The sequence below is a fragment of the Alosa sapidissima genome, chromosome 5 (genome assembly GCF_018492685.1).
Source record: "Alosa sapidissima isolate fAloSap1 chromosome 5, fAloSap1.pri, whole genome shotgun sequence".
NCBI lineage: Eukaryota > Metazoa > Chordata > Actinopteri > Clupeiformes > Clupeidae > Alosa > Alosa sapidissima.
Window position 1 is genome coordinate 23,072,603 of NC_055961.1, and position 67,391 is coordinate 23,139,993.

Genomic DNA, 67,391 nt, shown 5'->3' on the forward strand with positions numbered 1-67,391 from the left:
CGATTTGACTTATATGCCTTATATAATTCCTATATGATACTAAATGGAAATATTATGTAATCAGGATGAACCTGTTTCGATTTCACCAGCACAGTGCAGCCAGTGTTCTTATAAAAGTAAAACAGCTTTTTATCTCAACTACTCTTTTTTAGTAAGTCAGATTAGTAACATGGGTGTGTGGTAGACCAGTTTCAGGATGAAGTCATTTGGTGAACTTGTTCACCAGTTCACCAGCGGGTGTTTTGTCTGGGGTGGATACCAGCATCATGTGATGGGTTTTAGCCAATAGGAGGTCTGTTTTGGTTAGGGGCGAGTGAGGAAGTGGCCTTGGAGGCACCCCACCCTCAGTTAAAGCCTGAAGTCAGTTCCTGTGCTAGTAGTGGAGAGGTTAAGTCACACACACACACACACACACACACACACACACAGACACACAGACACACAGACACACAGACACACACACACACACACACACACACACACACACACACACACTAGAGTGCGGATCGGGCCGCAAATTTCTGTCCGAACCCGGCCCGCGTCCGACAGAGTTGCGTCCGAACCCGACCCGAACCCGACAGGCATTTTCATTTTTATGTCCGAACCCGACCCGAGCCCGACGCAGATGATGCCTCAGTTATTCCCATGCTAGTGATTAAACGTTCACGTTTGTGGATAGCCTGTCTTTTTAGCCCATTAAACGGAACACACAACAAATTGTCTACAGAATCAGATGAGCGTGCACTTCAGCAACTATGTCTCGTTTTAAATGTCAAGGCCCTCGGAAGTCTACCAATGAAGTATGGAGCTACTTTGAGCCTCGTAAATGGTGTAAAACAGTGATTTATTTGCATGGCTAGGCCGATGCCCAAGGCACCACAACGAAACACTGTGTTGGTAGCATTGGCTAACTAGCGCCAGATTTTTGAGTGCAGGGGACAAGCCGAGGTGAGCTATGAGACATACATTCACACTCGGTATCATGTTTCAACACACTTTAGGTCAAAATCACACCGGAATTATCCTTTAAGTAAAAGTACTTTCATAACAATTTATTCTTTTAAGGTCTATATTCTAATGAAAAGAAAAAACAGTATGGGCTGCGGCATTTTAATTAAGTTAGTTTTAGGCTAATGTACTAGTTTGTTTTAGGCTCATGTAATCGTGCTTACCATCTACCACGGTGATCTGCAGAGTTAAATATCATTAAGCAAAACCAACAAAGAAGATTATAAATGTTATACAGGTTATAAGTGCGGGTGCTGGTGCTCAAAGTAAAGGCGCCCTATGCTGCAGTTGGAAGGATCACAACTGATTGCAGGGTCAGAGTGGGACACTTAAGGTAAATCACATGCCTACAACTACACTGTCTGTAAGAGAGACAGGTAAGGGGGTGATGGATGCGTCTTTACAGAATAGGAGTTAATATAGGAACAGCCTCCCCTGAGCTAATAAAAACAATGGTAAGCCTATATTAATAATCACCCTGTTGCTGGCAATGGAATCATGTAATTAGCAGTTGTTAGTTAGACATTTTTTAATGTTCTTGCACAAGAACTTTGGCAGACTGGTAGCTACGTATGCATCAGAGTGGAATCAGGAAATACAGGTGATTTGATTCATAAACTTCAGGAGAAAAGAATGTGACTTGAATGCACACGAATTCCAGGCCATGTTATATAGCCTTCTAGGCAAAATAGCTTCTAGGCTACCACATAACATGCCCTTTAAATGCACACTTTCTCTTCTGTGTCTCTGCCGAATTTGAATGCTCCTCTAGTTTCTCTCAACAGGGTTACTTGCTCACTGAAACTGAACATTAAATCTTCCATGTGAGGAGGGCCCTCCATTTAAAGGGCTTTTGAGATCTGAGGTTATTTCCTAACAGTAAAATTAATTATTATTAGCCTGCTACATGTCTCCCCTGCACACATGCGAGTTTGTCAGGGAGGAGGAGGGGCCGCTCATACTTCCCTTAATTATTGCAAATATAGACTTGGTTGCGACTTCAGAACAGTTTTTGTGAGTGCTACTTTGTTAATATTTGGGAAACTGTGAGTAAGGGGCTGCGACCGCACAGCCAAGGCTGCTGAAGTGTCACGAGGGCGCAACACATGCACTTCAGAAACAATATATTTAAGCTCACGATATTCAGACTGGCCCAAAATGTTAACGTCCCATCGGGAATTCTCCCAAGCTCCTCCTGATTAGCCACTCGGGGCCTGCTTGATTGTTGCAAAGATCTAGAACCCGACTTCACTGGTAAGATAAACATGTGCCGGTCAGGTTGCCATTTTGGCAGAAAGAAAAAACTGATCATAAAATGCAACAGAACGTATTGTTGAAATGTAGTTGGGTGGAAAGTATGCACTATTGTCAAAAGTATGCACTATTGATTCTACTTAAGTAAAGTACCGATACGTGGAAAATGTACTTAAGTACGGTAATGAAGTATTTGTACTTTGTTACATTCCACTACTGCTGGCAGACAGACAGGCTAAGACAAACACCAGTTAGCAGCAGGTGAACAAGGGAGAGGTTATAGATACATAGATACTGTTCCTGGATCAGGCCCCCCGTCACTGTTTTCTCTTCCAGTCTTTCTCTATCTCTATTCCTCCCTCTGTTTCTCCTCCCTGACTTCTGTCCATGCCGTCGGTCTGACCACTCTGCACTCTGGCTGCCCCTCAGTCTGTCTCTGTTGGCGTGTCCCTGTCTGTCTCTCACTCTGCCTCTATCTGTCACCCTCTCTTCTCTCAGACACACCCTGTCATTTTATCACTCCTCTCTTATCAGCGCTTACACACACAGACACACACACACACACACACACACACACACACACACACACACACACTCACACAAATACATATTCAGAGAAATACATACACCCAAATATACACACACATACCCAATAACAAACACACAGTACACACACTCATGCTTGGTCCCTTTCCCGCAAACATGGACACACACAGACATGCATACAAGCATGTGGTCTCTCTCAGTTGAGGTTTCATAAGAGCAAACTGACCTTCTTTCATCAAACAACATGTTTGGGTTTAAGAACAAAAACTTCTGCTACTGTTCAAACTTTACAGATCACACAGGATCAATACACCAGTGTGTTGGTTCAGCTGTCCTTAAATCAGGAGATACTGAAAACCTGGTCAAAGTCAAACACGTTTTTTCTAAAGTTTCTAAAGATATTGGTCTTGCACAGGAATATCCACCTACACCCCAGGCTTGTACTTAAAACAACCAACCTTAAGTATGTTGTAAGCGTAAGTTTCTTTTTAGAGGTATTCTGAAGAGTATTAGCAGTGTAAAAGCATAGAGTATTAGTAGTGCAAAAGCATAGAGTTCATTCTTTGTGGTGCAAATACATGTCACAGCTCACTAAAGTGACATGTTAATGTGGCATAAAAGAAAAAAAACATTCAAATGTCTCATCAATGCAAAGAGTCACACCAGAATTACCCAGAATACATAGTTTTAAGTTTGTGCTGCATAGTGTTTTGAAATATGTTTGTATGAACAGAAGGAGGTCCTCTGGTCAAAGGATGGTAACATGAAAGTAGGTTGGCCAGGGTCACAGCTCAATTAAAAAGGAGTTGAACTGAACACACACACACACACACACACACACACTGGTGAGGAAAGGATGTGCTCTGAAATACCCAGGAGATAGTGTGTTTTCTTTTTTAGTGTGGTGGGGGGAGGAGAGTAGTGTGTGTGTGTGTGTGTGTGTGTGTGTGTGTGTGTGTGTGTGTGTGTGTTGGGGGGAGGCATCAACACAAACAAAAGAAGCATCCCTGCCCCCTCCAATTCTCAGGGTTGATTAGGATGGCCCATCACTTGAGTCACTCTCTCACGTAACCTATAAGTGGTGTGTGTGTGGGGGTGTGGGCTTTTAATGAGATGGCTTCATGCATTGAGTTGTTACCAACCACACCCTGTTTTAAATGGGCTCACTCTCGGAGCCACTCCTATGGCATCACCCCCACGTCCTTCAACACCCTTTGAGTTGAGAGTGTGAATTGCAGAAGTGTTGTTTGAATATGAAAAGGCTGCTGATGGAATTAAAGGCTAAATCCTTCCTCTGTCCCCTTGTAGTTCGCATCAAGCCCGGCTCAACATCCCCGGTGGAATTCCAGAGTGATAGCGATGCTGAGAGTGGGACAGAGTCTGGATCGGCGTCCTTCAGCACACCGGGACTGGACACGAGGTGTGTGTGACTTAAGTGTGACAGTTTGCTCCAACATAACGACCGTTTCCTCCAACATAATGACAGTTTCCTCCAACATAATGATCTTGAATGTGGCAGAAGTCTTTGCCATGACATCAACTAGATGAAAGGAAAGGGTCTCTCTGTTTCTTATTGTCCAACATCTATGTGTGTGTGTGTGTGTGTGTGTGCTGTATAGGATAGGATGGGGTGCAGGATTTGTTTTAAGTGGCCATAAGTGTTTACATGCTTCTCATCAGCTGGTAGCTACATAGACTATCTTGCCTCTGAATGTTTTGTATCTCTCTAAAGGGTGTGCATATCTTTGGGTGTGGGTATAGGATAGGGTGTGGTAGCTCTATAGCTCAGAGTAGAGGGTGTGTGTCTGGCTGTGTGTGTGTGCGTGTGTGGCTAATGGCATTACCGCACTCTGACTCTTGCATAACCTTTTAATGTTCCAAGGAACTAGGGCATCGCTGCTCTACATGGGGCTAAAAAATCTGGGTGCCTGCACTTTGAGTTCAGTGTGTGTGTCTGTGTCTGTGTGTGTGTGTGTGTGTGTGTGTGTGTGTGTGTGTGTGTGTGTGTGTGTGTGTGTGTGTGTGTGTGTTGCTGGGCAGGGTTCTCCTAGGACTGGGTGTAAACAAGCTTACGTAACAGGGCTGCCGTCACACCTCCTCATAAACGGTTTGAAAGGAGGGATAGAGAGAAGGATGGAAAAAGAGAGGGAGAGGATGGCAGCACAGGATGGAAGAGTGAAATTGCATTTTGTGTCAGGCATTGTGTGTGTGTGTGTGTGTGTGTGTGTGTGTGTGTGTGTGTGTGTGTGTGTGTGTGTGTGTGACTAAATAGCCTGGGCTATGTGCATGGGAGGAAAGGGAGTGAACCAGTTGGCAGACTGGGTGTGGAGGGAGAAAGACAGGGTGGGTGAGAGAGAGATAGAGAAAGAAGGGAAGAAAAAAAAGGAAAGGAGGAGAGACCGAAAGACAGAGAGACGGAGAGAGAGAGAGAGAGAGAGAGGGAGAAAGAAATAGAGAGAGAGAGAGAGATATAGAGAGAGAGACAGAGAGAGCGAGCTCACAAGAAGGATAGTGGGTGGAGGGGGTCTGGCTTTTTGGAATTTTTTATTGTGTGGCTCCCTCTCCTGACAACTTTAGGCTAACGCAGACCACCGTAGGTCAATCTACCTCTCATTTAGAATGAAAGCTGCCTTTTCAGTCCTATTGTATTAAAACAGGAGTTTGCCATCTCTAGAGGATGGCTCTGTTTCATGTCACATTCAGCTCAGGTTTGGGAAGAACAACGGATGAGTAGAAACAAACAGACACATACACTAATGTTAACCATCTCAACAGGATCAGGTTACAGTGAAGCCTACTGTAATTACTCAAATATTAGTCGCGGCTTATACATTGACTTTGCAAAACTTCTTCAGCTATGAGGTTAATACACCGGGGCAGTTAATATGGTATTAATATGGTTTTGTTTTTTTAACTTGCATAAAACACTGTTCGGCGGCTTACACAATGCGGCTAACGCGCAGGAAATTACTGTATATTTTCTGCATGTGAGGCAGAATTGTCAGTCATGAAAGTAATCATGTAAGTGATTTAACCTTTACATTTGGGAGGTTGTTCGGACATTTAAACTAAATGCATATAGGACTCAGGGCACGTTCTGTAATTATCAGATGAATTGAAGTGTTAAAAGCAGTGCCTAACTACAAAGAACTGAATGTGGAGCTCCAAGCTCCAACACGAGCGTGACCTTTTACACCCACCAACACCCTAAATGACACCAGCCTCATAAGCCATCACTCTGCAAACCGGTGCAGTAACTTCACCCACATACATTTCCCTACTGTCATTCTCTCTAACTGTCTTTTCTTTTTTTTTTTCCTCCCTGACTTTTTCTTCCTCCCCCTCTCTCTATATCCCTCCCTCCCTCTCTCTCTATATCCCTCCCTCGCTCCCATTCTCTCTCTCTCTCTCTCTCTCTCTCTCTCACAGTTCTGGCGTGGACATAGACCTGCCTGTAGATCCCGACTCCCCTGATATGAAGAGGAGGCGAGTGCACATGTGTGACTATGATGGCTGCAACAAAGTCTACACCAAGAGCTCCCACCTCAAAGCCCACCGGCGGATACACACAGGTACACCTCACCTCCTCCCCCACCTATGGGTACGCGCCAGAGCAAATTTGAATTTGCACATTCTGCAGTGTTTCCCACATATTTATTATTATTATTTTTATTGTATTTGTGGTGGTAGGTGAAGGAGGGGGGAGTGTTGAGCAAACATTCTGTGTTGGAGTCAATAAAATGAATAGCCTATAGTTATACTTGCCTTGCACGAGAAGTCGATATTGACAAGTAGCTGAAACATTACAGTGTGCTAACCTCAACAACCCAACAATATTCTAACGTTAGCGTAAGGATACTGCTTCGTATATGCTTGCACATAACTTGATTAGAGAGAGAGAGCGAGAGAGATGAAATGAAAGGATTTCATCCTATATAAAGGCTGCCACCAATAAGTCAATGTATGGGAAACACTGTTCTGTATTTGAATTTGCTCTGCATGTCCGTCTGGACACCCGTAGAACTGCCCGCTTTAAAACGTCTAGAGTGTAACCAGCAGTGAAATTTCACTTAAATTGGTGCATTAAACTCTTAACAAATCTTTTTCAAAGTGCAGCAAATACATCTCTCTTGTAAATTAAGGTTTTAACTGCAGTTGTTTACTCAATTCCACAAAGACAATACACATTCCTAAGTTTTTGATGATTCAGAAACGGACGATCGATTTGCTCCTTTTCCAGACCAATCTGCAGAGCAAATTCAAATTTGATAACAGTTTTGTCTGGGTTCATCCAGGCTAGTAGAGCCAATAACCATGCTGTAGGCAATGTTATAAAGGAATTGGACTAGATAAGTGAAACGGAATTCTGTGCGACTGTAATTGTAATTGTCATTTATTTATTTGAACAGGGACAGTGCACACAAAAAAAACCTTAATAGATGTACTGTATGTGCCAGGTTGTAGCAAATTGCTAGTTTCCGCCTGGACAGGTAGATGGCGCAATATAATACAGACAAAGTATTTACAGTATACAATACAGATACATAAAATCATAAAAATCTAGACATTATTGCCCCCCTATCTCACCCCACCTAGAGCTAAAACTAGACCCCCACAGTTAAGCACATCAAGTCATTTGTGGGAGCACTCAGAGTGGCAGCAGGGGAAGATGGAGATGCAGTGGGCATGCTGGAGAAGAGAGGTATGGGGGTTCTGCCAGGGAGAGAATGGAAGCGAAGCATCATTTTGAAAAGTTTTGAACACAGTGCATCATGGGAGTTATGATAGGGTTGCAAGGTCGCAAAGAGCTGCAGTGGTTCAGGCAGAAGTTTGACACAGTGTCTGACAGCGAGAGAAAAGTTTTACAAATGGAGACAAAACACACCTCTCTGCACTGAGGATCAAATGGCAACATTTGTGATGCCTGAGGCCATTTGCTTTGTTTTGGAAAACAGATTTGCATACTGTTATTATTAACAGGTATGACAAGTGGTTTGTGGTTAGGAGTGGCTCTGATGATAATTACTGCCACGGAAACAGAGATTAAAGCATATAATTTATGGGATGTAAAATGACTTCTAGAGAAAGTCACCTCTGAAGAAATTGTCATAGAGCCATGGACTTAACCAGGTCTACATAAGATCTCCATGGCCTTAACCGGGTCTAGATAAGATCTCCATGGCCTTAACCAGGGGTCTAATCAGATTGTTGGGAAGCCCCAGCAGTCAGGTGGCTCTTCAGGAAGCCATGCAGCTCACGACCGGAGAACAGCACCTGCTCCAGAATTCCAGACAAACACCTCCAGGCTTTAGCGCTGTGGAACAGGCGGCATCTTGTACAGTCCTCTTGGCAATTTACTGGAAAGGAGATTTGCATGTTGTTATCAGTGATGGATATGACAGATTGGTTTTGAGGCTTGGTGGAGGTACAAAGACAAAGTTGACTTGGACGTGTGGTGCCATGTGCTGATAGACTGTCAGAACAAACAGACTGTGTTGAATAGGCTCCCAGTCTTGGTTGAAGCTGTGTTATGCAACCATTACAGAGAAATATCCCCAATTGTGGTGTTCTTTTGTATTGCATGGAGAGTAGCCTGTTTCGGTTGTGATGCCAATGGGATGGTTCCCGTGTAGACGTGACCTGCAAAGCACTGGTTATCCCCCAAAAAACACCGTCCAAACGTGCAGTGGAGCTGTGGTCAGTGAGGGCAGATAATAAATATATCACTGCTGATATACATCACGTGTTAGGCCTGTGGTGTTTGCCTCATGTTCCTTGATAACTACAGGAGGTACGATAACCCACAGAGCTGCAAGCCTTTGTTTAAAGCCTTTGCTCTTCATTCTATTTTTACTGTTCTGTTTTTATTCTTTTTTCTTTTTTCGTTTATTGTTTTTTCTTTTTTATTCTTATATGTTAAGTAAGTGTTGTACTTTAAGAGCAAAGGTTAACCGAAGTCAAATTCCTTGTTTGTTTACACAAACCTGGCCAATAAAGGTAATTCGGATTCTGGGGTAAAGTGTGCTATAAAAAGCTGAGTAAGAAAATGCTGACTGTACTGAGGATGTGGTGTTTCCCCTTCTGTTTCCCCCAGGAGAGAAACCCTATCAGTGCACCTGGGAGGGCTGCACCTGGAGGTTCGCTCGCTCGGATGAGCTCACGCGGCACTTCCGCAAGCACACCGGCATCAAGCCCTTCCGCTGCACCGACTGCGACCGCTCCTTCTCTCGCTCGGACCACCTGGCTCTGCACCGGAGGCGCCACGTCATGATGTGAAACTGCCGTTGCCCACGCCACACACCCCACACCCCTTGATAAACGATCACCCCCACCCCCCACCCCCATTGCCTCTCATCTGTGGCAAAAAAAACTGTGACATCCCCTCTGGGACTTTGCTAAGCTCCTCTCTCCGCCTGGTCTACGCTGCGGTGATGCTCATTTGTGGCAGAAGTGGGATGAACCATTTCCAGCAGCCTTCCCCAAGGTTGAGGTATAGAGTGTTGTGCATGTGGGGTGGCAGCCCATTCTCAGCATAACCCTCTGCCTGTCAGTACCCTCCTCTCCCACCCTAAACCGGCCACCTCTGTCCACCGCCAGCCCAGGTCAGGACAGTTACTGACGAGCAGAAACCAGAGGACCTGGCTCACTCCTCAGTCTGAAGTGGAGGAGAAGAAAAGAAACAACAACCGCTGAAACAGGGAATCATCTTTAGTAAACCGCAAAAAAAGAACAAGACAAGAGCAACATTGTATTGGAAGAGGATGAGATATGTGATGGTTTCTACCTTTCAGCTCAGAGGGTTGTGTTACGTAGCGTCAGTGTGAAGGTGTGGAGGCATGTCCTCAGCTGTCTTGTTCCCGTTGACGTTCCCATTTAGATTGTTTTTCTCCTTTCGGAAACGTGTGCTTGTCTTGCATTATGTGCATGGCAAGCCTCTCTCTGTGGTGCGTGTGTGTGTGTGTGTGTGTGTGTGTGTGTGTGTGTGTGTGTGTGCCTAGCAGTTTAACATTTCAGAGAGAAATATAATTTAAAGACAGTGGAAGATGCTTCAAGCCCTTTTTGTTACCAACCTCCTCAGAACAAATTTCAGAGGGGAGAACGTGTTTTATGTAGTCTTATCTAACCACCTATCCCCATCCCTTAAAAAACAAAACAAAAAATCAGGAGAGGGCAAGGCAGATACTCTTAAGACTGTGAATTTTTCCTATTTCCCATTGTTGTATCAATCAGAATTATTTATCCTCTGCAATATTTTAACTAATTCAGTAACAGTATTTGTGTTGTTCTTTTATGAGAAAAAAAAAAAGCCTTTGAAAATTTCTTCTTGCCAAAATTGGCCATGAATAACAAATGCATTCTTTAACGAATGTCAATTTTGTTTATTACCGCTCTTTTGTTCTGTGAATTTGTGGATTGCGTTTCTGGATGCCGTGAATATGAAGGCATGCCAGTCATTGTGTGCGTGCGTGTGTGTGTGTGTGTGTGTGTGTGTTTCTTGTAAAGAAGACATAATCAGAGATTTTAAGTGAAGTGTGTGTTAATGGCACATGTTGTGACTTCTCGCCCGTCAGAGCCTTAAATGAAGTTTAAAAAAAAAAAGCGCAGATCTGATTTGTGCGTCTGGTTTTCAGGGTTCTGGAAGACTCCAGGGAGAGCGAAGGCGCCCTGAATGCCCCCAACCCCCCACCTCTCGCATTTGCACCTCGTCCAACACTTTTCATGTCTTAAACGCTCATGTTTCAGCCCCATCCCTGGGTTCACTTGATTATGCAAAAAAATCAACAACACAAACACATGTGCTCTGGACACTGTATCAAGCATTTATTGTGTCGGGGTTCACTCAGCGCACACGTGTGTGTCTTAGCCACCCGCTGTGAGAAAAAAAAAAACCTATCTGAGGGCGTCTGTGGCCCTTTTGTTCAAGCTAGCTGGCATAGCCATCGTCCTCAATTCAAGTGCTAGTGAGAGGTGGGAATGAGTTGGAGAGCTGCAAGCCTCTCATAATAAAATGCTTTATGGAAAGAAACAATGTTTTCTCCCCAAGTCCAGCCTTTGTAATTTGAGCGCATGCCTAACGTCAGTGGTGGTGGCATGGTCTTTTTGGTCAAGAAAGCAATGCAATCTTCAGATTTTTCTATCATCCTCCGATTCAACTATTAAAATGTTACTAAGCACATCTTTGTAGAAGAGTTATATGCATTTGATTGCAATTCTTTCTTTTGTAAACTTCATAGACCTACAGACAATGATTAATGAAAAATAAAATATGTACATACTGTATATAATCAGAAGTTCAGAATAAATGTAACGGGTGGATTTCTATTTTTAACACTGACTAGACAATGTGAAATACTCGTTTGTTTGTTTGTTTGTTTTGCTCTATTGGTTCTATGAAACATGTCCTTTACAAACAAAAACAAAATCATTATTTTTTCTGAGTTATTGTTATATTATTCTGGTTCTCAGACCATCCCCACTTGTGGTGTTCTTTTGTATTGCATGGAGAGTAGCCTTTTTGTTTTGGTTGTGATGTTGGTCAGCATGCTAGTGGGATGGTTCCCGTGCAGACGTGGCCTGCAAAGCACTGGTTATCCCGAAACAAATGTCCAAACGTGCAGTAGAGCTGTGGTCAGTGAGGGATGGCGCTCCCACCAGGTGTTGCCCCTAGGCCTACAGCACCCCATGAACTCTGTTGAGTGAAGGCTTGGGTGTGATAGTCTTGTCAACACAGCAAAAACATCTGTGGAGCATGTGTTGCCTTTTTCCCTCATAATTTCTATTCTCCTCAACTCCTGTTGCTTTCCCACAATAGAGAAGTGAAGTCAAATGTGGGCAAAGGTGCTGTGAGCGTGGCAAACTGTCATGTTTCACCCTGAGAGCGGGACCCTTACTCCCCAAAGGATAAACACAGTAAAGTAATATCTAATCACCACCAGGTTTCTTTTCTGAGCTGAGACTGACCACTTAAAAACAATACATTTGCATAATGTACGGATCTTAGAATTAATTGGTTTAAAACGTGTGTGTGTATCTGTGTGTGTGTGTGTGTGTGTGTATGTGTGTGTGGTGTTTGTGTGCATGATTACTATTATATTTTTTTTGGTCTGTGTGTACGCTTGTGTGCACACATTGTGTGCGGTTGTGGTGTGTGTGTGTGTGTTTGTGTGTGTGTGTGCGCCAGTGCGTGAGTGTGTGCAGGTGTGTGAGTGTGCTTCCTATCACAAATCAAATCTTCTTTAATAAAGGTAAATCAGAAATCATAGGTATTTTATATTGAATGCAGTAACTTATGGGCCAGTACTATATTATACAGTGCAATGCAGTTATCGTTATAATAATACAAGTAATTAATGTTCATTCTTTTGTATTTGTACAGAACAAATGTGTAAAGATCAGTGAGGAAAACGCGCACTTTTTGATACTGTGAGAAATGGTGTTAAAAGTCAGTTTCCCCTGTACAGTTGTGATTATCCACTTCTTTTATAGAATAAAATGTTTTTGGTGCACCTCTGTGTTGAATCCTATGTGTGTGTTGTACCTAAAATCTAATAATATATATATATATATATATTTCATTCAAATCAGTAGGTCTAACAGAAAAAAATGCCTCTTTTCTGACCTAACCTCTTAAATCAGTTATAATGTGGGTAAATAATTGGCCTAGACATATTACTTTTGGTTTGGTTTCAGTTTGCATTTGCGTTTGGACCCCTCCAAAAATGATGAGGTCAGAGACTGTTTATTGTTGTTTTTCATTACCACTACATTACCCCCAAGTGTTTACTTGTATGAAGAAGGGAAACAGTCAGATATCGATGGCAAGTTGGAGAAATTTGAATAATGTGGTCGGTTCTTTTCGTTTTCATAAGAAGCCATTTGTATCGCCTTAAGCTATTTGATGGTATTTTTAGGGAGGTATTTGAAAAGCCCATTGCATCAACCCTGCTGACTGAGTTTCTCTAAATCATGTTTTGACATAAGACATAGACATATTGTTTTCCTATGGTTGTTGAAATTTACATCACTGTCAATTAAGTATCCTTTAGATTAAGCCCTTTTTTGTCAAGAAGAGTGGCAATCCTAAATCCTTTTTTACCAAATATAATTGCTTCAGATCTTTCCTTGATCAACTGCAGAAAATTGACATCCAGGTGTACATTTGATCAATACATCAACAAAGAGATTCAAGGGGACCATAGTCATCAGGCGAAAAGTAATGAAAAGTAATGAAAGTAATGAATGTCATCAGAATAGCTATGACAGGAAATCCAATGTGTTTTGTCCAAGTGGGAACAAACTGTATAACGGCTGAATAATTGTGGCCCCAAGATTGACCCCTGGGGAACACCACAGATCAAGGACGTTGATAGAGGTACACTAGTCAACTGCAACAAAGAAGCTCCATTGTTGAGGGGTAGGATTTGAGCCAATTGATAACTATGCCTTTAAATCCAACCCAATGTTCTAGTCTGTGTAGTAATATGTGTGTAAAACAGTGTAAAAGGCTACACTAAGGTCCAATAACACTAATCTGATGTTTTCCCGGCATCTGTATTGAGGCAGTAATTAGATGATCACATGTCTCAATCAGTGTCAAGCTATTTGAGGTCAAAGGTGTATAAAAAGATTCTTCATCTTCATATCACTTTAACAAAGCTGGACAATCCTTATGCTTGAAGTCATTAATTTCATGTATCAGAGCACTATGTATCAGAAGACAACTATCTACTAACATTTCAGACATTGGGCGAGCCACATTACCCAGTGAGAGCAGTCTGTAAAAGTTGAATGAATGCATCCATGCGCAAGCCCTTGTGGCCACCACATGGGGGCACCCTAAGACAAGCATTTATACAGCCCTCTCTGCTTGATTCCTCACACCTATTTTTTGTTGACCCATTTTCACTTTAATTCATTTTAGTTTGATATTTCCTTTTTACGTTTAATATTTGTAACTTTTATTCTTTTTTTACATCACAAAGTTGCATTTAACACCTGTAACTTTTAAAAGAAAAAGGTTTGGCCTACAGATATCTATCTATCTCTGAGAGAGAGAGAGAGAGAGAGAGAGAGAGAGAGTATGCTCTGAAATCCCCCCATGTATGTTTTTCATGTTTTATTGTCCAGGACAAAAGTAATGTGCTGTTGAGGCCCATTTGATGTTTTATGAGAGAAATGTTAGAGAATGATTAACAGTGGTCTCCCGCTCCTGCTCCCCTCTTGTAGAGGATTGAAGAAGGACAACTTTATTTTATTTATGCATACTGACAAATTGACTCACAGGTCCTGTCACAGCCCTGTTCCTTAAGGTATGCTATGGATATGAACAAGTTTGGGGGAAATACTAAAAGCAGTATTGCCTATATAGGATCAAACACATTTACATGTAGATGCTGTGGATACAGGAGGCGGAAAAGGTTTTAATGATGGAAATGGTTTGTGCATGGATCAAGATCTGTCTGACAAACTTGTTTTATTTCATTTCGAGGTTTGTCTCTGAGATAATGACATACAGTTGATCTGACATCTTTCAGTAATCCTCACCACTAATTCCATGATGGTTTTTGAGTATCTGTACTTTATTTGAGTATTAATATTTTTGGAAACTTGACTTTTACTCCACTACATTTGAAAGACAAATACTGTACTTTTGACTCCACTACATTTGAAATATGAGCATGAAGTACTTGTTACTTTTAGCCACATTTGATTCTTTAAACGCAATAATGCAATAGACCATCTCTTTTAGTTCAATTTGAACTTGGCTGAATTGGCTGTGGTAATGATGATGACAACAGATTCTTCATCAGAACATTCTCTATGTAGCCTAGGAGAACCCAGACGAACCTGTTAGAAATTGAGATTTGAGAAGTAGTCTGGTTATCATTGCAAAATTGGAATAAATTAGACAATCACCTGACATTTAGCACATAGTTATAGCTTTAGTCTACATTACTAAACTATAAATAATCTACTCATAATTGAGTTATCTGGTTTTGTATTTGGCAGTGAAAATGTATTAGATTTTTGAACAGAGAATGAATAATGATTTAAATGACATTATTGCATCCATTTTAACATTTGCAAAGTTATGAAAATAGGTAAAATGTTTTTGTTGGATGTAAGGAACTAAAGGTCTCTTCAAATCCTATGTCCTATTAATGTCCAAATAAGCATTACATTTCAATACATTAAAAAGGAAAAATACTTAGACTTAGACTTAGCAACTTTCACTTGTATTGGAGTAATATTTGAAATGATGCATCTTTACTTACTTTCCCTTAAGTAAAGGAATTGTGTACTTCATCCACCTCTGCTTACAGCAATAGAATAACATTTAAGCTACAGAGCTACAGCAGTAGAATAGCATTTAAGCTAAAGTGCAGAGGAGACCATAGCTAGGATTGCCACTACATCTGTGAACTAGATGTACCGCAGAGCGGTACAAAATATGACCGCCGCCCAGTCCAGCACATTTCTTCCACAAAAATAAATCACACTGAAAGGCCTATATGATTCTAACTGTCTCACTAAATTGCATTATCCACACTCAATTCTCACTGGTATCTGCTAGACAACAAGTACCAAAACATGATTAGTTCATAGATTTCACATGTAAAATTCATTTTATACAACCCCACCCCCATCTTGCCTGTTCATAATTCTGAGAAATTCTTGAATTGTGTGCATGTGTGCATGTACACGTTTATGTTTATGTGTGTGGGTGTGTGTGTGTGTGTGTGTATGCGTGCTTGTGTGTTTGCCTGCGTATGTGTGTTTGTGCATGTGCATGCATGCGTACATATGTCTACTGTGTGAGTATGTGTCATACGTATGATTACTGTGAATGTATGTGTGTGCGTGTGTATCTGTTTATGCACATGTGTGCACATGGAATGGGTTAACATGATCCCTGGAGGCAAACATACGAAAAAATTGGTCATCCTAGGCCCTACGGTTCTCAAGATATTCACAGAAAACTGTGTCTGCCCTACCCTCCTTTCGGGGGGTCCAGTACAGCGGAGGGGCTACAGATCAAAACGAAAAACGATGGTTCCATGCTTCCAAGTTTCGTGTACCCCGGTCTTTCAGTGTCCCGGGAATCCTTGTTGGTGTACGGTCACTAAATGTACACATAAATTATTTTATTGTAAGGCCCCCCATGAACGAAAGTTCACAAAACTTGGCATGCATTCGGAGGGTGTCATAATGATCCTACACTTTCAATTTCGTGCAGTTTTGACCATGTCAGCCAGAGATATTGTGATGAAAACACCTAATTTTTTGCTTTTTAAATTTTAACTAGGTGGCGCTATACATGAAATAAGTGGTAATGGGATGGGTTGACATGCCCCCTTAAGACCAACATACAAAAAAAAGGTGGACCTCCTAAGCCCTACGGTTCTCGAGATATTCACAGAAAACTGTCTCCGGCCACCTACAGGCCAGTTGGTGTATACTAACATAAATTAATTTATTGTGTGGCCCCCCATGAACGGAATTCCACGAAACTTGGCGTGCACTCAGAGGGTGTCATAATGATCCTACACTTCCTACACTACAATTTTGTGCAGTTTTGACTATGTTAGGTCACAGATACCTGCGATTACAGGTATCTGTGTGTATAACACCTTTTTTGTGTTTAACTAGGTGGCGCTATACATGAAATGAGTGGTTATGGAATGGGTTGACATGGCCCCTTCAACAGATCAACATCAACATACAAAAAAAAATGGTCCTCCTAAACCTTACGGTTCTCGAGATATTCACAGAAAACTGTGTCTGCCCTACCCTCCTTTCGGGGGGTGCAGTCCAGCGGGGGGGCTACAGATCAAAACGAAAAACGATGGTTCCATGCTATCCATATGGGGTTACATGCCCACCAAGTTTCGTCTACCCCGGTCTTTCAGTGTCCCGGGAATTCTTTGACGGAAATTTGGACAAAAAAGAAAAAGAAAAAGAAAAAATCTGACTAAACCTTCGCTGCGTGGCGGACATAATAAAGGATAGGGGTGCCTACATTTTAAGCACTAGTCAAGTAGTTTAATCTGACTGGAATACCACCAGTAAGTTAACTTCTCTCACCTTTTCAAAAACAGTAACACACACACACACACACACAGACAGCAGCAGCACCAGCAGCAGCTGTCGGAGGTAGCCTATAATATATGACATGCCATAAATGTGCAGTACCTGATGTCAGAATTGTCTGATTTACCACCATAGAGTTGGGTGGAAAGTCGAAAGGTTTGTTTGAATATGGACTTTGTAGTAACTTCAAGGAAAGTTCTAGCTCTTTCAGATTTTTGACACAAATTCCATTCATGAAAATTCATTGCACTGACAAGATGGGATATAATTTGTAAGATCATTTGACAATGCTTTAGTATAATTCCAGGCGTTTTTGTTTTAGTGGTCTTAGCCAATTGACTTAAATTTTTAGTTTGGACATTTGTTTTGTTAACATACCTGTGAAAGCTGGCATACAATTCACACCTCTTCATATTGTTATTTTCCTTCACCAAATACATCAGTGTCATGCCCAAATGGTGAGCAAATTCCAACCTGTTCTGGGTAAACACAACAGGCGTGCCCTTTAAATGCTAATTCCTTAAATGGAGGGTGGTTGAATGTTTTTTTTTGCAGCAAAGCATTGTTTACATGGTTATTGCATTTTTTACAGTTGCCAAATTCTAGAATGTGGAAGGAGAATCTAGAGTATGCCTTTCAGCTGGTCTTCAGATTGTTTATCGGCAATATATGCAAGATAAGAGTAAAAATTGTACTTTAACATACTGAAAAATGTGACATTTATGTAAGATTTACGGTATAATCTAATCCAAAATGTATGTGTTACTGTAAAATTATGTGATTTTGGTTTTTATTCGTCCACAAATTCATAGCTACTTCTTTTATTTGGTCAAATAATAAAATTATTTTCTCTTGCTGTCTTTAACGGCTGTGTATTGGGAAAGGACATGGACATCTTCTAACCCAGTGTTTAAACACCTATCAAATGATATCAGTGCAGGAGTTAAGGCCTACGCACTGTGTGTCTACGTGGCCACTAACTCTGGAACCCAGCTGGCCTTGATCATGCACGGCTGTGGGGAGCCAAAAGGAATATCAGACTCGTCACCTGTCCTGCACTTGTGAGTTTTATTGGTTGTTTTTTAGTAAAAAGGATAAAGTTCCTGTGCACAGCCTTCTAGGTGCTGGTGAGGTGCAGTCGTCAATAGATTAAAAGGAAAGTGAAGGATCACCGCACATTGGTGGAATTTCTTTGCTGGTAACGCGTTTCGCCAATGCTTCATCAGGTTCACTCTGGGTTTTTTTAGGTTTATATGTGATGACATTGCAACCAGCTGCAGGCTTCCAGTTTACCAGGTTACCACCAGCCAAGCTCTCATTATTAACATTATTGTGTAATAATAGCTGTGCCATATGCTGCTTTCATGAACAGACATGCTCTTGAAATTATCACATATGCTTAGCATCCCCTGGTACTGCCAATTCCTAAACCAGACAGTGTTGAATTGATAAGGTCAGACTGGCTATTAATGCTCAGTTTTGAGAAGCGCTGGTTCCATTCTAGACAGAAGAACCAACGCCATTTTGCTCATCTAGCTTGGGGGCAGCCGTGGCCTACTGGTTAGCACTTCGGACCTGTAACCAGAGGGTCAAACCCCGACCAGTAGAAAGCTGCTGAAGTGCCCTTGAGCAAGGCACCTAACCCCTCACTGCTCCCTGAGCGCCGCTGTTGATGCAGGCAGCTCACTGCGCCGGGATTAGTGTGTGCTTCACCTCACTGTGTGTACACTGTGTGCTGTGTGTGTTTCACTAATTCACGGATTGGGATAAAAGCAGAGACCAAATTTCCCTCACGGGATCAAAAGAGTATATATCCTTATCCTATCCTTAGCTGGAGGGATTAGGCAGGTTTTCACTGGATCCCAAAATTCCCTCAGCACACTTGGACAGTCTTCAGGGGGAGAGTGGTAGTGTTGGTAGAGACATGGAAAAGTGGAGAGGGAGAGGGAGAGGGAGGGGAAGAGAGACTAATGAGAAAGAGAACGGGATTCCCTGGACATGACAGCATGTGGACATTTCTTACACACTCTGCAAGGTGGTGATGAGAGCATGACAAGAGTAAAGACAGAGAGAGAGAGAGAGAGAGAGAGAGAGAGAGAGAGAGGGAGTTGAATTCTTTAGACATGACTGTGAATACTTTTTCATGCACTCAGCAGAGGTTGTGACAGCTCATGGTCATGAAGGAACTTGAGGAAATCTCAAAACCCTCGTCCGACAGAAACAGGTGACTGGATCCCGATCATGTGCACTTTCACCACCAGTGCTGAGTGAACACACACACACACACACACACACACACACACACACACACATACTTAAACATACCTCATACACACACAAACACACACTGTGGTAAAAAGGTCTGTTGGGCAACAATAAGGAAGCTCCTCCTTCACTGCTAATCGCCTGTGATTGTGTGATGGATCTCCGTTGTAAACGATCTTGGCCAAGTGCTTGATAATTATGTTTAATGTAAGCTGGCCAACGCCCTTTTTATTCTTCTAGTGTTCAGTTGATGTTTTTTTTTCCTCGGCTACTCTTTTATTTGCCAGAGCTTTGTGTGCTTGAGACCATTCCAAGCCTGTTTTTTCCATCTTCCTTTTTTTACTATCACTTGTTCAAACTTGTGATACTTTACAATGCCCAGGGGAGATAATCTGTTGGGTGGACCTTATTTTATGTGATCACACAAGAGGAAGATGGAAAATTTCCTTGCAAGAGTGTGAACTTTTAAACTGGCAGCATCTAACATATTTAAAATATTTCATTATTTTTTTCTAGAGAAATCAATTAGTGAGTGCTATCAGATGCTATCAGCATTTTTGTACAGGTAACACATTTAACACTGTCTGTGAAAGCTCACACATGGATTTCTTAAGAAATCAATGAGCTGGTGCTATCAGTCAGCAAACCAATTGTCTTCCATAAACATAAGTCAAACATAGAGCTAACTTTAAATCAATCTTTTTTTCTCTCTGTTCTGTCCATACCGTTTCTGCATGCAGGCTTGTGAACTTAAGACATTAGTACCAATGATTAACTACATTTAATTATTCAACATAAAAACAATCAATAGCTCAGTTGTAATGCCTTACCAGTGACCTTCAAGAAGCCTGAGTGGATGGCTCTTTGTTTTTGAGGAGAAGTTCTTTGTTTTTGGTACAAGTGGACATTGGACCCCATGTTGGTCCAATTCAAATTTATTACCATCTCTAGATCACCTAATTACCTTTCATTACTGCTCTGCCGAACCTGCTAACATACTTTGTTTTGTCTGGGTAGCCCTATTAATAATAGAGCTCAAGATTGTATCGTAAAACCGCTAAGAATTGTGGGAATCATGGTGTCGGTGGCTACTGTACATAGAAATCCAATGGGGGTAGGCATGACTTACGTCAAATAGACCTCTTTTGCAAAGGATCTATATGGCTATAACTATGTCTGTTTTACCCAGCGGATGTAAACAACTTAATAAGAGTTTGGTATCTATCTAATGATTTAGCAGACGCTTTTGTCCAAAGCAACCTACAAATAAAAATGTTGGTAAGACTACATTAAGGACAAAAATGCAATAATAAACAATAATGTCAATGCAATATCAATACTCTAATGAAAATACACAAATACCATAATATACAAACCATAACTCATAAGAACCACTTAATTAATTAAGTGTATGCTGAACAGATATATTTAGACCTCTCTTGAAAGACCCCAAACTATCACAGGAACAGAGAGCACTGGACAACTCATTCCACAAATGAGGAACAAGGAAGAGTCTTGAATTTGACCTAGCATTTATGGCTGGTCGACAAAACAGATGCTCATGAGAAGACCGCAGTAGGGGTTGGGAGTGTAAAGCTGCGTCATAGAATTGAAATAGCAGGGTGCATATCCAAAAGGTGTCCTATAGGCCAAGGTGAGAGATTTAAATTTTATTTTGGCCAGTATAGGGAGGCAATGTGTACATAATATGGTTCTGCATAAGGTGGCTCATACAAGTTTGAATATGCTCTGACACCAGGAATATTGGAACTATAAAAAACCAAACCAATGTATCATTGAAATCTGGTTTATTTTCCAGAGTAGTGGAAGTTAAAAAGGAAACTGTCAAAATAGTTGTTCACAAAAATGTAAAACTGATTTCTTTCCTGCACAACACTACATCAATGTCAGTTCAATGGACAGATACAATTCAAACCCATTTACAGTTAGCCTAATGAAACCCCTTTTGTTCATAATAATAATAATAATAACAATAACAACAACAACAATAATAAAAAAAATAACAGTTATAAAAAAAAATATGTACAATGCTCAAACGCTAACATACATACATATATATATATATATATATATATATATATATATATATATATATATATCTGCAATTGAAAGAAATCTTCACACACAAACACACATCCATGCATGCACACACACACAAGATAACTTGAACCTTTTAAAAAAGGAAGTGCTAAGTGTTTGGATCTTCTTGGACTGAGAGCCCAGTAGTTGATTCAGTGAGTCCAAAGTGAAGAACTGACTTCTGTTGCCTTCTGTATGAGAGACCTATAGTCTTGATTAATGTAGGATTAATTGATGCTTGATGTCTGATGAAGTTGTCTATTGAAAAGATTATGTGTGTGTTCATTACAGTACATATAAATACCACTAATACATCAATAAACACTCAAATCACTACATTTTTGCCACTCATTCCTTAAATTATGAAGGGGAAAATAGCATTGCTCTCAAAATTGAAAAAAATATAAATAAATAACTCTCTTGTTTCTGTGTATAACTTGAAAGCTTATTTTCTACTTCTTTTCAAGGCCAATTTCTGATTACCAATGCATACATAAATCTTCAAAATAAAATGCCTGGTTCTTCATTTTCCAATTATTTGGCACTGAAATCATTGTTGAAGCTTGTACATACATCATTGTAAATGTATACATGAAACTGTTCATGTTACATTGAATCATGTGTGAGTCTTGGTGAATTTTAACCCAAATGTCTATGAATGGCCCTCTATCAGTGACTGGCATCTGCTCACATCATAAAAAGGCCTTGCAAAACTGCCCTCAATAAAGAGCTTTGTCTCCATAGTTACTGATATGTCCATAACACAAACAGAACTCTTTAACTCCTCAGCGTCTCAGGAAATGAGAGAAGCAGGGGGACACAGGACAGGTTCATTCAGACTGACTCTGGGGAGGGTCTGGGCCACACGTGGGCCATAACTGACTCAAAATCTAGCTGCTATTCATGAAGGGTCCACCATTGCCTTCCAAACCTGTCCAACCATGGGTATCTTTCATGCTGAGGCCTTCACTAGTATTGAACTACCTTTGTCCAGTGAAGTGTCTCGGAGTTATGAGAAAACAATCCTAAACTGCATGGAATTTTATCATACTGTGGATAATCGTGTATGTCCGAAAAATAAGCTCAAGTATGTATCAGTACATTCATTTCCAATTCAGAAAGCATAACAAATAAAACAAAAATCATATATACAAACATATATACAAGAAAATATAGATGCACACAAATGCTATACATGCATAACATTTTCAAACAACTGTTTTGTGTTGATCTATACCTACAGGTATGAACGGGCAGGTGTGAACTTTGTTTGATCTTTATTGGGCCAGTCAATTTTTTTTACGCAATATTTCAGAAAAATGTAAGTGGTAGGTGAATTTGAAAAGGGTAAAGGACAAAAACAAACAACATCTCGAAGTTGATTCAGTTCTGGTGGCGCTTCATGTGCAGTGCCAGGTGGTCTGACCGTGAGAAGCAACGACTGCACGCTACGCACTTGAATGGCTTGGCTCCAGTATGCTTGCGGTAGTGCCTCGTCAACTCGTCCGAACGCGCAAACCGCCAATCACAGCCCTCCCAGCCACACCGATATGGCTTCTCTCCTGTTTCAGACAAACAAATAAATAGAAACAAAAACATGTCCATGAATAGGCAGATCATATCTAAATTATCTGCAACATGGCTAGATGTGTCGCTGGATTTTTGCAGTATCACCTCCTATGAGGGCCAGACACCTGGAAGAGTTAACCAGTACAACCAGAAAAAGGTCAGCTACTACTAAGAACTAGCTTTTGTGAAGGTGAGGCTTAAAATCTCTATCTGTTCAGCACGAAGGCACCATTCATTTTTTGAATGACAATGTCATTCCTTCAAAGCTATGGCAACAGACACAAACAAAAGATTACAAAAGCCTCTTGGCTTGACGTGAATCCATTAATAACACCAGGTGTACAAAGTCCAGTTTATACATGAACACACAGAGCAAGCTGAAAGGAGGTGGAGAGAATGAGAGTGAGCACTTTTTTAACGTGACATTTTTAAATGGCAGTTTGCAGAGCAGTTTGACAAGTACATGCCTGTGGTTTCTAAAGCCATTTTGGCAGCCTTGTGTAAGCACTGCAGCTATTTCCATGGAGTATCGTGAAACGTTGATAAGATCTGACATTGTGATGGTGGTTGCTTCGTTGCGAAGTTATGGTTGTAACGTGCAATGGGACCATGTGGGGGGGGGGGGGGGGGGGGGGGGCAACTGCCTTAGTATATCAAAGGGGAGGTTTGCATGAAGCATCTTCAGATTAGTACTCTTGCAGTGAAAAAGTAAACATAAAAGCACAACCACAGATATAAAGGTGTTTACACGTATCATACAGTGTACAAACATTTAATGGGAACAAAAGGAACAAAAGGTCACTGATTTTGATGTTAGAATTCTTGCTGTGTTCACACCCATGTTGACACAAACCCATACGCCAGTTCTGTGCCATGTTGCGTGTGTGTGTTTATGTGTGTGTGTGTGTGTGTGTGTGTGTGTGTGTGTGTGTGTGTGTGTGTGTGTGTGTGTGTGTGAGTGTGTATAGTTAGTCAACTTTAGTAAACGATACGTTGTCATGATGTAATCGCTGAGTATATAGGTCTCACTGCTTTGATTATGATTCTTGGAAACACAATGTAGGAACTCAAACATAGGGCTCTTGGTCTTTGTCATCTGGATAAGAGCCCTGCTAACTCCTTGCCTTTTAACCCACAATAGAGACTATTCTTTCTCAGGGCGTGTTGGGCAAACACTGGCAGCCGCTTTTGTGTATGACATCAGCCTGCACATTTATTTGTTCTAATCGATCTCAAATATTTATGTTCATCCGAAACAGCTCAATTGGTCCCTGTTTGTTTTCCATTAGCTAAAGCACTAAAGTCCACATGACATGGCACAGTGATGAAGAAACAGCGAGAACACCACTTTTATCACAAATTTAATTTTATGGCTTTCTGCTTGTTCATCAAAGAAATAAGGCACAATCAGTGCTATACGCCTACAAAGTGACATCATCAAGATTCATTCTAATTCTATCAAGACAGCTCTTTCAAAAATGTTGGTGGTAGATTTGACCAAAATAGCTGCATGTTAGCACTTAAGGAATGTTTAACAAATACACTTTAAAAAAAAAATCTCATCCTAGTGTTACATTCAAAATAAAAATGTAAACACATAAATCTGTACAGCTCTACAATACCCAGGAAATACACTGCAAGTGCCTGCGTCAAACTGTTTGCAATGCTAACAAAAGAGCTCATTTGTTATCTTTGCTAACTGCAATGAAAAGGGTTTTTTACAAAAGCTAAACCTGAGTGTAGAATCGGGCCTCCCTTTATCCACAGTATGTGTTAGAACAAACGCCTACCATGGCATGTGTTGTTAAAGGTGAAATATGTTAAAGCCACATTTTGTATCACAAAACAACCATAAACAACCACACAATTAAGAAACACACTGTGTAACAAAAATGCTAAATCATCCTTAGTTTTTTACACTTAAGGGCTAAGGATGCAAGATTATGGGTGTAGACTACTGTTACACTTTGAAAGCTAGCATGTTACTCCGTATCCAATGGTGTCATTATAATGTAACTATGTTGTATAAAGTGTCCAAAAAAGTCTGAAGTAAATATAAAGTAAAAGTGTTAGTCTTGAAAGGGCACAACAGGGTTTTGGGATGACTGCTGTGTGCAGTGTTTTAAAAGCAGCTGATATTACACCACAGCAACACGGTCAGGTGTATTTGTGTGTGCCACTTATAAAGCTTGTCCACTCCTGAGGTCAAAAGCATTCCCCTTTCCGCCATCTCTTATCTCTGCATTAGCAAACAGCTTTAAAAGATAGAGCTGAATTCACAAGCTGAAAATCTTTGCAATGAATTATGGGCTTATGGTGACTTGGGCAATTAAAAATATCCCAAACACTTCAGGCTATGAACTACACATTTGTGGGCTGATTGTTCAAACAGCTCAGTGCATCGGGATGTTTAGCCAGGTGGCCAGTGAGCAACGGTTAGTTCTTTATCGCGACAGAATTTTACTACACAAACACACACACACACACACACACACACACACACACACACACACACACACACACCACACATCATATACACATACATCATATACACACACGCACACCACACACACAGACGTTCCTGGAAGATATGATGCAGAGCAAAAGTTATAATGTGGCCATGAGGTAAAAATGCCAAACAAATTATGAATGAATGATTGACGTGAATGGCACCAACTTAGTCTCCCAACCTTGGCCGTTCAACTTTACAACCATCCTCAACCATTTTCAACACCAAAGCAGGGTAAACAGACCCATCTTTCAGGGAAGCCCATAAAGTTGCAAAAGACCATCCTCTCTCTACTGCCTTTATCAGAGGCTCCTGTTTGCCCAAGGAAGACCTGGAGATGTCAATCAGGGCTATACTGTAGTACTCCAAACACATTTAAATACTAATACCTCCACTCCAGAACAAGGTTCAGTTAAAGTCTATGGTTAGGGACAGCTTATGGAGTCCCTTAATCAATCAAACAACAAACAACTATCATTTCCACAGTCACAGAGGAGGCCTCTAGGCTGAGCGAAAAGGCACTGTCAGCATCTCTATAGGAATGGGCCTCTCAAGTGGCATATATGGGGTCACATACAACTATAAGAAGATAATGCAAAGTTAAAATCCAAACGGACATGAATCATGGCTGTATTCATCTCAGGGGTTAAGGAACAGAAATAGAGTTTGTGCCATTCATTAGATAAAGAAACACTGGGGAAAAGGCCCTATGAAGGAACAACCCCCAGGGCAGTGGATATGATATTACTTGTTTCATTATAATGACATAACTGAATGAAGGACTCGGCAGAGACAGCCGCCCCTAAGTCAACATGGAAGCTCCATTTACCATGAGCCAGGATGTATGGGACGACTTTTAGTGAGGTACAATTGCATTTCAACACTCTCTCATGAACATGGTGCATCATATTTAATGTCTCTTCAAACCCTTAAAAGGGGCTTTACAATAATCTACATTAGATAAAATATTCAATGAACTACATGTAATAAAGTTACGTACATTGTGTCTAAGGACTTAGATACCAATTTAGGACCGAACTGAAACAGAGAACAGAGGTGCGCTGCTGACTGCCTCAAACCTCATGGCTTTCAAGTGACACATGGGAGCTTCTGGACAGTGGTGTGCTTGCCCTGGTCCTCTATTAGAGGAAGACTACCTGCTTTCAGAGACTTTCAGAGCTGAGGAGGCTTTTCTGCCTTTTATTTGCTTCTCTGGCCAAAAGGCACAATAGTAGAACAATAAGAGGAAGAGATTGCTCTTGCAATGTGATCGGACAGCGCAAACACAAGTAAGTGAAAATGAGATCTCTCTCTCTCTTTCTCATCCTTTTCTGTGTATTAGAGTGTTTTTGGGATGATCGGGTATCGTTTTACATAGCTGTGGTCACTGAAACCACCAGGTCTTTGATAATACATTCTTACCCTTTCTTCCTTTCTCTCTCTCTCACTTCCTTTTAATAACTTACTTTCTGATCCTTTTTCTTCCTCACTCTCTTAATGGCTCTAATCCCATCCCTTTGTTGTCAAGCGACCTTGAGTATCCTGAAAGGCGCTATATATATTTAAGCTATTATTATTATTATAATCCACATACTCCTTCCACACACTCCTTCCTCTCTCTCTCACTCTTTGTCTCTAAGTCTCTAAATCTTCTCTTCCATGCTTTTATTTCTTCTCTACTTTCCATTTTCTCTTTCTTACACAGACTCTTTCTCTCTCTCTCTCGCTCTCTCTCTCTCAGTGCCCTTCCTCCCCCCTGCCAGAGGAGACAAAAGGAAAAGCAGGAGGAACAGGTTTGACCTCTCTATCTCACTCCCTTTCTCTCTTTCTCTCTCTCTCTGTCTCTCTTTCTCTGGGTTGTTTAACACTGGGCCTGTGTGGGCACGCTGATGCGTTGTGCATTGTGACAATGAAAGGAGAGGGCAGTACTCATCTCCCTCTGTCCCTCACTCTCCCATTCCTGTCTTTCAGGCTCTCAGCCTCAAATGGCGTACTGTGTTACACCTCCATGTGTAGACTTAAAGGCCAGAGAAAGGCAGCCACGTTTTAAAAAGCCATTACTGTTTTGACAAAGAGATGCGGTTTCATCATGCTTACAACCAAACATAAAGCGTATTGGTGTATGACATACAAATTAAAGTCACTGTTTATCAGAAAAAGGCCATAGTTTGTTATGGGAGCCAGATCTTACCTGTGTGTGTTCTTTGATGTGCTTTTAGATGTGAGCTCTTTGTGTAAACTTTGGTGCATCCTGCAGGGGAAAGGAAAGAGACAGACTCTATGAATGACCTGATCATTATACAGTAAAAACAAACGTGGAGAGATGCACGTGTGTCATCATTACTTAGGATTATATATAACTTCAGGACACTTAATGTTATATATACTGTTATATATATATATATATATATATATATATATATATATATATATATATGTATAATGTTATATATACTGTCACACAAATGACTAATCAGATTGTTCAGAGTGACTCACCAGAGAAGTCACAGTGGTGGATTCGCCTCTTCTCCAGTTCCGGATTGTTCCGTCGGTTGTAGCGGGGTCCAGTGAGCACCCCTTGCCCGTGAGTCATGAGCACCGAGTGGGGGGTCTTTAGCCCGCCCCTGGGCTGGTAGGGTGGGGGCAGAATGGGGCCGATCATCTCGGCCTGGTTCTCTGGGCTGCCCGGCTGTGAGTTGGGTGGTGAAGGTGGCAGGCTGTGTGGCTGCTGGCTGTGCGCCAGGTAGAAATGCTCGGGCATCACGAAATCCCCGCCAATGCCACCGCCTCCTCCCGGCCCGGCCATCAGAGCCACACTGTTGAGGTTGAGCATGGTGCGTCCATTGCTGCTGCCTCCTGCTCCTGGCTGCCCGTGCGATAGCGTCATGGTGAGGTCGGTCCCGCTGATGGGCATCTGATACACCTGCGGCTGCTGCGGCCCGATGGGCAAGTCGTCCGTCACCGATGTGACGACGGTGGTGCTCGCGGTGGTGACAGCGGCCATGTTGTTGGGCTTGATGAAAAGGTTGCTGACGGCGGCGTGCTGCGGCGTGCTGAACACCGAGGTGAAGTCGGGCAGGGGCTGGACGGAGCAGGGCACCTCGGTGCCCGGCTCGGCCTTGATGTGCTGCTGGATGACGGGCTTGCCCGGTGGGCGGTAAAGGCCTGTGCGCAGCTGAGCACTGGGCAGGATGAAGTTGATGTTGAGGCTGTAGGGCGCTGGCTTGTCCTCGGAGAAGTACTCGTCCACCACAGAGGCACTCTCACGGCGGTACTTCTTGTCGGGCAGGACGCTGGGGGCCAGTGTGGCGCTGGTCTGGGGGAGGTACTTGTCCATCTCAATGCGAGTCTACAGAGAAAGGACAGCTGAGTCACTCAAAGGGTTCAGGTCACTCCTTTTAGCTTAGGAGCATAACCAAATATGAATGCTAATACAGTTTATAAACAAGTATGACTGCATATGTAATGCCAAAGGAAAAAAAGACATTTAGCCATTTACTGCCATGAAGTGTTCATGAATTCATGAATACTCACTGATACTGTATATGTACCTGATGTCTGCATACTATCAGTTACAGCAGGCATAGAAGTTTCATAATTCTGCATACTATCAGCTGAAGTATACTCTTACTGTAAGTGCCCATTCAATAGATTGAAGTGTAGAGAACACACTTTGTGAGTAGTGTGTTTGTTGCCACCTTTCACTTGCAAGCTGTCAGATGGAGCTTACATAGTGCTGCATCAGGTGTGGGAAGGTAGCCTCTGTATAAACATACTCGCTATGGGTGGGTCAGGCCCAGAGGGAGAAGAAAATGAAGATAAAAACAACAAAGACACGAGACAAAAGATCTGCACCCAAACACACAAACACAAACAGAAACTGGAGGCGAGGGAAACAAATATCCACTTTTGTGGGAAGATACTAAAAATGTTGAATGGCTGAAATGAACTGCGGTCAACATCTAAACACATAAGCTTGAGAATGGCATGTTCCTTTTCTTTTATGTGTTACATAATCTCCACCAAAAGATTTTTATCTTTGCATCTCATTTGGGATTCAGTTAACCATAACATAACCAGTTAACATAACCATCCAGTTTCACTTCCATTTGCAGTATTATGCTCTGGTGGAAAACAACCATAACCAGAGTTCCCAGGTGAAACCACTTCTCGGAAAAATGACAATGTTCCCACATGGTGGAGAAGAAGGTAAACATCTTTGGTTTTGTGAAAAAGTGTCTATGCATCAAATGCTTCCACTATGCAATCTTGCTCTTGGCCACTGCCCTGCAATCACAATGAGCAAATAATCGGACATGTTAACTGTCAACAATGGTTCAGCTCAACGGCAGATGGGACAACAGAAAGGCATGTTAACAACATCTCTCTCTCTCTCTCTCTCACTCTCTCTTTCTCTCTCCCTCCCTCCCTGTCTGTCTTTGTCCAACCACTGGAAGTGCCAACTATGTCAACAAAGGGCAACCTGTACTGACAAGTACCAATCAACTCTACTGTTTTTCTTTATAGCCGCCAATTGATGGTGACTGAAATGCAATGGCCTGATTGTCCTCTTGGTCTTTCAGCACTCAGCCCGTCTGTCTCAATATGTCAGATATGAGTGGAACATGTGTTTGTGCATGCCTGTATGTGTGTGTGTGTGTGTGTGTGTGTGTGCGTGTGCACGTGCTTGTTTGTGTGTGCGTTTGCATGTTTGTGTGTGTGTGTGTGTGTGTGTGTGTGTGTGTGTGTGTGCGCGCGTGTGCGCATGTGTGTGTTTGTGTGTGCGTTTGCATGTTTGTGTGTGTGTGTGTGTGTGTGTGTATGTGTGTGTGTGTGTGTGTGTGTGTGTGTGTGTGTGTTTGCCGTGCTGACAGCGCTTCATTTCCACTGATAACCAGTGCTCATCATCACTTCTTGCCCACCGGCTACAGATGAGTGCTGGCTCTTGTCTTGTGCATGCCAGCGTCTCACCAGGGCCGGGCCACCTGAGAACCAGCTGAAAGGTGAGCCCAGCTGTTTTGCTCTATTTTCACCGAGGCTAAGCCAGCATATGAAAAGGGCCTGGTCATCTCTCTCCTCCCGCACAGAGTGGGCCTTGTGTGGTCAAAGGAACTGGCAGAGGATGCTATTGGCAGAGCAAAATCACCATCGACACACACACACACACACACACACACAAAAAGCACACACATATCCCCGCTGTGCCCATGACAGCAACTCTATATCGGACATTTGTGTGTGTGTGCGTGTGCATGTGCATGTGCATGTGTGTGTTTGTGTGTGCATGTGTATGTGTTGTGTATTTGAACCCTGGTCCAAGACCCAGAAGTTAATGATTGGAGAAGATTTACAACTGCTTTAACAAGGGATTGCCAGACAAGATAACAGCAGACTAAGAATTATGGGGAGTGAGTCCTTATTCTCATGTTCAGAAACTGAAAGGCAAAAACTAAGTTAACTTCTATACACTCATTAGCTCACTATGGGTCACTTACTTTAAATTGCTTTTTTATTTAAATTTTTTTGTCAGAGTCATACGGACATAATTCAATAATCTAAACTAGAAATGTTTCAGAAATAATCCAGAAGAATACAGGAAATTCAAATGCCCATTCTGTGAATATGTGGTCATCCACTGACCCCGAGAGGCTGTGATCATGTCCCAAAGATCATCATCTCCTAATTGCAAAACAAGTGGCAGTGTGTCTCCATGCTAATTATGCTTTATGGCCACAAGGAATGCCGATAGATTTGCTTACAATTCTCTGCAAAGAAGAGCACTGATAGGCAACAGGTTAGCTTGGGCCATAAGATCAACAAATCATCCTGACATCGTTTATGACTTCATGGAAAAAGGGAGATAAACGTTGTTTTTGCTCCTGAGGACAGTGAATTGTAATTGACAGTGGCCATCTTGGCACCACTGACGAAACCATGTGACAAACAAAAGCAGCCAAAAGCCTATAAAAAGATAGCCACCATAGTAAGACAATAAATTGCATTTGAGAATAAAGGGAGAATTGATCAAGCCTAGACTAGCCTAGACAGATTGATTTTGATGCATAGAACATGGTGACTCCACCAAATACAATCTCAGCCACAGTGCCTACAGCAATGATGCATCTTCATAAAACTGCAATAAGATCTCTACATATCAAGCAGAAATGATTCTTTTCTAGAAATTATTCTGATTGATATATGGGACAATATTTCAAATAGGCTACAAAAACATCTACACCAAGAGGATGACAAAGCAAGTTCACCCAGTCTGTTGAACATATATTCTATGTAATATCAATTATGTGTCATCTTTCAAACATCTGTATACATTTATAACTGTGCAATATATGGGATAATACTACATGCATTTACAGAGGGGTAGTAACTGTGTGTTAGGCTACATTGCAAAGTCCAAAGCAAATCAGTTAATTTTAAGAATGGACATTTTAATTATAACTAATACAACCTTAGAGTCACCATCGCTACTGGTTAACTAATCTAAGTGGTCATAATTTTGGCCTTCAACGCGGGCTCCCCCATGGCGCAATTCAGGCGCCATAATATTTGTGCTGTTCCAACAGGTTTAACTGCATGGTCTACTGTTTAGAAAGCATTGCCTGAAGGCCGTTCGTGAGTTACTGCCATCGAAATGTCTTTCATAGACGAACCAAATCTACTGAGAAGCTTCAATGATCAAATTGACACTAAACTAGCTTGAAAGAAAATTCCATATAGCCTACGCGTCAATTTTCATTAAACCCAATTTAGGAATTTAGGCCATGTGCCTATTCTGTATGAAATTTAGGCGAGCGCATGCTGTATGTCTTGACATGCTCGACTGTCTCCTGTAGCCTATGTTGGGGGAATGCATATTAATCTATAAAACAGTGGCCTAATGTTGCGCAATTCACAATGGGCAACAGTGGTTCAACACAGCATAGTAGTCTATTTAAAAAGTGATTATTATTATCGTTATTATTATTATTAGCATATAAGTGAGATAGGCTGGTTTTATATCCTATGTTGCAGAAAGTTAATACACTGCTCCATTATATGCCTGTGTGAATCACAGAACGATATTCATCTAATTCTAGCTAAAATAATCCCAAATCCATATGCTATCATTCTATCGGATTATGGGTTGGACCAACAAAAAAATACCGAAAACCGACGTCCTGGCCGAAAACCCACGCATACCTGGGCAATTTCTACAGAGCTTTCAGGGACTCTCACCTCAGGTTTGACTTCCTCAAACACGGACGAATCCTCAGCTGCCTCCCCGTTGCCGGACATCCGTACTGGTTTCAGTTGTGTAAAGACGGCCCTTTCTTCTGTGTTTGGAGCATTTACAGCCAGTCCTATACTCGCCATTTATGAGGATACAGGTAAATTTGCAAGTTTACTCCTTGTCAGTGTTAGTAGACCACCTTTCTCCGAATTTTGTCACCAACGCGTCCAACTTGGGTGCACCGCTCTCACAGTTCTGTCAATCTGTGTGCTTTACCTGAGAAGTATTATGCTTAGGGACACGAATGAGTGATTTACGTGTCAGCCAATCAAAGCAAGGGACTCAACTCCCACCCAATTACCTGTCAGGTAGGTGGGCCTCACCTGTTCAAGTGGAAAGAAGAGAAATCCACGTGTGAGAACTAGCCTACTTGCTGTTTTGGGTTTCTTGAAACTTTAATCGTTTAGTTTTTTTTTATTTTTATTAATATTTTTTAAATATTTATTGCTAACATGCTATTCTAACGTATAGCCTATACTAACATTTATTCTGTGCTACGAGGAAAAATAAATTGCACATATCCTTTTTTTTGCAAACCCATTGTTAACAAGTGAATAAAAAAGTATGTTTTTTTTCTTTCTTTCGTTCGGTAGTCTGTATCGAGAATACTTGGTGCTCCTCAGATCAAATATGATCATGTACTGTGGGACATTTGTGCCCTGGGGCTGTTGGTAATCTGCGCTATCAAATTAAAACACAATGCTCCTGAGAGGCTTTCACAATCATACAGAAGATGACGTGAGCAAGCGCATGCAGAGGCCTGTTTAAGTAGGCTACAGTAGATGGGACACTTTAAGACACTTTCAACTGTAAGGCAGAGCTTACTCAGACTTAGTCTAGATATGCACAGATGTGCCATGGTATCTGAGGATGAAGGTGGTGAGAAGGTTGCTCTTACAGCACAATGCTGCATACACAGATGTGATATGATAGCTATCATATGACATTATACATGTTTTTACAAGTAGACACTTATTGTGATTTAAGTTTTATAATGGTCTGTCTCTGAATTTTGTGAAATATTCTATTGGGAACCATCAGAGATGGGTCTTGTTTTGTAGTAGTCAACCCTTAAAGGTGTAGGTTTTTGAACATTCTAAGTTCCGCAACAATTGAAGGTTCTAAAATTCTATGTTGAATTCAATGAACCCAGATATTCTTTAGAACGTTCATTTCTCAACATTCCCATCACACCGGTGTGACGGTACTCCTTTAAGGGTTAAATGAATAGTGTAAGTCTCTCATTAGAGTCTTAGATTGGATTTTCTCTAATATAATATTACAGCCATATAATATAATTTGACTACTAAACTGAAGGAATTTCTGGTCTGTCCTTCAGTCTGTAGCACTCATGATTCACAGCATTAATTTGCATGTTTTGCATTGCAAAGTAGTAAAGAAAATCATAGTAAAGCTGAATTCTTCTGAGCAATGAAGTAATCTTAAAGGTATGGGATTTGTCAAGCTACTTACTTACTACTTTACGATGATGGACAACAGCGCCTCGTCTATCACGTCATCTCAGCACGCTTAGGTTGATTATGTTTGCAACAAAAACGCTGTGGCTAGGAGACAGATGGCTTCTAAGACCCCATATGGAAAAAGCATATTATTTCAATGAGGTTTTATCACTGAAAACGATAATTTCTGAAAACTTTGGCCAAAGTTGAGATGTGGGAAAACTCATGGTTTCACTTTCATGAAGGGAAAACAGTGTCTTGCATTGTGACATGTTGTTCCCTTGTTTGAAATCTCTGATTGACCACCTGTTCGAGGGATTTGCGACAGCCTTTCCCAGCTGTTTATAACATGTTTGTAGCATATCAGTGTTTAACAGAATTATTTTAAAAAAAGGAGGGGATATAGGCTAGGGGATATCAGTTTTTTCCTAATAGCCTACCCTACTACGTATCTCTTAGGTTTCGCTAATGAGTGTTGTAGGTGATATTGACGGCACAATAACTTTTACAAAAGACCAGAAAACAATGTAAAGGCATTTGTGGAGAAGGATGGTTTGAGTGTTCTTGCTACATCTCACGGTAAGCTATTTCGTTGCTCTGATTGGTTAGGTCTATCCAATTGAGTGCAGAGGCATTCCCCCCCTGTATCGGTTGAAACACGCCCCATAATTACGTCCCAATGGAGCAGTATCAGAGTCATATTCTGACTAGAATTTGAGTATGACAACATCAGGCTACTAAATTGAGACCACAATTTAGTAAAATGAGCTGACTATTTAGTAAAACGTGCACACGATTTAGTAAAACGATACTAAATTCGTTAGTATCCTATACTAAATTGTGCACACAATATAGTAAAATGAGACCACAATTTAGTAAAATGAGTGCACAATTTACTACAATGAGTGTGTATTCTCTCGATACACAAATATATATTGCAATGACAACTCCTGGGCTCTGTAGAAATGGGCAATGTTTGCCAAGTTTACTGCCTGGGTGCAATAGACAGCTCGCATGCTACTTTCTAGAAATTTACATTATAATGCTAGGTAGTGTCATGGAAAATGTGCACTTCTGACTCCAATTGTCCAATTAACAAGACAATGTAGACAGAAGATTTTCTGAAGACTGTTGATCTTTATTCACCGTATTGCAATGATAGTACAGCCCAACCAAAGTCCAGACCAACCATCAAAGCAATAGGGAGGAGATGTCATCAGCTGGGGCCCCCGACAAGATCTGCCTACGGATGGCTATACACTATATTTTATACCCCTTGGCCCTTGAGAAGTGCCGCCTTCTCGCGCCATCCCCAAAAACACCTTTTACGAATCAGTATCAAGCAGGGTCACTTACATTGACTTACATTACGTGGGCAGCCGTGGCCCACTGGTTAGCACTCTGGACTTGTAACCGGAGGGTTGCCGGTTCGAGCCCCGACCAGTGGGCCGCGGCTGAAGTGCCCTTGAGCAAGGCACCTAACCCCTCACTGCTCCCTGAGCGCCGCCATTGTAGCAGGCAGCTCACTGCGCCGGGATTAGTGTGTGCTTCACCTCACGCATTTCCATGGAGCAAAATGAGTTCAGGGTCTCCAGTGGATCCAAATTGCTCCACTTTGGAGACACCGATACAATGGTCGAATGTGGACAGGAGGGTGAATTGCAAGTGTGTCGGATACAGATGTAGGTGTAGCCTTAGCCTCTCTGGTTCACTGCATTTTTTTGTGGCTAATTTAACTGGAACACTTTGACCCAGGCCCAGCACCCACAACAGAGTGCTGAGTGTGAGGCAATGAGGGGCTGCTCTTACAACACATGCTCACACAGCTCAGATGTCACCCTGCTGTGGCTTTGGGTGCCACCACTGTCAGGTCCTCTGCAGCAGCCAAAAGCCTTATGTCATAGTTTTGCAATCCAAATACCCATGATCATCTGTTTCTCAATATGCTTTCACTTAGTGAACCTACAGCCTACAACTCATTGGTTAAGAGCATGGAACGCTACTAAATCTGACTATCTGACTCTGGGGACTATATGAGAAGAACACTTGTGAGTTCCAGGTGGACTATTAGTCTACTGACGGAAAAAGATAAATAAATAAACAAAAAACGTTGTAATTTGGACGAAGCAGAAGTAAGATTTGTATGTCTTTAAACAACCTTATTTTCATAGATGTAAATGGGTTTTGGAGTACAGGTAGCACAATAGACGACAATGGCGAGGTGGAACCACCTGTGCACAGGGATGCACTCAATACCCCTCTCCTGATTTATGACCAATCGACAAAATACACAACATCTCTACAAGTGCACATTAAACAATTCAGCTTTAAAGTCGAGGTATTGCCTTTAGCACACAGGGCTGCTCTGAACCAAAGCCATGTTGGTGTTTTTCCACCTATTCAGTGCACCGAAAGGTAGCGGGGGAAGTGAGTTTGATGAAGGGTTATGGGGAAACTGGATCCTCCACATTCCTCTTCTCCTTCGGACAAAAGCCCAGGGAGTGCAGGCCAGGATTAGACCAGATGTGGGTACCTGCCACAACAAAAGACACTTTAAAAGAGCCAAATAAAGACGTTTTCCTGCATCTGACTTTCCAAATAAAGCAGACAGAAAATAAGGTGCCCTGTGCATATTTATACTGAGCAGTCAGGTGTACTTTTTGTCCGGTTTTTGTGTTTTTTGTTTTAAAAGGTAAGTGGAAATAGTTCATTCACTATTTTAGTGTGTATTAAGATTCTCATAGGATGATATCAGGGTCATCATTAAAGGATGTAGGATGTCGTGTCAGATTTGTGTGTTCTCAGTTTAGCAAGGTCAGCCCAGGTCACTGGAATTCACTGGCACAGAAAACAGAATTTCTTCAGTATAAAAACAATGCACACACACACACAACTATCTTTTTTGCTCTTTTCAAACATACTTGAAAACCCTTTCCCATTTTGTCCCATTTATGGTGGTGGTGGAGGAGTTAAGTGTGTGGGGATTAGCAGATGGCAGACTGTCTCTAATCACTGTTATTAAGGACAAAATGGCTCCAGCAGCAAGTCAGGAAGAGAGCGACAAAGTGAGTGAGAGAGAAAGAGAGCACAGGATGGAGAGAGAGACAGAGAGGAGATGGGGAAGAGATCAAGAGAGGGAAAGAGGTAGAGGAGAGGAGGGGATAGACAGAGAGAAGAGACACCCACCTATCCTTCACGACTTCAAAGAATAAAACAGCTCCATGCTCTTGTTTCAATTACCTTTCACTGACTCTCTCTCTCTCCCTCTCCCTCTCTCTCTCTCACACACACACACACATTCATACAGTGTTGTAGAGACACACATTGCATCACCAACTTTACAAAATTGTCTAAATGTTTTTGAAAATGCATATCAAACAGAATTGAATATCTGGCTCCACCCACCAGCGTACTGCAGGTAAATCTGGCAGGGCAGTGAAACCAAACCCTCTCTCATACAATGTGGGCCAGAGCCCTTCTGCACCAGAGAGAACATCAATCAGTGGTGCAGGATCTCAGCCAATTGATTTGCATGTTAGAAAAGCACAAGCACTCCTGGATGAAACATGTTCAAGAATTCAATGGAAACCACTGTAGGCAAGTGGATCATTTCCAAAGGTCATCTGAAACTTTAAAAAAGTAGTTCACAGTTTGTGTCCTTTTCAGTCAGTTGCATGTGTTTTCAGTGACTGAAGGCTAAGTCCTGGTCTGTTTAGGGACCTGTTTAGGGGATCTCCCTGCTCTGTCACCTCTTAACCTCCCCACACTCTCCCAGGGGCCATTCTGGGGCTGCAGACAGGACGGGCACCACTGATGGCCATCTGATTTTATCACAGGTTACTCAAGATCAAAGGGCCTTTTTTTGCATGTTGTTAAACACATGCCTGCAACCCAGCCATTCAGAAAGGCAGCAACACATGCACACACACACATGCACACACACACACACACACACACACACACACAGGCAGAAACAGACACATGTGGAGAGTACTGGGCCAGGAGTTTTACTTGCTTGTAGCCTAGTGGACAGGTGAGATGATAATAGCTACACAGTAATGTCTGTGTCCGTGTTTGTGAATGTGTGTGTGTGTGTGCATATGCATACATGTAAGTGTGCTTATGTGTGTGGTTGGTATCCCATTTGCACAGGGAAATGGTTTATGGCAAGCTGACTGAGTGTGTGCTTACCGGGAGTCAGTTGTCAGGGGGATCCTCATGTTACGATAGAGAATCTCCACACTGCTGTGCACGTGTACTTTATGCAACACACACACACACACACACACACACACACACACACACACACACACACACACACACACACACACACATACCACACACACACACACACACACACACCAACAGCAACATTTGGTGCACATAATGCAAATGAATACGAAACATTTATTAGGGAACTTCAAATATCTGAAGTAAATATGTCAATGTGTGTGCTGATTAATTAATTAATTAATTAATTAATTAATTTATTTATTCATTCATTCAATCACCCTTTCTCTCTCTCTCTCTCTCTCTCTCTCTCACACACACACACATACACAAACACACACACACACACACACACACACACACACAAAGTTCTTCAAATACACATAATCAAAGCCCTAAAAACACAGTTAATATGAGTTTTACATCCCTGTCATTGGTACTGAAAATACTAATCAGCCATGACTTACAGAGTCTAAAGGAATTAGATCACACGCTAGATTCCTGAGCCGCATGTTGACTGAGAGTGTCCTTGGTCTGAGTGCAGTGAATGGCCCCTGATTGTTCTCCCCCGGGTGCTCTCACTCTCCGGCCCGTCGGCTCAACTGTGTGCTGTCTCAATAAGCCAAGAATCCGCATTGATCTGGGCAAACTGTGCGGCCAAGGCCCATAACTCAGCAGGTGGGCAGGGTGACAGTCTGAACGCGCATTGTGCCTCAAGAGAATGGGCTGCAGAACCAACACGGAGAACCTTCAGAAAGGTCAGGTTTGAATGAGGCCACACGGTGGCTTTTTTTTTTTTTTAGCTTTCTCTGTTCAACTTCTCTATTGAACCTTTTTTTCCCTCCAAGTCTGTCTCTTTTTTGCTTTCTCTATTTATAAGCAACTTTCTTTACGGGTTTGTATTCATCTCATTTACTTTTAGTATGTTGTTTGAAAACATGCAGTAAAATTCCTCTCTACCCCAAAGTAAACACAATGAGATATAATTATAAATTATATAAATAATGAAATGCACCTTTCTCTCTCTCTCTCTCTTTCTCTTGTTTGAAAACATGCAGTAAAATTCCTCTCTACCCCAAAGTAAACACAATGAGATATAATTATAAATTATATAAATAATGAAATGCACCTTTCTCTCTCTCTCTCTCTTTCTCTTGTTTGAAAACATGCAGTAAAATTCCTCTCTACCCCAAAGTAAACACAATGAGATATAATTATGAAATGCACCTTTCTCTCTCTCTCTCTCTCTTTCTCTCTCAAACACTAATAACTGATATGATGGATGAAGGATGCAGCAATCGTCCAAACACAAATACAAATAAACAGAAGTATGTGCACACAGGTCCCCTTCCCATGATGCACCAGTAGAGACTTGTGTGATGATAAAGTTAAGGAGAATTGTCAAGAACATCTCTGGGCCAACTCTAGCACATCAGGGCCAAGTGTTTCTGCATGTGCACTTTAATCAATTAGAGCAGAACTGACAAGCATCTCATCTCAATATTGGGGTGTTATTTGCGGCAACAATTTCATGTTGGTGGAATGTTAGTTGGGAAATAGCTGATGAAAAACATGTTACGTTTCCTGCAGGGGTGTAGTGGTAAAATAAGAGGTGAGTAAACTAACTACTGTATGAATTCTGTGATCACGCTAAGGTGGACTGCACCATGCGATATTGGATTTTTAAAAAAGACATTCAGAACATGTTTGATGACGGTAGGGGTTATTGTCCAATGTTTATAACAATACTGTGGTATTGAATGGTTCCTAGAGTGTTGATGAGTGTACATATTGTGAATGTGGATAATACAAGGATACAAGGATACAAAAAGGATACAAGGAAGTTTATTGTCACATGCAGTTACTGGATGTAAGAAATGCAGTGAAATTATGTCTGGTGTCAGCCTATTTGTGCATTTATGGGGGGGGGGGGGGGGTAAAAAGTGCAGTAGAAGAGGGGTTTAGTAGATTAAGTGGCAAGGGCTGCATAAGAAAGGTGGGGGAGGATTGGGATTGGGGAGGGCACCAACAAAGAGCACCCAAGAGCAATGTGATTTCTGAATGTTAAAAGTTGCAATTGGTGAATAAACTCTTTAAAGAGGTGAATAAACCCTAACAAGAGGTGGATAAACTGTTTCTGAAATGTCAGAGGTGGATAAACTGCGTTACTTGCGTTTAGCCTCCACTACACCCCTGGTTTCCTGTATTGATCAATAGACCTCTCCAGAATAAGTCCCGCCTCCTAACTTCTGTATCCATCCAACCTTCGGTCGTCAAATGTCTATGGGAAATAACATGGCGTTTTGAAAGATCGTACCTGTCAAACTCTGTAGGTGACAAAGTAGAAAAAGCTGCTGGGCAGATTGGCCTACACACTTCTGCCATCTAGTTTCCACTGGATTTTTTGATTTTCGGTGCCGTTTAAGTAGTATAGTTGAAGTCGTATATATTTCGAAACGCCATGTTATTTCACATAGACAATCGATGCCCGGAAGTTGGATGGATACGGAAGTTACGGAGGCGGGACTTATTCTGGAGAGGTCTATACCTTGGTGCCAGAGGCTGTAGGTGGATTGGTTTGATTGGCTCAATTCGAGTGCCATTCACAAAGTGAAAAAGACATTTTTTATCAATGTGGGCTTATTATCCCGGGAGAATGATTGGAAATGCTTGATGTAAGCATGATCTGGTGAAATATCATGGTGCTCAGGCAAGGGAGACAAAGCCTGCATATCTAAATCATGACAATCTTATAGACCAAAAGGACCAAGGGTTCTAAAATGCCATTAAGGTTGTCTTTGTATTTGTTTTTTTTGTTTGTTTTTTTTTTGTTAGATAAATATAGCATTTGTGCAGTACAGAAATTACTTTTGGAACATAGAGGATTTTCTTTTCATTTCAGTTTCAAGTTGATAGCAGACAGTAAGTGCTCATGCTATAAAACGTCTTTTACTGTTCTGGTAGTGCTTGGTCATGCATTGGCATCTCAAGTCAAAGACTGCCTTTCATTTTCAATGACGTGCACAAATAGGTCATTCATGCCGGATATGTGTCTGTTTCTTTAAGATGGGCGGCAGTTGCACAATCAGGTAGACTACAGGAAACACTAAGTGCACAGCCATATTTGGTGGGCAGGAAGTGTTGGAATTCCTTCAGGTATGATAGGGGGTGACGTCATTGTCAAAATGAGGGTCACAGTGCACATAACCAGGAGAACATTGATGTATTTTTTTTTTTACAACTGTCACGCAAGCCGTTGATTTTAACTCACATGAGTGGTGTCTCAACAACCGGACTAGCATTGTGTGGGTGGACAGATAAAACATGCGTATGAAATGTGTAAAAGGTAGAATGCTGTATGTGGGAGTTCTGAATGGAAAAATACCCAAATCACCACCACTCCAATGCACTGTGCACTGTGTTGTACACACAGAATTTATATACTTTTATCTGATTGACTACATTGATCTATTTTGTGTTTTTTTGTGCTGTAAAAAGTGATATCACAATGCCATCAGCATTTTATATCACTCAGTGTGCCTCAGTCAGGGATAATTAAAAGAAGAATCTGGGCATATTTGAAGACACATTATTATGTGTGTGTGTGTGTGTGTGTGTGTGAGAAAGAGAGAGAGAGAGAGAGAGAGAGAGAGAGAGAGAGAGAGAGAGAGAGAATTTGAGATCTGCAATGAATGACAGAGCAGAGGAATACAAAGTCTGAAAGGACTGGAAGATGGAAGTAGAGCTCAGGGATGATCTCTTGTTGCTAAATAAACACCAGCTGACCCTGACCTGGTAATTCCCTCCCTCCCCTGTCTCCACAGAGGCCTCCACTCTTTGTCTCTATGGTCTTTGTCTCTGATCTGTCTTCCTTGATGTCCACTCCACTGTGAGCAGGTGTGCCCTGCCCATGTCCAGTCCAGGGTTGCAACACCATAGTCACCACCAACGACACAGAACAAAGAAGGATTTATGGTTGCAGAAAGTGATTGATATCTCTCAGTTCTCTCTCTCTCCCTCTCACTCTGTGGTTGGCTTGTGCCAACTCACTGTGGTCAGTGTGTCAGAGCAGCGTCTTGAAAGGTAGATGAACGAATGCGGATGTGGGAAGTGAGAGAAGCTGAGTCAGCCAGCACTGCTGCAAAGCAAGAGCATGGCTGGGTATGGCTTCATCTTCCACTGAGAGTGAGGAAAGAGGAAAGGTGTAGTGCAGGCGCCCTGATCAGATACGGGTTTTAACTTAGTTGCTCCCAATAATTGCCAATGAATCACAAAATAACATCATAACCAACATAGAACACATATCATAATAAATAACTCATCCATCTGGATTATATAAAGGTGGCTGTAATTTTACTATTCAATCTATTTTACTAGATTACATGCACAATTTAGTATATTGTGTGCTTGCTTTACTACATAGTGCTCTCGTTATACTAATTGTGGTCTCATTTTATTATATTGTGCGCTCAATTTAGTAAATCGTGCACACATTTTACTAAATTGTGCGCTCATTTTACAAAATTAAAATGAGTGCACGTTTTCTGGATATACACCAAAAAATATCTTGCAATGACCCCTCCAGGGTTCCGTAGCAGAGAGTCAGAGAGAGGCAAAATGCTGCATGCAATGAGATGATCTAAACTCCACCCCCATGTACAGGTGATCTATTTAACCCCCATTCTAGTCAAAGCCTGGAAATGTGCTTACAAACTCAGCACAGAATTACCAGTCTGCAGTTTTCTCACCTGCAATACGATCACCAAAAAATGCATTTTCATAATAGATTTATAATAATGAGTTTAAAAGTTTTATACAGGCTCATTATGCACTTTCAGGACAATAAATTAATTAACTAATGTAAGATGAGACATGTCCAGATAGAAGCTCCAATATAATCTTTATCTGATACGATAACAATTATGGATTGTTGCCCTATTTGTGAAACAAAATGGCTTGTTAGCCTGCTTTTTCCCCCCTTAACAAGCTCCAGAAGCAGTTAGCGACTTGATGGAACAAATAATCCAGTGTTTAATTTATATTTGGTTGGCATAGACATGTTTGAACATTTCTCCTGTTAAAGACAACAGGGCAGCTTCTCCAAATCCAGTTGCTCCTGATAGTGGTGACTCAGCTTTTCCTCCACCGTCATCTTGATGCTCTCACGACAGTCCTCAAATGGAGGGAGGGCAAGATGATGGTGGCTCACATGAGAAAGCGGCAACTGAGCTTTTGTGTCATGAGTGCAATTCAACCCAGTGTGTGTGAGAATGTGTGTGAGAATGTGTGTGTGTGTGTGTGTGAGAGAGAGAGAGAGAGAGAGAGAGAGAGAGAGAGAGAGAGAGAGAGAGAGGGAAATGGCACGTGAATCTCACACTGTGAGCTGACATCATATAAATGCACTTTCACAAGTATGTATACCGTATAAATACACTTAGTCTATTTCTCACTAACAAACACATAGCCTACACACAAACATTATTTAAATCACAGAGACCCTGGAATTTGTTTGATTGACTCTGCATGGTAAGAGAACTTGTAAACCATCCTCTAGTCTTGTTCACTCTCAAATGGTGCTCTTTAGAACTCTTCATTTAAATCCAATGAGATAAGCAAAAAATAGAAAAAAAGAATACACTGCACCACAGAGAACACTCTGTTGGATGATCTTTAGGGGACACACAAAACCCTTTTGCCCAAACCAACTGAGATGATGAATGACAGGCCACAGCAATGTAAGGACAGAACAGTTTCAGTGTCCTATCAGAACATTGTCTACTGGTTGTGTTCCTGTTGGAGTGCGGTAGCACTGTATTCTACGTGGAGGATGTATGTGTTTCCTCCTTGCCCCCAGGGCAGCTCGGTAGCAGTTTGACGTCAGAGCAGAGCTCTAGAAGACAGGGGGGCTGGGAACTGCATACCTGTGGTTTGTAAAGGTAGTGTGAGTCTGAGAGAGTGTGTGTGTGTGTGTGCGTGTGTGTGTGGGTGTGTGTGTAGATATGCATGCATGTTTATACTTTTTTCCCCCAGTTGCCCAGTAACAAGGCTTTTATGAATTGCGATGATGGTGTCAACAGACGCAATGCTGAGCTAATGGAAAATATGGCGTGAGAAACACCGGCAGGGCTAGCTGGGGACATGTGAAGTCTATGGACCCTTTGGATGAAGCTGACAGCAGATAATTTTTCAAACCAATGTATCAACAAATGAAAAGAAAACTTGTATTGGGACTAGAGGGAAGATGTAGTGTAACCTCCCCCAGTGGGGGCGGACCAAAAATCGGCCCTGGCATATTTGACCCAAGCGGCCCTCAAATTGGTCGGGCACACCTAATTAAATACAGAATTTTTGCATTACCCTTAAATATGTATATTTTCAACTGTCACGGAGCACTGAAAGTGATGTAGGCCTCACTCTGACTGATCAGATGTAGGCATGGAGCACATGATCTCCATATTCAAGTAGGCTATACAAGCAATTGTTAAAGAAGAGTTTCTGCGTGAATTCAAAGTATCATTTCAAATTATTCAATAGGCTACATTTAAACTATACAATGCTCAATTGACAGCAGCACCAAAAAAATTCTGAAGCCTATGTGTAAAGAGTTAAATTACCCAGATTGTTGTAGACATTAATGTAATTTATACCAGTTATTATCACTGTAGGACAACTGAAACAACACGAAATAAACAGGGCTGGAAATATTTTATTCCTGTAGTAGGCTATACTACCTACCTACATTGCTGGTACATTTTGGAACAGTATAGCTACATGAACTAATTATCTTTAGTGTCTTCCAGTTCCAGTAGCCTATCGTATAGGTTATATATAGCTTAGTTGGCTTGTGCATGACTTTACGTTTTGTAGCTTACATTCCGTCAGTCTACAGCCCATGGCATGATAACCCTTCCAAGATAGAAACCTTCTCTACTTTGAGAGACCAACCACCACTCATGCCATCGATGTTGAATTTTGGGTGTCTGACGGAAACTGATCAATCTGACCAACAATTAACGTCGATTTGACACCCTTTTGCTGTCAGGGTTTAGCCTAGAAATCTAGACGCGCCCCTAGCGGCAGCAAGGCTAGTCTAGCAACTCTCCGTTGGCTTGTGAGCTCCAGAAATCAAAACTTAATCAGGCCAATGAAATCAAGAGTCGTTAGGTGGGCTTAACATAATGATTGATGGCAGAGTTGCAACGGTTTGGCTTGAATTCCCTGCTACTTGAAAACAAATAAGATGGATGTTGCTGTTGGCGAACAGTGTGACACGAGTTAAGCTTTTATTAAGTTGGCAAACATTTGAACTAGCCAACTAGCTCCGCTGGTGGGAAACGCATGGGACTCATAGCGCTGCCGCTGTCCTATTGCGTGCAGAGGGAATTTGAAAGACAACTGATTAACCCGCCCCTCGGACTGAGCACTGCGGTGAGTGCCCAGACCCTACATTTTAATGTGGGTCTGGCTCGTCAGGCTAGTCCGGGTTTGCAAATCATTCATTTAGAAAATGTAAGTTGCGCTATTTGTTATTGTAATCACAGCATGGCCTTACTATGTTATCATTACCATATCATTACATTATCACAATTAATAAGTCATCATAATCATCATCGTCAGCATGGCATGTGCTCCACCAGTGAGTGAGTTCTTATCATGTAGCCTCAATAAGCTCGCACTCTCCACCACCTGCTCACTGTCTGCTCTGTATGCTTGCTTACATCCTCGTTCAAACTCAACAAACTTTAACATGTTCCTGACATATGCTAGCCTACTTGCAATATTGTATTTTTGAAGCTTCTACATTGGTGTTAATTTTGCACAATTTATTGTCACTACCGGCACCCGCCGCAATTTCATGTAGGCAACTTCGATTAACTTTTGATGCGCTCACAGAATCCTGGCTCTGAGCCAAAATGGGAGGGTGGGGCCCGACGTGAGCTGTTATTGGATCAGTCCAGTGTCAATAGAAATGTAACCAATAGGCCGCTGATTGTCCTTCCTTTGGGGCGATCGTTGACCAAAATAATAATTATATAGCTATTCTATCGGCGTCGGCCCACCAGAAAAATGCCCGGTATGCCAGATGGCCACTTAACTTGAACTCTCTGTTCTTAGAACTCAGCACAACAATATTTCTGCTTACACAAATAGTTATACAATGATAATAATAATTTAATTACAGTAACGTAAATGTTTCTTCAGTTAGGAGTAGTAGCTGTTTTTTTTATGTTGCATTCATTTTCATTAGCAAAAGCTAGCCTAATATAGACAGGTCATCTGCTGGAAACATTAGGCCTAGTTTTTGGTCAAAGTTTTCTCCATGGATTCCTGGTCAGAACCCCTATTGGAACAGATTAAAACTTGGGGCATGTTGAATTTTGTCCAAAAATCCAATACGGCCGCCGTATTCCAAAATGGCATATTTTTACACACTTTTTCCTATGCTATGGGGACATTTCCAAAAACAGTGTAATTTTAGCAAAGAACTGTCCTTTTCTATCAAATACATATTTACAGAGGTTAACTAAGTATTTTAAATCATTTAAAAAAATCATAATTTTGTCCGATATTTGTCAAATATCAGAAATAATCAAATTTCCTGCAAACATAAGCCTCTTACAGGTTAAATACAGTTCAGATACATTGGGTACCTTAACTTAAACAGATTAAAACATATGCCATTTAGACATTTTCCCAAAAACTCAATATAAATTCAATAATATCCCCAAAATGGTGAATTTTTGGGTCTACACTTTTGGCTAAGCTAGAGGTTTTTTTCTATTAAAAACATTTTGACAAATGTTAATTGATATGAGAAACAAGATAGTTCCATAAAGGTGATGGAATTACAAAAAATACTATTTTATCACTCGGCTAGATATATTGTTACTATTACTATATTAATGATAGTAATACTTAGAGCTGCTGAGAGAAAATGACGTAAATCCAACGATGGAAATGGTCTTAGTAACTACCAGTCTTTGCTATCATCTTTTCCATTCACTGTTACACTTGCAAAAAAGACATTCTATCAGAGCAAGATTGAGAGCGCAACTGACAGTAGAAAACTTTTTCAACTTTCAAGTCTCTTCTCAATCCTCCACCACTGCCATACTTCACTGTCAGCAGATGACTTTGCAACATTTTCACTGAAAGTTGCTTCACCCTCCTGTTGTGTTCGTTTTATGTTTACTAGTTTTGTGTTCCCGGTCAAAAATGACAGCTGCATTACAGTATAACTTGTTATAAATACACAGTAACACACATTTTATCATCTAATGTTGTGATAGACCTTTCTATCAACTTGTGTTCTATTGGCAGAGCCGTCAGTAACGGAGTACATTTACTTGAGTACAGTACTTAAGTACAATTTTGAGAGGTCTGTACTTTACTCGAGTATCATTTTTGGGGAGTACTCATGACTTTACTCAAGTACATTTGAGAGGCAAATATTGTACTCTTTACTCCACTACATTTCTATCCATAACCTTGAGTACCCGTTACTTATTCTAAAAAAAAGGAAAAAAGAAAAATCTCGGAAACCCTCAATTTGTTGTTTCCCTCTCAAACGTGATTGGATTATGCAGGCACCACTGATTGGGACAGCCTATCAGCAATCACCTTCATCTTTCCGCCAAAGTCAACTCCATGGTCAGATTTAGATAAGAGACGAAACCATGGACGAAACAATGGATGAAGACGCAGCAGGTCCATTCCGGGAATGTGCCAACCAGTGGCCCCACCTCGCCAGACTATTTCAATTTTCTGAACTGATAGTGTTCGCTTCAAGTGTTTCAATTACAAAATAGTATTTTGCATTTGAAATACGTATTTTAAATATATTGCCCATCCCTGGCAACATGGTAAAAAGATGAAAATGACTTGATTTTACTTTCAATTCCTTTTGCATTCTCCAAGGTATTAACATTAACATTTTTCATAACTCCATGTAGGACGTTTCTGTACATAAATGTACGCACTGTGCCAGTAGTAAAGCAATATTTAGAAAATGTACTCTTGTACTCTTGATACTCAAGTACTTCAGTACTTTTACTTAAGTAGACATCTGACTGTTGTGCTTTCACTTGTACTTGAGTAAAATTTAGCAAAGGGTATCTGTACTTTTACTCAAGTAATGAAGCTGTGTACTCTGTCCGCCTCTGTCTATTGGATATAACCAGTTTTAAACTTCCATTTGGTATTTATGGCCTGCAGGCCTCACTGACCTGAGCTCATGCAAGTCAGAAAGGGGAAGATTCCATTGGGGAAAGTTTCCAATGGGGGCTGGCATAGACACAAAGAGGGGGAGTGAGGGTGTGTTTGTGTGTGTGTTTTAATGTACAGTGCATATACAGTCCATCTGATCAATAAGTATGTGCCTGGACTCAATTTTATACACTGACCATTTTTTCCCCCATTAATTTCTAATGGTCAGTCATTTGTGTGCTTCACCTCACTGTGTGTACACTGTGTGCTGTGTGTGTTTCACTAATTCAAATATTAAAAAAAACAGGTGTGCCATAAGGATCAGTATTTGGGCACTATTTACACCACTTCCTTGGGTGAGACCATTCACTCCCGTGGATTTGACTATCACTGCTATGTGGATAACTTTACCTGTCTTTACCACCTGAGGACTCCAATCAGATTTCTGCATGCCTGATATTTCAGTCTGGATGACAGACCAACACCTTCAACTTAATCTCTCAAAAACTGAGCTTTTGGTGTTTCCAGCTAAAACAGCTATTCCCCAACAGATTACCATCCAGCTTGACTCTTCTTCACTGACCCCAACTAGATTGGCACGTAACTTTGGCGTCATAATTGATGACCGACTTAATTTCTTTGAGCATGTAGCCTGAATTGCAAAATTGTGTTGACCTTATCTGATACAAGATTCCACACAACTTCTTGTGCAGGCCATGGTTATATCCAAACTGGACTATTGTATTTCACTGTTAGCTGGCCTGATTGTGTAGTAAGATCGTTGCAAATGATTCAGAATGCTGCAGCATGCCGGGTCTTCAATCAGCCAAAGTGGACACATGTAACTCCTCTCCTACTCTACCTTGACCTTATAATAGATAGATAGATAGATAGATAGATAGATAGATAGATACTTTTTTGATCCCCAGGGGAAATTCAAGTAATGAATGAATTCAACTAAGGAAATAGTAATTATAATATATCCTTATAATAGACCTTGGCCTATAGGTAGTGATAGGCAAATGAAGCTTTGGTGAACCACTAAACCACAGCAGTGTGAACCTAGCAACACTAATGAAAAAATCCAATATGGCTGCCACATGTAGATTTTTCAACATAAAAGTCCTTACCCAAACCAGTATATGTAACCAAAAATATTGGTTTGCTACTTGACTTTTATGTTGAAAATGTATGTGTGGCAGCCATCTTTTTGCTTTTCAGCTAGTGTCGCTAGGTTCACACTGCTGTGGTTCAGTGGTTCACCAAAGCTTCATTTGCCCATCACTACCTATAGGACACTTACTGGATCTGCTTACGGCTATCTCAATTCTATGATCCAGCTGTACATCCCCAACCACTCACTGGGGTCATCTGATGAGCATCTGTTGTGTCGACCAGCCATAAACACTAGATCAAATTCAAGACTCTTTTCCTCAGTGGTAACTCGCTGGTGGAATGAGTAGCCCAGTGGTCTGCTTGCTGTGATAGTTTAGGCCCAAAATCCCACATTTTGGGGATATTATTGAATTTATTTTTTGGGGGGCTTTTTTATGCCTTTAATGCGACATTATAGTGGAGAGTGACAGGAAGTGAGTGGGAGAGAGTCGGGGTGGGATCCGGAAAGGACCACAGGGCGGGAATCGAACCCGGGTCGCCGGCGTACGGTGCAGGTGCCCCAGCCAGTTGGAAAATGTCTAAATGCCATATGTGTTAATCTGTTTAAGTTAAGGTACCCAATTTATTTGAACTGTATTTAACCTGTAAGCGGTTTATGTTATTGTTAATAGGACATTTGATGATTTCGGATATTTGACAAATATCTGACAAAATTATAATTTTTTAATGATTTAAAATTGTTAGAAAAATACTTAGGGTTTCAAAATCATCAGTTAACCTCTGTAAATATGTATTTGACAGGGTATCTGCACATTTCCCAAGTGCAAATTTAAAGACTTTTAAGACCTTTTCAAGACATCTAAATGGAAAAATTAATACTATACCACAGCAAAAAAGATACAACTTAAAACTTGTTTTTTCTACTATAGTAGAAACTTTTCTACTATTTTTTTATTTTATTTTAACACCCACTCCATTTGGGATGTCTACAGAAGTTACCAAATATATTTTGTGTGTGAATTACCTTCACAGCTATTCAATGCCCAATTTTAGGGTCTGGACTGCTTGCTTTTGAAGCTGGCTGTACATATCTGGTTGTGCTACTGGCTGAGGCTGACTGTTCTTCACCTGTGTCTGTAGTAGCACTTGCCAAACATGTGTACTGGTCTGGATTTCCTTATTTTCAAAGGTAGACTAAGCTATTTAAATATTCTAATAGGCCTACTAACTTAGGCATCTATTGTCCCATATGCAGCACAGCAAATCAGAGGTAATACATTTGCAGTTGTATTTAAACCAACCAAAGCTTGACTGAAACATTGTAAACCATTGACTTGTTTTAAAAAAATGTATGGGAAAAGTTAAACCCCCTCCTCGCATGTTCCTGCTGAAAAACTGCTGGTTTCATCTCAGTCACGCACGTAATATGAACACACTTACAGATGCGTTTTTTCATGTAGCCAGTCGCCGACATTCAAAAAAAATATGCGGTTATATTTCACAACTTTTGCGAAGTAGGCCTACTGGGAAAGGCTGGCAAGCAAGCTGCAGACCGATATTACAGGTAGGCTATTATAACTTAGACAGATATCTACTTAGGCGAAGCCAGCAAAACACGCTGGAGAGAAGCAAACAGATACACTTAATGTGTATTTCCTCCTGATTGAGAAAACGTTTGTTTTCTTTTTCTGTCGGTCCGTGGTTCCTTCATAAATTGCGCAGCAAATTATCAGACGAGTGACAGAAGCACCACGCATAATTTGACCAGCAGTTTTCGCGTCCATAGTTTGTGAAACGATGCTGCGTCCGACCAAAGATTCTAGAAGCCCAGCGCAACTCCAAAAAGGAGGACAAATGAGCGTCCGGCTTGAGGCTGCGCTGGACAGGACTTTTAAACTGTCCGGCCTAAATCCGAACGTATGGCCACCCTATCGCTAACTGGCTTACCCAGCTCTTTCTCCCGCTCACTCTACCGCTCGCGTAGGCTACCTAGGCCTACGTATCAGGCCTCGGCTATACCACGAAAACGTAAGGCATATTTTTACATACTTTTTACATACATTTTCACACCTTTAACGACCCGTGAAAACGTCTTCACTCTGCAACCACTACACTTCCTTCAGTAGCCAGTCACTTATACATTTCCGTTTTAAAAAATACACGAAACCAGATGGAGACATTTCACTCGCTCTCTCACACTCGATGGCGGTCCCATACACCAATTTAATACCTCCTTTTAGAAAATTCAAGACATTCCAGACAATTTAAGACTTTTCTAGGCCTTAAAAACCTAAAGTTGTATTTAAGACATTTTAAGACTTTTTAAGGACCCGTGGGAACCCTGTTTGATAGAAAAGAACAGTTTTTAAAATGTCCCCATAGCATAGCAAAAAGTTTGTAAAAATGTGCCATTTTGGAATACGGCGGCCATATTGGATTTTTGGACAAAATTCAACATGCCCCAAGTTTTAATCGGTTCCAATAGAGGTTCTGACCAGGAATCCATGGAGAAAACTTTGACCAAAAACTAGGCCTAATGTTTCCAGCAGATGACCTGTCTAAATATGGATGAGAACCTATATAGATTTGAGGGAGCTGCAGCTGTTAGCATCAGCACGGTCATATTAACACAGCAGGCACTAGCCCAGTGAAGGATCGTGTAAACCCCATCCCCAGAAACCAGTTTCAAACCAAGCTTGCGCTGATATGGTGCATGATCACTGATCAAATTGCTATTTTCTGACAGGATGAGCACAACCATGCAGGTTCTCTGAATCTCAAGCTCTTTAGCCTAGCATCTTAATGCTGTATTCACAGCACGGTGAATGACAAACGGTGACAAAATGCTGTTGTTTATGAGTTCATAGCCTGGTTATTTATCAAGGACTATATCACGTTTTATATGTTATTATGATCACTCGCATCGCATTACCATGGGGTTACTGTGTAGGTAATGCTACGGTTAACTTAACATGCCCACCATTACGCTGGAGAGATGTTAGAAAACTTTTTAACTTTTTTTTATTCTCCCGAGACGCTAGCTACTTAAGGTAGTTCACTAATTATCTCAGATCAGTGAAGAACTACCAGAGAAAACATTGGGGAGAAAACTCAAACAAGTTAATGTTAGACTTAGACCAGCTGTGTTAGTTTCTCGTTGCAAAATTAAAATCTCCATGCGCTTTTGTAGGCTACACGTAGTCTCAAAAACACTGTTTACAGCTCTTGAGTCACGTACTAGGTCATTTTTTTATAAAGATAATTTAGATAGGCCTAGTCTATACTTATGGGGTGGGTGCTATTGCGTTTTCTAAAGAATCTCCCGTCTTGGTTTTGTACAGAAATTAATATTAAGTGACACATACGTAAAAGGGAGAAAAAAGGGTCACCTTCCGATATTTAGCAGGCTACGGTCTGGAATTTAATTTAATATTGTTGTAATGGTAGGATAACTACACAGTTTACACAATAATTACACTTTGTTATAAATATTGTATATCAATGCATTTATTGTCTGTCAATTACCCAAAATTGTGGCTCTGTCTCTCATTGAACAGTAGCTTATTTAATGCATTCTAATCCATTGTCAATCACTTCCGGGAACTTTTTGAAGTTTACATGAACCACGTGACCTTAACGAATTTTGAACACCCATTGTCGCAATTCTACCTTTATATAGCTCTGAGCTAACTGAACTAAACTGAACAGGAAGGGCAAAAGTTCACATGGTTCATTCTAGAGAAATATAGTTGTTCATGTTGATAGCCAGCTAGCTTGTTGTTTTATTAGACTCTTGTGCTTTACCCAAATTCTTCCAATTGCACCATCTTTCTAGAAGTCAATTACTAAATGGAGCACAAGCTACTGTCAATGAACTCAAAAGGAGGAGAGATCGATAATCGACTTGACTTATACTGCCTTGTACTGACTTTTTTGTCACATGATGGCAACGACCAGAATAATAGTAATGTAATGCACTGACAGCACAAACAGTCCTTTTCTATACCTCTTCTTCCCACTTACAAAGGTAAAAGATATGTCAGCCCAGTTAATGGCTTAGAAGAGGGATTTATTTTTAGATTGTTAATCTGCCCCCACAGGATATGCTATATGCTATTTAGTTGTAAAGGTATATTCCAGTTTTACTCAAAACTGAACTCAACATTGTTTTGGTCCCCAAATCATTCAAAAATAGACAATAGTTTTCCTAGACTGGAGTTGTCTTATGGTTTCACACCTGGCATTAGAGACAATAAATGGCCAAGATTAGCTCTTGCCTACCAGGTTTGTGGTGTTACCAAATTATTAATTTAGTTGATTCATCTCATGCATGTCTCATTCCCATTAATAGCAATGCGGTTATGGAGCGCAGCGCACATTAGAGGTCCCAGAGCTGAGCTCCAACTAGTCCTGGCTCAAATTAAGCTGGACTTGCGAGAAAACGTTGCTCACGATCACAAACTTGCTACTGGTAGCGACCTACGCAAACCAGTTTTCCCTGAGATAAGTAATATTTAGCCTCCTTTAGTTTCATAATCTTGCTAACCACAAGTCTCTCTCTCTCTTGTCATCCATGTGAATTAGCCAAAATAATATTATTTTCTCACAGAATATCTAAACAGATAACAAACAACCCAGTGGTTGATGGGATTGCCTTCAGACACATGAGCTGTGCTATTTATATACACCTTTGGTAGCACTGAGAGATGCTCAAAGCTGTGTGGGTATTGGTGTGTGTTTGGGTGTGTGTGACATGGTAATCTCACACTATCTGAGTAAACACTGCACATTTACACACACGCTCTCTATGATTATCTTTTACACACACACACACACACACACACACACACACACACACATGCACATACACACACAGACACACACAATTAAAAAAGACTGTTAGACGATATCCTTTTAAATGTATTTGTCTGTGTGTGGATATGCCTGTGAGTCTGTGTGAGTGAGAGGTGTTTGTGTGTATGTGTGTGTGTGTGTGTGTGTGTGTGTGCGTGCGACCAGTGGCTCTCCTGGTCCGCTTACCTGCTGTTGTTACTGCTGTATAGGGCCCCCGAGTGTGATGACGCAGCCGCTCAAAAGCAAGTGGTATGAAATTTCACCTGGCCATTGTGCCTCCTCACACCAGAGAGCAGAGAGACAGCTAGCTGCCGTTATCACCACAGCGGCAGAGCCCTGCGGCTATTGTGGCGCTCCCGCTCCCAAGTGTCGGAGCTGATCAATTATTCCACAGAGACGGAGGTCAGCTTTCTGCGTGGCACCAACACCAAATGCAAACCACACAAGGTGTGAAGCCTTGGCAAGTGATGGAAGCCAACTGAATAAATTACGCTTGTGTGTGTGTGTGTGTGTGTCTCTTTGAGTGTCATTGTTTGTGTGTGTGTGTGTGTGTGGGGGGGGGGGTCTGCCTTTGTGAATGGTTGAATGTGTGTGTTTGGGAGTTCTGTGTGTTTGCATGTAGTGATAAATGTAGTGTGTTGAGGTTTTTTGTGATAAAGCACCTGAATAATTGAGAACATCCAGGGTAAGTCACCTGCAATGTTAAAACACAATATGGTTACTAGTCTAGGCATCTATGACAAAGAATCACCTAACCCCAAACTAATTGCAACAGAAATTATTTTTGTTGTATTCAGTTCATGAAACCTTCCCATATCACATACCAAAAGTCCATGAAAATCCAAGTGGTGGAACATTGTTAAAATTGGAATTATGTGTGCATAGGTAAATGGCCAAAAACTGTGTCTTTGAAAGTTTTTTGGCTCAAGGGCCACATTGGGTTTTGAAAATTGGCCGGCGGGCCACACCCTTGATTTAGCAATTTGCCCAGACTTGTTGTGATCCGAATATTGAGATTCAGGAAGATGATCCAGTGCAAGATGAGTGGTGATGTGTAGTTCCTCATACACACACAATACACCCCCCTCTCACACTTAAGCCATCCCTTTCTTGAGAACTTTAACCCACATCAAGATGTCTGGGGACTCACCGTTCGCAGTGCTCAGTCCAAGAGGCGGCATAATCGGTTGTCTTTCAAATACCCTCTGCACGCAATAGCATACAGTATAGCGCTACAACTCATGAGTCCCATGTGTTTTCCCACCAGCGGAGCTAGTATGAGTATACTCTTTTGATCCCATGAGGGAAATTTGGTCTCTGCATTTATCCCAATCCGTGAATTAGTGAAACACACTCAGCACACAGTGAACACACAGTGAGGTGAAGCACACACTAATCCCGGCGCAATGAGCTGCCTGCTACAGCGGTGCGCGGGGAGCAATGAGGGGTTAGGTGCCTTTCTCAAGGGCACTTCAGCCGTTCCTACTGGTTGGAGTTCGAACCGGCAACCCTCCGGTTACAAGTCCGAAGCGCTAACCAGTAGGCCACGGCTGCCCCAAATTCCTCATGTGCTCGGCAGAGCAACGCCGTCTCAATAATGCTACAGAGGCAATGTTGAACTAGTTGGCTAGTTCAAACTTTTGCCAACTTAAAAAAAGCTTAACTCGTGTCACGCTGTTCGCCAACAGCAACATCCATCTTCTTTGTTTTCAAGTAGCAGGGAATTCACGCCGAACCGTTGCAACTCTGCCATCAATCATTATGTTAAGCCCGCCTACCAACTCTATACACAATGTGCTTGGCCTTATCAAAGCTTAATTTTTCCAGCTCGCAAGCCAGGGTGCGTCTAGATTTCTAGGCTACCATATCTATGGCCATTGGCGTCAATATAAGCCCATTTTAAAAACCAATTAAAAGGTTCATGATCCTACCTGATCAACAGCTTTACACAGTGCAATATCATTCTGGGCATGCATTGAGAGACTTCATTGATGTCAGAGACATTTAATAATTTAATATTTTATGTCAGTGTACCATGAGTTTGAAGACGTTATTTTAAGGTAATAGAACTGTCACTGCGCACTTGCCAATGTTGTACCAATGTTGCTGGCTCTATTGCCATGATATTCCTACGTCACTGCAGACTCACCAAACTGTGCTTGTGCTGTACTGGTGACTCATGGATGTGAATGACAACCTGCCATTTGCTTTACTACAATATGCAGATGTTACAGGCCCTCTCTCTGTCACTTCACACTCGCCTGCTCTGTTTGTGCTGTATTGCTGACTTATTCACTGTAGGGGACCACTCTGCTATTGGTTATAATGTCAGAATGCGTACATGTTAGACCCACCTCTGACTCTTTAGAGCAGCGGTCCCCAACCACCGGGCCGCGGGACATTCATAACCGGGCCCTAGCCTACGACATGAGTTTAAAAAAAAAATGCATGCAAACTAAATAAACTCAATTTAATTCGCAATAATGTCACATTCGCAATAATACCCACTGACGATGGTGAGCCAGATACCTCAAAGAAAAAGAAGGGGTCATTCAATACGAAATATGACGAGTCATATTTAAAATATAGTTTCGCAGAGACCGGTGACTCGCATGCACCAAGTCCTTTATGTGTGGTATTTGGCGTTGTCAAACGAAGCAATGAAACCATCAAAGCTAATTCGACATCTAGAGTCCAAGCATCCTACACTTAAAGACAAACCCCTTGAGTTCTTTGAGTGTAAGAAACGCGAGCAAGAAGGACAAAAAACTAGTGCGTAAAGCAACCACATCGGTGAACGTGGCTGCGCTAAAAGCCTCATAGTGGCTAGTCGGATTGCTAAATCTAAGAAGCCCTTTACTATTGGGGAAGAGTTAATTCTGCTAAAGACATGTGCAATGAACTCCTTGGGGAGGCTGCAGCTAAACAAATAGCTCAGGTACCGCTTTCTGCAAGCACTGTCCATAGACGAATTGATGATATGTCAGAGGATATTGAGGCACAGTTGTTAGAGAGGGTGAATTAGTCACCGTGGTACGCTATCCAAGTTGGTTGGTTGCAGGTCACTGGCCAGAGTGTTTGAGTTGCGAGAGCCGCTGCAGAGATTTCTTACAGAAAAAAAGTCACCGTTAGCGGCATATTTTAGTGATGAGGACTGGGTGTCAAAACTCGCTTACCTGTGTGACATATTCGGGTTGCTTAATGACCTCAACCTGTTACTCTAGGGGAGAATGACGACTGTCTTTAAACTGGCAGATAAAGTCGCTGCATTTAAAGCCAAGCTTGATTTGTGGGGACGACGAGTGGATAGGGGTGGTCAACAGTCAACAGGCATGAAGAAAAACCCTCAGTCCATCATGCCCAAACCTGACAGCCTTCACTTATACAACATATCACCTATTTCAACATTTCCACATTTCTACTAATCATTTAGCTAATTCGGTACCATGCACATGGTCATACACAAAAACATGGGCGGGTCAATACACAGATGAGGACGTTCTCAATAATTAATAATGTGGACTGTGAATCCAGAGATAGATAGATAGATAGATAGATAGATACTTTATTGATCCCCAAGGGAAATTCAAGAAAACATCCTTGACATTTTTATTTTTTGACTCTCTATAACTCACTTTGACTCACTACTATACTACCAGTGGTGAATGCAACATGAAGTCCAAAATACAAACCATGCTAGCCTTTTAGTCTTTGGTAGCACCTTCAGCTATCAATTGAATACTATGTGGTATGAAGTACACCTTCAGCTATCAATTGAATACTATGTGGTATAAAGGCATGAAACTTACTCATACATATTCATCTGGCTGACATTTTTATCCAAATCAAGCTATGTCAAATATTACCAGGGCCAGTCTCCCCAGGGGCTAAGTTCAAGGGCACAATTGTGTTTGTTTACCTCAACTTTTCAGGTAAACAAACAAACAAATAAACACTTCAGGTTTGCAAAGGTCAGTTTTATTCTTTCACTTACTGTGTACAGTCTAATGAGACAAGGTTCACTCTCAGTGGTAATCTCTGCAGTGTAATAGAGAATAGAGCAGCTCCACTCAGGGAACCAGACCATCTGATCCAGTGACTAGTGACTCCATTTCATCTTCAGTACTTCATCACATTTGCTACTTTTCTGATCATACTGCCTGCCAAGCCAAAGTACTATCACCATGCCAGATAATGCCATGGTGAAAAGTATTACTTCAGGATTCTGGACTGGGCAGTGTACACCTGCATGAAATTGCCTTCAGTCTTTGAGGATGTCTGACGCTCCCTGCTGCAGTTGTGCTTGTGAAATCTTTCAACCCAGGACGGCTTGAGTTCACTCTCTCCTGCCAATTTCACGATCACGTTCCCCTCTAACAAAAGGGAATTTCAGTAAACACCTCAGAGCTCTGGCACAAAGACAGAGCTATCAGCAAGCTGCCTCTAGGTTAGAGCAGTAAAGTGATGATACAGACATAACCATCCTGTTTGGAGCATTTAAGACACCTTAGTCCTTAAAATGTATTGAAATGTGTTTGTATTGATCTTATTTCATCACTCCTTTACACCTACTATGGGGTCCTTGAAACCGATCTCCTTCGTCGGTTAGTGTATAGTAATCAATCTAAGAATTGTCATGCAGATTTATTTGATGCATCACAGGAACGTCAGACCAAAGTTGTCAGTAGGGTCAAACGTTCTTAGAATAGTTAATACTTGGTTAATGTTTCTTGATACATTTTTAGCCATTTATTGAAGACCAGCTTTCGAAAACTTTGAGGCTTTTATATATTTAAAATCAAGTGTTCATGGAGTGGAGGTTGGGCCTCTTTTGATCCAGTGTTCACTAGCTTGTACAAAAGCCAGGGAGACCTGTGGCCCTACTATAGATTTGTAATGGACATATAGATCTTTTTAATACCCGTGTGGGTACAGAATTCAGCGAGGAGTGTGATAACTAGCTGTCACTAAAACCCTGTATGCAAGCAGCAATGAAAAAGCCTATATTTAATGTGTTTTCAGCTCTCCACTCAATGCATGTTCTGTCTCTCTCTCTCTCTCTCTCTCTGTGTGTGTTTAAGAAAAGCTCAGGAAAAAACACTCGTCACTCCCTTACCTGGATAGGTTGTGTAGGTGAGAGCATGTGTTACGTAACACTTGTCAGAGGTGTGAGTTACGTCCAGGCTCATGTGTACCTGTGTGGTTTGGAAATTTACTTAACTGCTCATTTATTTCGCTTGGCTTTGAAAATAATACTCCTTTGCGTTCCACCAGATGCAGGGACAGGAATCTCTGATACAAAGTGCAAAAGGTTAATAAAAACGAGTCCATTCATTCATACCGAATATCAGGATCTGAACTTGATAAACTTGCATGTACTGGATGCACACAGGAAGTTTCTGTGAGTACTCGCACACACACATGCCCGCACACACACATGCACACACACCACACACACAAATTTCATTTTTTTTTAGAAATCAGGTACGTTACACATTACATGATACAGAAGTCACACGTACAATTTGAATACAGGGGGTTGGTCAGGCTACAAAGGTTTAATTGATCAATACGTTTTTAAGCTCTAAATGTAACTGGTCCATTTTCTCACTCATTATTTTCAACTAGAGGACCTCTGAAAAAAATAATGACCCCTGTCAATGGCAACGGAGTTTGTGCTTCTAATTCAGGTCTTTCATATCACTCCGCAACTACTGGAACTTCATTGAAAAGTGGAAAGCATACGGTTGATCAGCTGTGTTCTAAAGAATGATTCAAGTTCAGCGTGTGTTGTAGCAAACTTTGTTTCTCAGCAAAAGCCACGATGAACGGTAACAAATAGGCTATGTAGGCTAAATAGTCATATCGTGGGGAGTTTATTGTTTCGTTTTGGCAAGTAGTCATGTAATAAGCGGGATAATGTATAGAACGCCGGTCCGGGGACCGGTTTGCCCTGTCGGGAGTTATTTTTTCCAATAATGACCGGCGTTCTATACATTATCCCTTACAAAACACAGAGTACTGCTGCTGTAAGGATGTTTGGATGTCTATAAGATGTATCACCCTTAGTATGTATGTATTTGTGTACATTTGCTGATACCAAATGTTAAATATTTTGTTATACAGTGAGTAAAGGGTAGCCAACAGTGGGCATGTAACACATGCTGGAACATTGATGAAGACAGTTTTTTCCCCAATTCATCAGTGTACTGACTCAGGGGAAGCGACACACACACACACACACACACACACACACACACACACAGTCATCAGTAAGAGCTCTCAGAGGGCAGGGGAGGACAATGTTTGTGTAGCCTAATACACACTGAGACAAAGAGTATGGGCCATGCTTCTTTAAACATGAGACAGGTGACACAAGACACATAATAGGACTTCTTGAGACTTCTTAAGACCATTTGGCATTTGGCAGTCTAACAATGGACAAAAATCCCACTGATCATCACTATAGTCTGATTTCAGGTTGGCAAAGAAATGCAGCTGAAAGTCTGATCTTGCCTAGAACATATTTCAACAAACCATCCACTTACATCATCCACTCAAACACCATGGCAACTAGTCTACAAAGCAGTTGCTCCTACAGTTTCTTTTCCATGACCAAGCAGCGCTAATGCTAACTCACAAGCTTAGCAAAGTAAACTATAAGTAGGCTAATCCTTAAGCAATGGACAGGGCTATTTCCAGACCATGCAGAAGCAAAATGATCAATCATACTTAAATTGTAATATTTTCAGCAGGAGTATTTCTTAAAGAAAAAGGCAAGATACTGTTTTTGTCTGGAGTACATTCTGAGACATGCTAATACCTAATCTGGTTCTGTTTTTCCCTTATCCATGTTCTGCTAGAAATGAGAGAGCCATTGGAAACGTGTAGGTTTTCATCTATATTTAGTTTTAAGTATTAACACTTACATTCAGGGATGTAGTGGTAAAAGAAGAGGTGGGTAAACTATAATTTGTGCGATCACGGTGAGGTGGACTGCGTCATGCGGTATCGGATTTTTAAAACAGGCATTCAGAACATGTTTGATGATGGTGGAGGTTATTGTCCAATGTTTATAACAATATCAATGGTATTAAATTGTTCCTATAGTGTTGATGAGTGTACATATTATGAATGTGGATGATACAGTGTATTTTTTAACGTTAAAAGTTGCAATTGGTGAATAAACTCTTTTGACAGGTGGATAAACTCTAATAAGAGGCGGATAAACTCTATTTCTGAAATTTCAGAGGTGGATAAACTGCGTTTACTGCATTTGCCTCCACTACATCCCCATTACATGTTAGCATTTAACAGAAATTTGCAGTGATGCAAATTTCATCTAAAGTAGGCTACTGTACATGTACAATGGAGGTTGTTGCAAAAAGATGAAGATTTGATTAGATTAAAACATATGATAATCAGCGATACCTGTGCTATCTGTATGAATAACTACAAGAGTAAGGCCCAGGTTAATAGAAAACCTAAGTCAATATTGACACCATGAGAATCATTACCTTAATGGCCCTTTATTCAACGGAAGCAGGAACTTAATAGGAAGGGGATCGGGGCTATGTGGGTGGGTGAAACTGCCATTGGTGGATCCGCTGACATGTCCAGTTACTACTAAGACTTAGCGTGCCCTGCTATGCCACTCTGCCATGATGATGGTTCAGTCTATGCTTATGTGCCATGTCTCTATGGTGGCATTGAAATGGCATCACAATTGGTACAGTTCACCATTCACAGTACACAACCATCCAACCATCAATTAATACAATAGTTTTAAATATATTACTACTATTACTACAACTATCAGTATAAAACAGTTACAAATTGACATAGGGAGGTTTGTGGTTAAAGAACTGAATTACCCATAGGAAAGTAGAGTGTGTGCATATGTTTGTCTGCTTATATTAACTGAAACTTTAACTTTAAGAAAAATCTGATCCAAACGCATGAACAGCATAAATCAGCAAGTCTATTAATGATTATCACAGACACATATCTCTCAAGTTTTCTGGAACTCACTCTAATACAGACCAAACGTCTGGATGTGATAAGACAATTAAAATGCCCCGATTCTCTGGTAACATAAAATACAACGTCTAGGCTGTAAGAGCAGAAGTCAAAGTCTGAAGTGAACAGATAAGCTATGTGCAATTCACTGCCCCCACTGATCCAGATCTTCCTATTCCTTTTCTAAATATTCTGGACTATCAGAACGCGCTCTACTAAGTGTTTTTCTCACTTGCTTTTAATACAGTATGATTTTTTGGTCTTGTTTTAATTTTCTTATTTATTTTTATTTATCTTATCTATTTTCTTGTCGCTGCTACTAATGCTGTCTTGATACGAATAATCACACTTAGTTTGTGTAGATGTATGGCCTTTGTGTAGACGTATGGTCTTATTGTTATGACTTATTAGCTAACATTTTCTTTATTCAGCACTTTGGCTCAACCCCTGTTATTTTTAAATGTGCTATATAAATAAATGACTTGACTTGACTTGACTAAATAATCTCTGATAATCGTAAAAGATGTTTTCCTTCTCTGAATATACCATTTCCCATGTTGTCCTTGTGGCCGTTCACTGAGCTTGTTGCTCTCATCCTCTGACTTTAACATGTTTATCCTTTACCTTGTGTGTATTTCTATCACTGTGTGAATATGCAGTGTTCTACTAAATGTTCTAGAACTAGAACTAGTGCAAACTAAATGTTCACTGCTGTGTTCTTGTAGCTCCACTGGTTGAACAAAAGGCTAATAACAGAGTTCACGCTCCAGCTGTACTCTTTTTTTGTCTCTAGACATAAAGCATCTGCCAGAATATGACATATCACCTGCAGTCCACCCAGTAGACTACTTGTTCTGGGAATAATATTTTTCTTACTCTGCCCTTTGCACAGAGTATCTCTCTTTTGTCTGCCAAAACTACACCCACACACACCCACAAATCTTGAAAAGATAGCCTTTAGTCTTCATACAAGTACACAAAACCCTGGCATACATAAACATCCTCAATTAGTGACAAGCCCACATACATTTTTTTTATAGACCAATTATGATCAGGTTTAACATACTGTACTCAGAGAATGCGTCATTCCCTTGTGACGTAGTCTGTGATATGTAACTATAACTATTTGCATACTGGCAGAGCTCTGTCTCTCTCTCTCTCTCTCTTGTTCTCTCTCCCTGTCTGTCTATCTCTTTCTCTCTGTCTGTTGTTCTACCTTTCCCTCTCTCTTTTACTCTCTTTTACTCTCTTCAACACATACACTTTCTTTCACATATATATTCAAATTGTCATTTTCAGATCTCTTTATATCTCTTTATCAGAAAAAAAATTCTCAATTTGCTCCCTCTACTCTCTCTGTGCTACAGTGCGCACAGAAACAACACATTTCAATGTTTTCCTCATCATTACTCTTCATGGGAGAATGTTTTAGTGAATTCAAAGAAGTTAGAATTAGATAGAGTTTAGAATGAATGCAGACTTCCAACAACTGTCTCAAACAATCCACATGAATGAGTTGTTTAAATGAGGGCATTATTACTTTATGGTCCTGCACAGGTTGTGCAATGATGAGGATGCAAATGTAGACTGCACAGTGCCCTCCAGTGTGCACAAATGGAACAACATGTAGGGTAAGCTTGTAACCTGACTACAGTAAGTATAAGTATATATACTCTTTTGATCCCGTGAATGATGATTAGTGAAACACACTCAGCACACAGTGAACACACAGTGAGGTAAAGCACACACTAATCCTGGTGCAGTGAGCTGCCTGTTACAGCGCCTGCCTGCCGGCGCTCGGGGAGCAGTGAGGGGTTAGGTGCCTTGCTTCAGCCCTACTACTGGTCGGTGTTCGAACCGGCAAAATATAACATATTGCGATGCAATTAAGTTAATTCAAGACATCAAAATCAAATATCGTTTGATGGTAGAGTTTAGAATTGCTGGTTGCGTGAGTGTTTGTGTGTGTGTGTGTGTGTGTGTGTGTATATGTGTGTGTGTGTGTGTGTGTGTGCGTGCGTGCGTGCGTGCGTGGGTGCGTGCGTGCGTGCGTGCGTGCGTGTGTGTGTGTGTGTGTGTGTGTGTTTTGGGGCATATCAATTAGATGAATAGCATACTATGCCAATAATAGGACTTGCAAAACAATGAAGAAGTATTCATTTTCTTTTCAGTCACCAGCCTCATTTCTTTCATTTCCATAATCCCTCTTATAAGGAAACAGTCTGTTACTGGACATGCACTACATGGATGTGTACGTGCAGATATTGGGCAAAGATTAAACTGCTCATAATGGATCCTCAGTAAAGCCAACTGAGTCACACTGGTGTCAACTTTATAGTTTCTGGTGAACACAGTCACTGGGTATGATGTAATTTATGATGTAATTTTCACTTCCTGGACCCATTGTCAATTATTGGTTGTCACCATGGTGATGACAGGGAAACATTTACTGACAAACACTGAAAATCGTTTCAATAAATCACTTCACGCACGCACACAACATACACACACACACACACACACACACACACACACACACACACACACACACACACACACACACACACACACACACACACACATGAACATTGTTTAAATAGGCAAATAGCACCAAATTTGGGATGAACTATCCAAACAGTGTTAAAGGGAAACTCCAGGATTCCTCAGCCTGGGCCCAATTTTAAAATCCTTTGTAGGTCTAACTTTTTACTATATGGACATAAAGAAACAAAATTGATAAAGTATTGAATAGAACAAATAATGGAAGCGTTGAGCAGACTGAATGGAAAACCGTTTTTACCTGAATAAGGAGAGTTGGATGCCACAAAGCTTTTGTGAACCAGAAACACGGTTGTTGCCTCCTTCATATGCAAATCTCGGACTTTGAAATTACCACTTTAACATAGGTGAATCTGAAGTAGACTGAAGACAGACTGTGATGCAAATACAGACTGAAACACAAACCATCCCTGAAGAGCACTTAGTACCAGAGCAACTGCTTACTGTTGTAGCTACACTGTGTAAGGCCATTCAATCAAGGCTACTTTTTTAACACACACACACACACACACACACACACACACACACACACACACACACACACACACACACACACAGACACACACACACACACACACACACACACACACACACACACACACACACACACACACAAACACACACAAAATACCCAGTGGTCTTGGGAATGCTTCTAGATGGCACTAGTTATTGATCACCTGAAGTTCCACCTTGCTGCACTGCTAATGTAGAAAAATCACCTATCACTTTCCATATACACAGGACCAGAAGTATGTCACCTAATGTTTGCCATCCTAATGACAAATTAGTTGATGGTCAATGATCATCACACATCTGTGTGTGTGTGTGTGTGTGTGTGTGTGTGTATGCGTTATGATAAGCATCAGACCATCGAATGGTGTATATCAAATGTTGATGGACACACACACACACACACACACACACACACACACACACACACACACACACACACACACACACACACACACACACACAGGGGACAGAAGTAGTGTTAGTGTGAGGTGCTGGTATGGGGGAAGGGGGTTCCCCTGGGGAGAGAAGGATTAGACAGCACTTCCCCAGGGGCATCATTAGCTCACACATTATCTAAAGATCCACTGGCCCCTTCAACCACACAGTCATACAAAACACACAGACACACATACAATAAACACACATACACAGACAAACACACACACACACACAGGGCACAGATACATGGGCATAGAGGCACATATGTTTGCATTCACACCTCTTTTCTTACATAGGTAGTTTGTGCTGAAAGTCAGTGTTTGTGTCACTGTATATATGTATGTATGTGTGTGTGTGTGTGTGTGTGTGTGTGTGTGTGTGTGTGTGTGTGTGTGTGTGTCTGAGTGTGGAGCAAGGTTTCAGTGTCATAATGGTGTGTACATTAGGCTCCAACCCAGAAGGGATGTGGGGACTTTGTGGTTCCCTTCCACAGCTGTCTGTGGGGGTCTCAATGCACTTTACACCTCACAGCCAACAGCTATGTGCCCAGTGGCCAAACACATTCACACATTCTTCACACACACACACACACACACACACACACACACACACACACACACACACACACACACACACACACACACACACACACACAAACACACACACAATTTAAACCCGTATCATTTCACAATTTTGTACCTGCGCCTTTACAATGGAAGAGGCATGCAGAGACATTGCAGAGACGTATCCGTATCATTTCACAATTTTGTACCTGCCTCAAGCAATGGAAGAGGCCATTGCAGAGACGTTGTTTAGCCTGAGAGGACACTGGCGATGCATATGAAGTTGTGAGGCCAGATTCCAATAGAAGGAAGGATCTAATGCAATCCCTTACAATCACTACTTTCTTGTAATTATGTTGGTCTCATTTTTGTTGTGTTGTTTCATTTTTGTTTTGTATAAGGTAATGATGGGAATGCTATTTGTTGTTGTTGTTGTTGTTGTTGTTGTTTTGCTGTATATGAGAGACTCCCAGGATAGGTTCACTAACCTGTGATAGGAGACCCTGGTGGATGTGTGAAAAATGGCAGTGTGCGTGAAGACCACGCTTCCAGAAGGGGAGGGCAGTGTGACAGAGCCATGTGTGATATCATGTATTTAGTTCATTGTGTTTCATACATTTATTATTGTTTACGTTTTTCTTTGTTACAGTAATGTATAAATAACATGTACATTTAAATTCCATTAAATGTATGTAGTTTTGATCACAAAGCTGTTGTCTTTATAGTATATGCTAAAGGTGAAAATTAATTCAACTTTTGCACAGTACTCAGTGGAATGCATCTGTTTTCTAGTCAAACCAGTT

The 67,391-nt window shown here is 41.2% G+C and overlaps 2 protein-coding genes and 2 long non-coding RNA genes across 6 annotated transcripts in view; 2 read left to right on the top strand and 2 right to left on the bottom strand.

The window, feature by feature from the left end:
* klf8 (Kruppel-like factor 8) overlaps positions 1 to 12,314 on the top strand; it is a 43,370-nt gene extending 31,056 nt beyond the window's left edge. For both annotated transcript variants that reach the window (XM_042092311.1, XM_042092312.1), the window contains exons 4-6: positions 4,117 to 4,228; positions 6,238 to 6,380; positions 8,903 to 12,314. In XM_042092311.1, coding sequence (XP_041948245.1) covers positions 4,117 to 4,228; positions 6,238 to 6,380; positions 8,903 to 9,084 — 437 coding nt within the window. In that variant the 3' untranslated portion in view covers positions 9,085 to 12,314. The remainder of the gene's footprint in view (positions 1 to 4,116; positions 4,229 to 6,237; positions 6,381 to 8,902) is intronic.
* An 8,958-nt stretch (positions 12,315 to 21,272) lies between these two features.
* On the bottom strand, positions 21,273 to 32,836 carry klf5l (Kruppel-like factor 5 like). Of its 2 annotated transcripts, none has more exons than XM_042092909.1 (4): positions 32,576 to 32,836; positions 27,839 to 28,691; positions 27,534 to 27,593; positions 21,273 to 22,826 (listed from the first exon to the last, which is right to left on the bottom strand). In XM_042092909.1, exons 1-4 carry the CDS (start codon positions 32,711 to 32,713, stop codon positions 22,648 to 22,650), a joined length of 1,230 nt encoding a protein of 409 aa, XP_041948843.1. In that variant the 5' UTR covers positions 32,714 to 32,836; the 3' UTR covers positions 21,273 to 22,647. The 2 variants fall into 2 exon arrangements, with proteins under 2 accessions (XP_041948843.1, XP_041948842.1); XM_042092908.1 differs by having other exon boundaries at positions 32,540 to 32,835.
* Positions 28,920 to 48,684, top strand: LOC121709484. Its single transcript, XR_006031964.1, has 3 exons — positions 28,920 to 28,931; positions 37,227 to 37,234; positions 48,536 to 48,684. It is a non-coding gene; the product is annotated as an uncharacterized LOC121709484 (long non-coding RNA).
* LOC121709485 lies at positions 45,782 to 60,514 on the bottom strand. Its single transcript, XR_006031965.1, has 3 exons — positions 60,441 to 60,514; positions 58,093 to 58,095; positions 45,782 to 45,794 (listed from the first exon to the last, which is right to left on the bottom strand). It is a non-coding gene; the product is annotated as an uncharacterized LOC121709485 (long non-coding RNA).
* Between the last annotated feature and the right edge of the window lie 6,877 nt (positions 60,515 to 67,391).

Bases quoted from the DNA above. Each gene is read 5' to 3' on its own strand.
- klf5l (XM_042092908.1), bottom strand. From the start codon at position 32,713: ATGGCGAGTATAGGACTGGCTGTAAATGCTCCAAACACAGAAGAAAGG. The intron at 28,692-32,539 runs GTATGCGTGGGT...CTTTCTCTGTAG, and splicing joins GCTCTGTAGAAATTGCCCAG to ACTCGCATTGAGATGGACAA. The intron at 22,827-27,533 runs GTAAGATCTGGC...TGTCTGAAACAG, and splicing joins ACATCAAAGAACACACACAG to GAGAGAAGCCATATCGGTGT.